The sequence below is a fragment of the Stegostoma tigrinum genome, chromosome 17 (genome assembly GCF_030684315.1).
Source record: "Stegostoma tigrinum isolate sSteTig4 chromosome 17, sSteTig4.hap1, whole genome shotgun sequence".
In the NCBI taxonomy this organism is placed as follows: domain Eukaryota; kingdom Metazoa; phylum Chordata; class Chondrichthyes; order Orectolobiformes; family Stegostomatidae; genus Stegostoma; species Stegostoma tigrinum.
Window position 1 is genome coordinate 60,880,172 of NC_081370.1, and position 72,089 is coordinate 60,952,260.

The following is a 72,089-nucleotide window of genomic DNA, read 5'->3' on the forward strand; positions in this document are numbered from 1 at the left end:
TCCAGGTGAGACAGAGCTTCACCTGCATCTCCTCCAACCCATTCTTTTGCATCCAGTGATCCCGATGTGGTCTTCTCTACATCGGTCAGACCAAACATAGACTTGAGGACCATTTCGCCGAGCATCTTCACCTGGCTCGTAATGGCCAACCTAACCTCCCCACTGCCCACGTTCAACTCTGCACCCCCTACCCGCCTCCCCGAGCTCCACCTCTAACATGTCCGTCCTCAGCTTCCTCCAGTGTCACAGTGAATCAGAACGCAAAGTTGAAGAACATCTTATCTTCCGCCTGGGCACCCTACAGCCCGGAGGACTCAATATTGAGTTCTCTAATTTCAAATAAACTTTCCACCCACTCCCCAGCTCCCTTTCCAGCCCCACCTCCGCTGTTCCATTCCACGTTCTCACCCTCCCTTTCAGCCACCAACTGGATTTATCCCTCCCATTGACCAACCAGGTTGTACTTACAACCAGTGTCCACCTATCACCACCTTTATGCTAACCCTCCTCTCCCTACCCAGCCAATGCTTTATCTGAAGCTCCATCATCCCCACATCCATTCCTGAAAAAGGATAAGACCCAAAACGTTGATTGCTCCTTTCCTCCAGATGCTGCCTGGCCTGCTGTGTTCCTCCAGGCCCCTGTTTCTCTACCTTAAACAAAGTAAGTGGCTTATTGAAGAACAAGCAGCATTTGAAGTGTTTCACAGTGATTCTGATCAGTGCCAACTAATTTAATCTCTATTAGGCAGTCCATACAATGCATGTATGTGTTAAAATAACAAGCATTGAGTGAATAGGTTACTCATTTATAAAGATCCGTTTTTCTATTAATGTTTTTCTACTTTCGCTCAGATGATGCTTTTGGTTCAACACGTTCTACTTTGAACTATGGTGGTTGGTGTGAGGAACTAAAACATTCTCTGCCAGTCAAAGGTGTTTTCTGATGTTTTAAGGCTCTGGGCTGGAGTTACAAGGACGGCTCTGTGTAGGCATCGTGGGATACTGCGGCATAAAGTTGGTAAATAAATTGAAGTATTGTTTAACTAAAAGCTAATGGATGGACTACACACACACACACACACACACACACACACACACACACACACACACACACACACACACACACACACACACGCGCGCACAAAGAGATCTTGACATTGCATGAATAGTCCACCACATCAGCTGGTGGATTTTAAATTGAGTAAATGTAGAATTGAAACCCCACTCTGGTGAGAGGCAAATCTGCCACCCTTACCTGGTCTGGCCTACATGTGACTCCTGATCTGCAGCAATGGGGTTGAATCTCAAGTGCTGTCTGAAATGACCCAGTGAGCCAATCAGTTTAAAAAGAATTAGAGATAGCTAACATATGCCGGCCTTGCCAGTGATGTCCACATCCCAGAAAAGAGTTTAAAAAAAGTAAGGATATCAATCAGGGTGGGGGTGAAGGGCAGTGAAAGGTGCATGAGAGTTGTAGCTTAGGTCTTCATATATCACAGTGTCAAAGTTATAGTGCCTACACTGTTTAATTGCTTTTAATTTAGAACGAAGTTTGTTTTTATAAAAGTAATTGCATTTTTGTGGTGTTGCTAGGTCTGTTAATTACTGGCTATTTGATTTATTATTTAACTGCTAATGGTTGTCATTGGAAATGCTTCCTGCCTGACTAAATTCTCCTGCTACGCTGCCGAGCCAACTGGCTTCAAGTGTGATAACAAGCTAATTCCACTGTTTTGCCCTGGCTGAGGAGTCTCAAAGCAAGAGACACAGTCTGAAGAGACAGGGTAGGTCTTTCAGGATGGAGAGGACGCAACATTTTTTCACTCAGAGGGTAGCAAACCTGTGGGATTTTCTACCGCACAAAGCTGTGGAGGCAGGGTCAATGACATAGAATGTGATGGATAAATGTTTAAATTTTAAAGGAATCGAGGGGTGAAAGGGGAAAGCAGGAGTATGATATTAAGATGGAAGAACATCCGTGATCATATTGAATGGTGCAGCAGGCTTGAAGGGCTGAATGGCCTGTTCCTGCTCCTAGTTTCCATGTTTTCAGGAACTCAGTCAGATTGGGCAGAATTCAACGACCTCCCCCCTGACCCCTCAGTGAATTTGGTGAAGGGGTATTAACTCGGGGTGGGGGGGGGGTGATGGCGAGTCTAACAAGGTACCTGCCTCCACTCCAGCTGAGTGCATGCTGAGTTCAGTCTTCCTGCCCTGCTGCAAATTGAGGCCCTTATGTGGGCAACTCATGGCCATTTACTGGGGAGTGACAGTCTAGCAGCGTTAACACTGCACTGTTAATCCAGAGACCCAGGTAATTTTCTGGAGACTGGACTTTGAAACTTGCCACAGTAGATGGAAGAATTTGAATTCAATGTCTGATGATGACTGTGAATCCATTGTGGACTGTTGGAGAAACCCAACTGGTTCACTAATGTCCTTTAAGGAAGGAAAATTCTGTCCTCACCCTGTCTGGTCTACATGTGACTTCAGACCCACAGCAGTGTAATGGACTCTGCATTGCCCTCTGGGCAATTAGGGATGGGCAAAAAATGCTGGCTTAGTCAGTGACACCCTCATTCCATGAATGAATAAAAAAACACATCTTACCCAATCACAGCAGTCATATTCACTAGCTAAATATACACAGAACAAGGTACCTGCTTTTACTGGTCTGCTCCTCAAAAAAAAAGTGTAGAAAGAAGTTTTCTTGTTTTTAGCAGTATTCAATCTGTTTTAAAGTAATTTAATAAAACTTTTTTTAAACTTTAGTGTGTTTTTGTGTTGTGATAAAGTTGGCAATAATTACGGGGTTGAGATATTTCTCAGATTGTACTTTCACTTTCCAATCTTATCAGAATGATCTCCCGCTTTGAAGGAAATCTCCTATTTAGCATTTCTTATGTGGTTCACTTCATATTCCCCAATTAATACAACATTCTCTGTCTATAAAACCAAGAGAACAATGCAGGAATATATTCAATAGCCTGAGTAAAGTCACACGTGTTGTTTAGTACAATGTAAGGGCAGATTTGTTACTGGCTACAATAAACTTACAGACCTGTGGGGATGAAATATAAATAATATAATTGATTTAGGTCTAAGAAAAGATGTAACAATAACAGCACATTGTTTATGCACACATTCCATTTTACTAACTCTTTGAGGCACAAGGTAAATTCAGTCCTGTCATTCTGAATATTTTACTTTTCAGATCAAATGGTTCTGGACTGTTAGTACTAACATATTTCAACCTTATCAATTCATGTTAATTCAATTTTAAGTAATGTTTTGGGGAACCATAACAGTTATCTTCTATGTCGTGTTAAGCTTTAAGAAATCTGTGTAAGTGGAATGACAGATTGTGTTGTTGCTTATTTGGCAACACGGGATCATTAGGGATGAGAGCACACAATTCAGCTCCTTAAGCCTGGTCTGTCATTCAACTAGATCATGACCAATATGTATTTCAGTTCCATTTTACTGACTTTTCTCTGAGTTAACTGATACCCTTATCTCACAAATATTGATCTATCTATCTTTGTCTTGGCAGCTCGAATTGCTTTAGCTCTTTGGGGAGTTTCCTATAATCTCATGTGTAAATCTGTTCCTCCTGATTTCACTCCTGATTTCACCATAGTGTAAAGCATCATAGAGCTTATACAGCATAGTACACGGCCCTTCAGCCCATCATGTCCATGTTGGTCATCAAACATCAATCTGCACTAATCCTATATTCCAGAACCTGGCCCTTAGCCTTGTTATGGTATTTCGAGGGCTCATTTAAAGACTTCTTACATGACTTGGCAAAAACAAATTGTAAATGTTCAGTTGCTCTTCACTTCCTCCAACAGGGGAAGTCATTTATTGTCTGAATGGTGGCAGTTTGGGAAAAGGTGAGGCGCGACGAGAGCCGGGTGCCATGGTGGAACAGTCTCTGAAGGTTGGCATGCAGGTGCAGCAGGCAGTGGGGAATGCTAATGACACGCTGGCCGTCACAGCGACAGGGTTTGAGTATTGGAGTAAGGATGTCCTGCTGCAGTTATACAGAGCCTTGGCAAGGCCACACCATGAGTGTTATGTGCAGTTTTGTTCTCCTAGTCTGAGGAAGGACATTCTGGCTATTGAGGGAGGCCAGCTAAGGCTCACCACACTGATTTCCAGAATGGCAGGACTGACATTTTAGGAAAGACTAGATCAACTGCATTCACTGTAATTTAGAAGAATGAGGGGAATCTCATAGAAACATGTGAAATCTTGATGGGACTGGACAGGCTAGATGTGGGAAGAATGTTTCCGATGTTGGGGGAGTCCCAAACTAGGGGTCACAGTTTAAGAATAAGGCGGGGTGAGGTCATTTACGACTGAGATGAGGAAGAATTTCTTCACTCAGAGAGTTGTGAATCTGTGGAATTCTCTCCTATAGGAAGCTGTTGGGGCCAGTTTTTTAGATATATTCAAGAGGGAGCTGGACATGGCCCTTGAGGCTAAAGGGATCATGGGATGTGGGAAGAGGGTGGGAATGGGAAAGTGAGATTACATGATCAGTCATGATCCTATTGAATGGCTCGAAGGGCTGAATAGCCTAATCCAGTGCCCATTTTCTATGTTTCTGTTTCTAAGTTTCCCTTTCCCTACATTAACAGGATCCTTTAGTCTTTGTTGGATGATCCACCAATCCTCTGCACTCAAAGCAATACAAGCCAAATTTGTGCAACTTATCCTCTTAATTTAGCCATGGCATTGTTCTGAAATTGCTCTGTATTTGTCTCTGACATTTCTGAGTTGTCTCACACTAGGTTGGTTATTACCAATACTGGTAGAGTTGGGATCATAATGAGATGACAAGTATAGTATCATCTGGTACTGAAACATATACACTCAGTGTAGTCTTCACAGAATGTTTAATCACTGAAATTTTAAATAAACCCAGTGACAATGTTATAAAAATTTCAAACACAACAGGAATTGCTGCAGAAACTCAGTAGGCCTGGCAGCATCTATGGAGAGTTAAACAGTTAATGTTTCAGGACTGGTGACACTTCAAAGTCCAAGGCCCATAGTCATTAGACTCTAAATATTAACTCTGTTTCTCTTTCCATGCTACCACTGCAACACAACAACCCCATGGATTTAAATTTCAAAGTACTTTCTCCGCATACCATAGGAATACAGGATCAGGAGTCAGCTATTCAGCCCCAAGCAGCCTGTTCCATCAATCTGTGGCATAAATCCATACACCTGTGTTTGACCCAGATCCCTAATACCTTCGCTTAACCTAAGGTTTATCTCAGATTTAAAATTAACAACCGATCCAGCATCCACTGCCATTTGTGGTGACGAGGTCCAAGCATTCATCACCCCCCACCACCTACCACCCCCGCCACGCCCCCACACCACCCCCCCCGCCACCCCCACCCCTTTATGTGCAAAAGTGCTTCCAAACATCTCTCTTTAACGGTTTGGCCCTAATTTTTAGACTATGTCTCTAGTTCTGGAATTTCCAATCAGTGGAAACAGTTTACCTTTATCCACCTTCTCTTTTCCTGTTAATATATTAAAGACTTGAATCCGATCACACCTTAATCTTCTAAATTCTAGGGTAAAAAGACTGATTTGTGTCATTTCTCCTCATAATTTATCCCGCAAGTCCAGGAATCATTCTTGTAAACTTACGCTGTACTCCCTCCAAGGCCAACATATCCTTTCGAAGATGTGGTGCCCAGATCTGCTCACAGCGCTCCATGGTCGGGGGGGGGGAGCTAGTCAGGGTTTTGTGTAACTGCAGCATAACTGCTGCACCCTTGTACTTCAGTCCTTGAGATATAAAGGCTAGCATTCCATAAGCTTTCTGGATTATTTTCTGTACTTGTTCATGATATTTTAAAGATCTATGTATGTGAACCCCATGTCTTTTTGGACATCCACCGCATTTAACTTCATCCAATCAAGAAAGTACCCTGCCCTATCCTTTTTCAGCCCAAAATGGATGTTCTCACACTTGTTCATGTTGAACTCTTTCTGTCCACTATTTGGCCCATCCACTTTGTCTGTCAATATCACTTTGTTATTTTATGCTGACCTCTACACTATGTACAAAACTGTCTAGTTTTGTGTCATCAGCAAATGTAGGTATTTGATTCTACATGCCACTACCCAAGTCATTAATATATATCCTACCACACACCATCTTGAAGATTTCAGTCAGATCACAACTAAAATGTTGAATGGAATAGAAACCATATTTATGCCTCCAGCTCTCATTAAGAAACCTGAGACCCAGGGTTATTTGCTGACTCACATATATTGGTGAGATAATTGGATTCATGGCTTCTCCTTCTAGAACTTTTGAGGGAATATTAAACTGACCTTCCAGCTACCCTCTCACTGTACATGAAGGACTGTAACTTATGGTTTTTTTACATGGCTGGTCAGTGCTCCTCACAGTTTTGTACATACCAATCAAAATGTCTGAAGAAACGCAAATTATGTAGTCAATATCTGATTGGTGTTAGTGGGGCCTTGTGAAAAAGCTCCAATGATCTGCCAAATGTCACCTATTTTCCAACAGTAACTTACACAGTGAACTGGCTCGCGCCTGCTTTGAGACATCGCGAGGTTATGTAAGATATTTATAAATGTGAGTTATTTTTCCCTACCATAAAGCAGTTTTTAAGTTAATTTTATTAATTTTTATTTATAATTTTCCCGGCCAAGAGTTTACAATATACATGAGCAACGTAATAAAACAGAAGTCGTGTAAAGTTTTAAAGTCTTCATCACATCTGTTTAGCATCACTGCAGCATTTGTCCTGATGAACTTAACTATAAATCCTCCTTAAAATATAGTCATAGTTATGGACTAAGTCCAACAACAATAAAAGATTCGTCTATTTCACTCCAAACCACCTGTATAATTCTTTATGCTACATATATCGAACAACGTCTGTAAAACAATGCCTTAGGGATGCAATTCTTTTTCCATCCTCTCTCTCTTTGCTGAGATGATGCTTTATTGGTGCTTGATGCAAGTCTTGAGGACGAACATTGGCCTTGTGAATCTGGTTTGGTTTAATTCCCTTTTAGAAGCACCAGTGCTACCTGATGGGTTTCTGCGAGTTCTCATACTGGAGACTAACAATTACACAAATTATAGGATTCTTCAACAGCAACCAAGGATTTCAGAAATGTCCATAATCAATATTTATGTAAATTAAATTCATCTTTCAATTTGTTTCTGTTCGCTTCATTTGCAAATGGGTTCCAGTCACTTTCACTCATTGTTGGTTTTTTAGGGTCAGCAGTCAATGCAGCTATTTTAAAAATATGCCGTTTTGCAGAGGTGCCATCGATTACCACAAAGACTCATTTATTCACTAATGTCCTTTAGGGAAGGAAATCTGTCATTCTCACCGGGTCTGGCCTACATGTGACTCCAGGCCCACAGCAATGTGGTTGATTCTTAACGGTCCTCTGAATTGCTCATTTAGTGTAAATTAGTGATGGGCCACAGATGCCAGAGATGTCCATATCCCAGGACAGCGTAAAGGGAAAAATATAGTTGTGGTTCAAACGCCTTCATTTTGTTATCTGTAATTTGTGGCCTCAGAGCTGCCAGTTAGTGGACATTATCACATTCAGGACATTGAGCATCCCAAAGGATCGTGACATCAGAGTTCCACTGCTGGTTGCTGCATGTAATTCTGCCAAGATATAAGGGTGGGATTTGGTATCAGGTTCTCAATATGTTACAAAAAAAGTTTCAGGGATAACTGTCGCCATTACTGTCGGGGTGAAGCCACTTCACCTGATGAAGGAGCAGTGCTTAGAAAGCTTGTGATTTCAAATAAACCTGTTGGACTATAACCTGGTGTTGTGTGACTTCTAAAGAAGTGCAGAAGTTGAACTGCTAACCTATAACTTAAACTGTACTCCTTTCTCAAAATGCCCATGTACACACAAACAGACGCATGAAGGATCAAGTCTCAGACTTTGTAGGTGAGGGGGAATTGAAAGAATTAAATAAGGTGCTACGAGGATGTAATCAGGAAGAAAACAATGGATCTCAAATTATTTTAATTTAAAGATTAAAGCCACCAAGCAGACCAACCAGAGATAATGGGAACTGCAGATGCTGGAGAATCCGAGATAACAAAGTGTGGAGCTGGATGCACACAGCAGGCCCAGCAGCATCTTAGCAGCACAAAAGCTGACGTTTTGGGCCTAGACCCTTCATCAGAAAAAGGGGATGGGGAAAGGGTTCTGAAATAAATCGGGAGAGAGGGGGAGGCGGATCGAAGGTGGATAGAGGAGAAGATAGGTGGAGAGGAGGCAGATAAATTAAAGGGATGGGGATGGAGCCTGTAGAGGTGAATAGAGGTGGGGAGGTAGGGAGGGGATAGGTCAGTACAGGGAGGACAGACACGTCAAGGGGGCGGTATGAGGTTAGTAGGTAGGAAATGGAGGTGTGGCTTGAGGTGGGAGGAGGGGATAGGTTGGAAGAAGAACAGTTTAGGGAGGCGGGGACGAGCTGGGCTGGTTTTAGGATGCAATGGGAGGAGGAGAGATTTTGAAGCTTGTGAAACCCACATTGATACTATTGGACTGCAGGATTCCCAAGCAGAATATGAGGTGCTGTTCCTGCAACCTTCGGGTGGCATCGTTGTGGCACTGCAGGAGGTCCAAGATTGACATGTCGTCCAAGGAATGTGAGGGGGAGTTAAAATGGTTCGCGACTGGGAGGTGCAGTTGTTTATTGCGAACCAAGTGTAGGTGTTCTGCAAAGCGACCCCCAAGCCTCTGTCTGGTTTCCCCGATGTAGAGGAAGCCACACCTTCCCGCAAAAATTCCATCCCCATTCCCAATCCCTTCTCCACCGCCGCATCTGCTCCGAAGATGAGGCATACCACTCCCGTACATCCCAGATGCGCTCCTTCTTCAAGGACCGCAACTTCTCCCCCCTGCAGTGGTCGAGAACACCATCAACCGTGTCTCCCACATTTCCCACAACTCAACCCTCACACCCCTTCCCAGCAATAACCGCCAAAAGAGAATCCCCCTAGTCCTCACATACCACCCCACCAACCTCCAGTTTCAACGCATCATCCTCCGACACTTCTGCCATCTACAATCCGACCCCACTACCAAAGACATTTTTCCATCCCCACCCTTGTCTGCCTTCCGGAGAGACCACTCTCTCCGTGACTCCCTTGTCCGCTCCACACTCCCCTCCAACCCCACCACACCCGGCACCTTCCCCTGCAACCGCAGGAAGTGCGAGACTTGCCCTCAAACCTCCTCCCTCACCCCCATCCCGGACCCCAAGATGACTTTCCATATTAAGCAGATGTTCACCTGCAGATCTGCCAATGTGGTACACTGCATCCTCTGTACCCGGTGTGGCTTCCTCTACATTGGGAAAACCAAGCGGAGTCTTGGGGACCGCTTTGCAATTCCTTAGACGACATGTCCATCTTGGGCCTCCTGCAGTGCCACAACGATGCCACCCGAGGGTTGCAGGAACAGCACCTCATATTCTGCTTGGGAATCCTGCAGCCCAATGGTATCAATGTGGATTTCACAAGCTTCAAAATCTCTCCTCCTCCCATTGCGTCCCAAAACCAGCCCAGCTCGTCCCCGCATCCCTAACCTGTTCTTCCTCCCACCTCCATTCCTTCCCTCCTAACCTCATCCCACCTCCTTGACCTGTCCGTCGTCTCTGTACTGACCTATCCCCTCCTTACCTCCCTACCTATGCTCACCTCTACAAGCTCCATCCCTGCCCCCTTTAACTTATCTGTCTCCTCTCCACCTACTGTCTCCTCTATCCATGTTCGATCCACCTCCCCCTCTCTCCCTATTTATTTCAAAACCCTCTCCCCCTCGCCCTTTTCTAATGAAGGGTCTAGGCCTGAAACGCCAGCTTAAGTAGACCAATCACTTTTATTTGAATATTAAAACCTCTCAATGCCATTCTCAAAACAGCCAGAGGGATTCTGATTAGAATAGAGAGGAATTGTTTGCACATGGCAACTGTTTAATATTATTGACTAATATTGAGAACTTGCCATATTTGAGTTCAGCAAATGAACTTCAGGTTGGAGTTACATTTAGATTTGATGCAAACGATTGTGGTCTCAGCTCGAACAATGTTTTCAGAATTAAAACAGAGTTAGGGAAAAATCCTGACTTTGAGATCTGTTTATCCTATGAGGCTGAGACCCTGCTAATTCTGCTCATTATACAGACATATTTTGGTCAAACTGAGCTTTTATAGTTTCGGAAATAAAATTATGCATGTATATAAAAACCAAAATAACTGCAGATGCTGGAAGCAAGGAACATAAACAGAAGTTGCTGGAAAAGCTCAGCAGGTCTGGCAGCATCTGTGGAGAGATATCAGAGTTAGTGTTTTGGGTCCGGTGACCCTTCCTCAGAACTGAGAAATAACTTCAGTTCTGTGGAAGGGTCACTGACAGCCCTGCTGAGCCTTTCCAGCAACTTCTGTTTTTGATGTGTGCATGGGAATGGTTATCTGCAGAGTACATAAAGCATGGAACATCAAACAGTACAGCACAGTGCAGGCCCATCGGCCCACGATGTTGTGCTGAAATTTTACCCTAATCCTAAGGTTTATCTAACCTCCACCACTACCTCATACTACCATCCATGTGCTTATCTAGTAGCTGCTTAAATACCCCCAATGAGGCCGACTCCACGACCCTCTCCGGCAATGCATTCCACGCCCTGACCACTCTCTGAGTAAAGAACCTACCTCTGATGTCCCCCCTATATCTACCTCCACTCACTTTAAAACTATGCCCCCCTCATAATAGCTACCTCCACCCAAGGGAAAAGTCTCCGGCTGTCTACTCTATCTATACCTCTGATCATTTTGTTCACCGCTATCAAGTCACCTCTCAATCCTTTGTCGTTCTAAAGAGAAAAGCCCGAGGTCTCTCAACCTTTCCTAATAAGACCTTCCCTCCATTCCAGTCAACATTCTGGTAAAACTCCTCTGCACCTTTTCGAACACTTCCACATCTTTCCTGTAATGAGGCGACCTATATCACTGGTACCGATGTGTACCATGCCCGCTGGTTGCTAACCCTCCCTCTTAAGGATCTTGAAGACATGATCTAAGACATCATGGACCCAGGCACCCGGGAGGAACATACCATCCGTTCATCTTGTTCACGTCCACACAACTGCCTGTCTGTGCCTCTTACTATTGGATCCCCCACTACAGTTGCTCTCCTATTGTTCTCCCCTTCCCTTCTGTGCCAGAGGGCCAGGCTCAGTGCCAGAGTCTATCAGTATCAGTACAGTCTGTCAGAATTTATTTGTTTCTGGTAAGAACCTTCTCTTGTATTGAAACCTTTGTGAGATTCCCCGGTTTGAAGATTTCTTTCTTCCAAGGAGGGAGGTGTGATGAAATTTTTTTTCGGTTGTGTGCAAATTGTGCTGTCAGAGGCAGTAATTGGTGAGAACTGTAACATTCAGGTAGCAAACACTTCGAACGGGTTGCTACCTGGATGTTACACTGTTGGTTCGGAGGCTAAGTACTCTCTCACTATACGAACAGGGCCTGTTGCAAGTTTATTGATAGGTCACTGGAACAGTTATGGAGTTGGTAAAGAACAGTTCCCAGGTTGCAGAGAGGTGGAATAAGAAGACAGATAGAAAAAACAGGCAGCTCCATGTGGAAAAGAACCACTAAGCTACAGAGTAGATAACTGAACTACTCTGCAACACAGCTGCAGATGCTGGACTTCTGAAACAAAAACAGAACATACTGATGAAGCTCAGCAGGTCTAGTAGCATCTGTGGAGAGAAAGCAGAGTTAATGTTTTGAGTCCAGTGACATTCCTTCAGAACTGATAGCACGAAGTCAAAGCTGCTACATAAACTGACGACAGCAGGTGAATGGGGTAAAGTAGGAGGAGGAAAACATGAATGGGTGGAGGCAGAGCCCAGAGAAAGAGAAAAAGATGGATGGACAGACAAAGGGGACGATAATGGTGAGCCAGAGAGAAAGAAAAGCTGATAATGGTGACCGAGAGCAGCCTGTGTCACAACAGGGCCTGGGATTTGAGGATAGATAAAGGGCATGGAAGAAAGCGTTTGGGCCCGAAAATAATTGAACTTGATTTTGAGTCCTCAAGGTTGCAGGGTCCCTGTAAAAAGAAACTGAGATGCTGTTTGTGAGATGAAGGTGAAGGCATTATTGCCAAGTAGTAGACCTCAACCATTTGCATTGAGTTAGTTATGGGTTATAATTATTCAGTAACCTCTTCCATGGTTTGGAATTGAATGATCAATATGAACTTCAATGGATGAGTTCCAGGTTGGTTCAAACCACGTCTTAAAGGATATTTCTTACCTGACATTAGAGAGAATTAGCTAATGTTTACATGTACAGGCTACACCAATTCTATCTTCATGGTACAGTCAAAAGACTTTTTTCGGACTGCACTTGTTCATTTTTACAACATGTCAAAATATTGACAGAACCAAGTACATGTATGCACGAGTAAACCTCTCCCCCATTTAATGCATTTCAGTGTTTATATATAATGGAAATGCTCCCTTCATGTAACCCAGCCATGGTAAAATATAACCATACAAGGTGGGTGTGGGATATCTGTGTGTACTAAATGTGCAGTTAGACGAAGCTGACTCTGAAGTATAGCGAACATATAAACACTAACAGAATAGATGCACCCAGCATAATTAGGTGAAAGACAGTCACTTGCCCAGCTGCTCTTGTCATATTGAAGGGTAGAAACAATGCTGCAATGATGGGTCCAAAAGTTTTAACATGGGATGGAAGAAGCCCTGGTTTGTTTAGCAGCTGCTTTCTTCAAATCTAAAGGACAGAAGAATTAACAATGCTCATTTGTCAAATGATGCCTGAATAGTTGTGGAACTGAAGCAGTTCTGCTACTCTAGGACATGATTATCCCTCTGAGCCAGAGTAAGCACTGTTAATGACTTCTGTAATGATTTATCTGCACTGTGTTCTGTGCCAAGATAATGTAAAGTGCGAGCCCATTTTTGTGTGCAAATTACATTGAGTATGTTCCATCCAGCACACTTGTTTGCCAATAAAAATTCTGCTAAAATACTGCAGTCATTAAGTGGCACAAATATTTTTGTGCTCTTGAGTTTGAAGGCATCCTCCAAACATGGAAGGACAAGGAGAGCAGACACATGGGGACAGCACCACCTGCAAATTCCCCTCCACACTTCTCACCATCCTGGCTCGGAAATATATCACCGTTCCTGCACTGTCAAAAGACAAAAGAACAAAAGAGAAGTACAGAACAGGAACAGGCCCTTTGACCTTCCAAGCCTGTGCTGCTTATCACACCTGACCAATCTAAAAAAACAAATCTTCTGCCCTTTTTTGGTCCATATCCCTCTATTCCCTCCTTACTCATGTAACCATCCAGATGCCTCTTAAATGTAACCAATGTGTCTGCTTCCACCACCTTCTCTGGTAATGCATTCCAGGCTCCAACTATTCTCTGTGTGAAAAACTTACCTTGCGCATCTCCCTTAAACTTCAGTCCTGAAGAAGGGTAACACGCAAAATATAGACTTCTCCTTCCCTCCAGTAGCTGCCTGGCTTGCCGTGTTCTTCCAGCTGCCTTTCCCCTTCTCACCATGAACCTGTTTCCCTTTATAATTGAAATTTCAATCCTTGGGAAAAGCCTTTGACCTACCACCCTACCTAAGCCTCTCATAATTCTATGGACCTCTACCAGGTCTTCTCTCAGCTGCCGTCTTCCCAGTGAAAACAATCCTAATCTTTTTAACCTGGCTCCATAGCCAATGCCCTTGAGGCCAGGCAGCATCCTGGTGAACATTCTCTGCACTCTCTCTAAAGCTTCCAAATCCTTCTGGTAATGTGGTGACCAAAACTGTGCACAATACTCCAAGAGCCGCATTTATATAGCTGCAACATGGTTTGCCAAGTCTTGTACTCCATGCCCCAGCCAACAAAGACAGCCATACCATATGCCCTCTTAATCTCATTGGTCGCCTGTATTGACACTTTTGGGGAGCTATGCACCTGCACAACCAGATCCATCTGTAAGTTAATTTTCCTAAGGGTTCTGCCATTTACAGTATAACTCACATCTAAATTTGATCCTCTGAAATGTATCACCTCGCATTTGTCTGGATTAAACTCCATCTGTCATGTGTGTGCCCAAGTTGCCAATCTAGCTATATCCTGTTGTATCATGTCACAATCATTGGCACAATTAGCAACTCCACTAAACTTCGTGTCATCTGCAGACTACCCACATTTTCCTCCAGATCATTTATACATTATACAAACAACAGCGAACCTAAGACTGTTCCCTGTGGAACACTGCTAGATACTGGTCTCCATTCTGAAAAACACCCTGTCACCGCTATCCTCTGTCTTCTATGACCAAACCAGTTTTGTATCCATCCACTCAGCCCACCCCGAATCCCCTGTGATTTTTGTACCAATCTGCCATGTGGGACTTTATGTTGAAAGCCTGACTAAAGTCCATATAAACTACATCCACAGTTCCTCCTTCATCGATTATGTTTTGTCAGAGATAATGGGAACTGCAGATGCTGGAGAATCCAAGATAATAAAGTGTGGAGCTGGATGAACACAGCAGGTCAAGCAGCATCTTAGGAGCACAAAAGCTGACGTTTTGGGCCTAGACCCTTCTTCAGAGAGGGGGGTAGGGAGAGGGTTCTGAAATAAATAGGGAGAGAGGGGGAGGTGGACCGAAGATGGAGAGAAAAGAAGATAGGTGGAGAGGAGAGTGTAGGTGGAGAGGTAGAACATAGAACATAGAACATAGAACAGTACAGCACAGAACAGGCCCTTCAGCCCACAATGTTGTGCCGACCATTGATCCTCATGTATGCACCCTCAAATTTCTGTGACCATATACATGTCCAGCAGTCTCTTAAATGACCCCAATGACCTTGCTTCCACAACTGCTGCTGGCAACGCATTCCATGCTCCCACAACTCTCTGCGTAAAGAACCTGCCTCTGACATCCCCTCTATACTTTCCTCCAAACAGCTTAAAACTATGACCCCTCGTGTTAGCCATTTCTGCCCTGGGAAATAGTCTCTGGCTATCAACTCTATCTATGCCTCTCATTATCTTGTATACCTCAATTAGGTCCCCTCTCCTCCTCCTTTTCTCCAATGAAAAGAGACCGAGCTCAGTCAACCTCCCTTCATAAGATAAGCCCTCCAGTCCAGGCAGCATCCTGGTAAACCTCCTCTGAACCCTCTCCAAAGCATCCACATCTTTCCTATAATAGGGCGCCCAGAACTGGATGCAGTATTCCAAGTGCGGTCTAACCAAAGTTTTATAGAGCTGCAACAAGATGTCACGACTCTTAAACTCAATCCCCCTGTTAATGAAAGCCAAAACACCATATGCTTTCTTAACAACCCTGTCCATTTGGGTGGCCATTTTAAGGGATCTATGTATCTGCACACCAAGATCCCTCTGTTCCTCCATGCTGCCAAGAATCCTATCCTTAATCCTGTACTCAGCTTTCAAATTCGACCTTCCAAAATGCATCACCTCGCATTTATCCAGGTTGAACTCCATCTGCCACCTCTCAGCCCATCTCTGCATCCTGTCAATGTCCCACTGCAGCCTACAACAGCCCTCTACACTGTCAACGACACCTCCGACCTTTGTGTCGTCTGCAAACTTGCTGACCCATCCTTCAATCCCCTCATCCAAGTCATTAATAAAAATTACAAACAGTAGAGGCCCAAGGACAGAGCCCTGTGGAACTCCACTCACCACTGACTTCCAGGCAGAATATTTTCCTTCTACTACCACTCGCTGTCTTCTGTTGGCCAGCCAATTCTGTATCCAAGCAGCTAAGTTCCCCTGTATCCCATTCCTCCTGACCTTCTGAATGAGCCTACCATGGGGAACCTTATCAAATGCCTTGCTGAAGTCCATATACACCACATCCACAGCTCGACCCTCATCAACTTTTCTAGTCACATCCTCAAAAAACTCAATAAGGTTTGTAAGGCATGACCTACCCCTCACAAAGCCGTGTTGACTGTATTTGATCAAGCCATGCTCTTCCAGATGGTCATAAATCTTATCCCTCAGAATCCTTTCTAACACCTTGCAGACGACAGACGTGAGACTTACCAGTCTATAATTGCCGGGGATTTCCCTATTTCCTTTCTTGAAGAGAGGAATTACATTTGCCTCTCTCCAGTCCTCAGGTACGACTCCAGTGGAGAGCGAGGATGCAAAGATCTTCGCAAGTGGCGAAGCAATTGCATTTCTCGCTTCCCAAAGCAGCCGAGGACAAATCTGATCCGGGCCTGGCGACTTGTCAATCTTAATGTTTGACAAAATTTTCAGCACATCAGCTTCGTCTATCTCTATCCATTCCAGCATGCACACCTGCTCTTCAAAGGTTTCATTCACTACAAAGTTTGTTTCTTTCGTAAAGACAGAAGCAAAAAACTCATTTAGGGCTTCCCCTACCTCCTCAGGCTCCACACACAAGTTCCCTATGCTATCCCTGATCGGCCCTACTCTTTCTTTGACCATTCTCTTATTCCTCACATAAGTGTAAAATGCCTTTGTGTTTTCCCGGATTCCTTCTGCCAAGCCTTTCTCGTGCCCCCTCCTGGCTCTCCTCAGACCATTTTTGAGCTCCTTCCTTGCCTGCATGTAATCCTCTCTAGCTGAACTTGACCCTAGCTTCCTCCACCTTATGTAAGCTACCTTCTTCCTTTTCACTAGAAGCTCCACCGCTCTCGTCATCCAAGGTTCCCTAATCTTACCCCTTCTTGCCTGTCTCAGAGGGACATATTTACTCATCACTCCCAACAACTGTTCCTTAAACCGTCTCCACATGTCGATAGTTCCCTTACCATGGAACAACTGCTCCCAGTCCATGCTTCCTAACTCATGTCTAATCACATCATAGTTTCCTCTTCCCCAATTAAATATCCTCCCATTCTGCCTAATCCTCTCCTTCTCCATAGCTATGTAGAATGTGAGGCAGTTATGGTCACTATCACCAAAATGCTCTCCCACCACAAGATCTGATACCTGCCCCGGCTCGTTTCCGAGCACCAAGTCTAGAATGGCCTCTCCCCTCGTCGGCCTGTCAACGTACTGCGTTAGGAAACCCTCCTGAACACACCTTACAAAAACAGCTCCATTCAAATCTTCTGCTCGAAGGAGGTTCCAATCAATATTAGGAAAGTTAAAGTCACCCATTACAACAACCCTACTGCGTGCACACTTTTCCAAAATCTGTCGACCTATGCTTTCTTCAATCTCCCTGCTGCTATTGGGGGGCCTGTAGTAAACCCCTAACGAGGTGACTACTCCCTTGCTGTTCCTAATTTCCACCCATACTGACTCAGTAGGCAGATCTTCCTCGACAATGGAAGCTTCTGTAGCTGTGATACCCTCTCTGATTAGTAGCGCTACACCCCCTCCTCTTTTTCCCCCCTCCCTATTCTTTTTAAATGTTCTAAACCCTGGAACATCCAGCAACCATTCCTGCCCATGAGAAACCCATGTCTCTGTTATGGCCACAACATCATAGCACCAGGTACTGATCCATGCTCTAAGTTCATCACTTTTATTCCTGATACTCCTTGCATTAAAGCAAACACACTTTAACCAGGGAGGGGATAGGTCAGTCTGGGGAGGACAGACAGGTCAAGGGGGTGGGATGAGGTTAGTAGGTAGGAAATGGACTTGCGGCTTGAGGTGGGAGGAGGGGATAGGTGAGAGGAAGAAAGGTTAGGGAGACGGGGACAAGCTGGGCTGGTTTTGGGATGCAGTGGAGGGAGGGGATGAGCTGGGCTGGTTTTGGGATGCTGTGGGGGAAGGGGAGATTTTGAAGCTTGTGAAGTCCACATTGATACCATTGGGCTGCAGGGTTCCCAAGTGGAATATGAGTTGCTGTTCCTGCAACCTGAAGGTAACCATGGATGGATCCTATCTGGCCCTGGGATCTTGTCTTCCTTAATGTAATTTAGGATCCCCAAAGCTTCCAGCTTCAATATATTGACATTCTCTAGAGTATCCACACACTCATCCCCGAACTCAACATCAGTCATGTCCTTCTCCTTAGTGAATACTGATACAAAGTACTTAGTAAGGATCTCTTCGACTCCTGTGTCTCCACATATAACTTCACTCTTTTGTCCTTGAGTGAGCCTACTCTTTCCTTGTTGCTGTGCCAAAATCCTGGAAATCTTCCTCTAACAGTGAACATACACAACACGGACTGCTGTGCTTCAAGAAGGCAGCGCACCATCACCTTCTCAAGGGGCAATTAGAGATTAGCAACTTATGTGCTGCTCACATCTTGCAAACAACTAACTGTTAGTAAATGGAGTAATGGCATATGGTTATTGTATAGTTAACAACTCAGAGCATTCAGATATACTGCTGCATAATTTAGTGCCTGTAAGTTGAGCCATAGAATTTATAGCTAGAGCAAATATGAGTCATTTGGCTTGTTAATGTGAACATAAGTAATAGGATCAGAAATTGTCCCCCTTGGGCCTGTTTTACCATTCAATATGATCATGGTTGATCTGATTGTGGATTTACCTGAACGTTCCCATTTCCTGTCCACCCCTCTACAACTTTGACTCGCTTGTGAAAAGAAAAATCTCTCTAACTCAACCTTTTATCTGATGACCCAGTCTCCACTGCCCTTGGAGGTAGAGAATTAAAAAGATTAATGGCCTTCTGAGAGAAGAAATTCTTCCTCATCACTGTCTCAATAGGGAGCGCTCTTATTGGGAAAACGACTATTTCTAGACAAGTCCACAAATGGAAACATTCTCCATCATTAATGTGGCTTATGATATCAATTTAGAGAAAACGAACAGTGCAGTAACTGAGGGACACTGATGAAACCAGTTGATTTATTCAGAATGAGTGGTCTGTTTCACTGAGGTAAAATAGGAAACTGAAAGAGACATAGCTTATGTTGGGGATGGATGATGGGAACAAAATAACAATGTCTGCAATTGAAACAACTAAAGACCCTGGGTGATGATGGGCTTTGGGATGGAAGAAGTAAAGCTAGTTTATTTAGATTGAGTTAGCTCCAAAGTAATATGCGTTTTGTGTAAGGTTGGAAACAAATTGATTTTCAGTGGCAAAATAATGTCCAAGCCACCACAGTCCATATAACCTCAGAGTATTGTTGATATGTCAGTTAACTTGGTGGACATTAATCTAGAGATTTCACCTATTGGATTCCAGATAACCATCCATGTTTATTCTTACATGTGTAAGGTCTGACCCAACTGTACAGGTAATGGGAGGCTTCCTTACCCTCTGTGCTGGGAAGCTGTAAATTATTGGTTAGTTAAACTTCAGTGGCATTCCTGAACAAGCATCAGAGTGCCCAAGCCTTTGTGGGTCTCCCCTGATTGGACTGCAATGTCCTAGTAGCTAATGTTTTCAAGAAAATGTGACTTTGGGGTGCATTCCTGGAAAGCTAGTCCAGGGCTCATATATCATGATGCATTGCATCACTAGAGTGTCCTGGCTGCCCTGTGGGAGTGTCTGACCAGTCTGGCTTAACTTCATGCCTCCGGCTGTTCATCTTCCTTTTGATGATCAGGGAAGATGGAATTCCTTCAGGGGGGAGGCACATACTTACTGTCTGCTACTACTATCGCTGTGAAATTCCTCTTCAGTAGAAGATATCTCCATAAATGAATAAAGTAATGACACATGGAGCTGGGTCCCTGCTGCATATTCCAAGAGGTTGCCAAAAGCTACAGCAAAAATCTCTACACCCTCTTAAATAACTCCTTCCACCTTGCAACTCCTGGCTTTGGAAGCATAATACCAGCCTAAAGTTAGAGAGCTTGCATGAAAACTTCTTTAAATTAAACTTGTGCTGCATTAATGGTTTACTACCAGTGCTTTCTGCTGAATTAAATCCATTTTCTAAAGGTAACAATAAAAGCATTGAATACTGTATTTATTGTTAATGCAGTTTTGCCTTTATTGAGCTAATTATTTGTTCTGATCTCATGCAATCCCCCAAGCTGTTCCATTGTCATTTAGAATTAAAGTCTTAGATAGGTAACTTGAAGGGGATGTTGCCCCACAGTGAGCATGTGTGGATCCAAAGGCCTTTACCATTCAGTCCTGCACATTGGGAAAGCAACATGATATTTTAAACATTTCTGACGCTCTCGATTTTGTTAAAATTTCATTGGCATGGCCAAAAGTTGTTCCCATCCCTAACTGCTCTTGAACTGAGTTGTCTTTCTAAAAGGGCAGTTGTGGGTCAACCACATTGCTGTGGGTTTGGAACTAGACCAACTCTTTGGCAAATTTTCTTCTCTAAAGAGTATTAGTGAACCTGATGGGTTTGTAAAGAGACAATCATCAATTGTTTCATGGCCACAATTACTGAAAATCACCACATAATTCCAGAATTAGCTACAGAATCCAGAATTAAGGGTCTAACAATGAGCACATTGCCAATTGTCGGAAAAAACTATTTTGGTTCACTGATGTTGTTTAGGGAAGGAAACTGTCATTTTTACCTGGTCTAGCCGAAGTGTGACTCCAATGTGATTGGCTTTTAACTGCCCCCTGGGTAATTAGGAATGGGCAATAAATGCTGCCTGGCCAGTGACACCCTCATCCCGTGAATTAATTAAAAAAGAACATTGAACCAATAGCCATAATAGAATTTGAACCTGTGCTCCCATGGAATTAGCATGAGCTGCTGTTATTGGTAGTCTAGTGCCTTTACTGCTGCACCAGCATTGCTTTTCCTGATTGGGATGTCCTTTAGCTGCAATATGATTCCTTCGATTGCCTCATCCATTCTTCATGGTGTCTATTCTTCCTGTATCAACCAGAAAGTTGTGAATGACAGCAAGGAGTCTGGCTGTGAGTACCATCTTGATTAATCCCAGCCCCATCCTCGCGTGTGTTTTAGCAGTTTGTCAGAGCAGTGAGCATTTTGACAGAATGTTATTTGATTACTTTTTCTTCTAACTGATAAATCAATGATAACACTTTGCTTCTTTACCAGAGATTATCTGACTAAAGGCAAACCAAGAACTGAGCCATAATTAAGAAGCACATTTCTGTAAATCAGGAAACATTCACAAGTCATTTTCTCTCCTGATGATTTTTTTTTGGTATTTACTGTCCATGCTTTCGAGCTGATAGTGGTTTTGGATGGTGGATTTATTCAAGACGTCCTTAAGAAAATTATCTCTCAGAGTTGACTGCCGTCCAGTATTTATAACTTTGTGTTCAAATTAGCCCAAGTACAGGTTAACTCCCAAACTGAGCAATTTGAGAGAAATTACCAAAAAACTAAAATGGACATTATTAGCTACACTTAAGACCATAAGACATAGGAGTGGAAGTAAGGCCATTCGGCCCATCAAGCCCACTCCGCCATTTAAATCATGGCTGATGGGCATTTCAACACCACTTCCCTGCACTCTCCCTGTAGCCCTTGATTCCTTTTGAGATCAAGAATTTGTCGATCTCTGCCTTGAAGGCATCTAACGTCCCGGCCTCCGCTGCACTCTGCGGCAATGAATTCCACAAGCCCACCACTCTCTGGCTGAAGAAATGTCGTCTCATTTCAGTTTTAAATTTACCCCCTCTAATTTTAAGGCTGTGCCCACGGGTCCTAGTCTCCCCGCCTAACGGAAACAACTTCCTAGCGTCCACCCCTTCTAAACCATACATTATCTTGTAAGTTTCTATTAGATCTCCTCTCAACCTTCTAAACTCTAATGAGTACAATCCCAGGATCCTTAGCCGTTCATCATACGTTAAACCTACCATTCCAGGGTTCATCCGTGTGAGTCTCCGCTGGACATGCTCCAGGGCTAGTATGTCCTTTCTGAGGTGTGGGGCCCAAAATTGGACACAGTATTCTAAATGGGGCCTAACTAGAGCTTTATAAAGCCTCAGAAGCACATCGCTGCTTTTATATTCCAACCCTCTTGAGATAAACAACAACATTACATTTGCTTTCTTAATTAAGGACTCCACCTGCAAGTTAACCTTTAGCAAATCCTGGACCAACACTCCCAGATCCCTTTGTACTTCTGATTTGTGAATTTTCTCTCCGTTTAGAAAATAGTCCATGCCTGTATTCTTTTTTCCAAAGTGCAAAACCTCACATTTACCCACATTGAATTTCATCAGCCATTTCCTGGACCACTTTCCTAAACTCTCTAAATCTTTCTGCAGCTTCCCCACCTCCTCAGTACTACCTGCATGTCCACCTATCTTTGTATCATTGGCAAACTTCGCCAGAATTCCCCCAGTCCCTTCATCCAGATCATTAATATATAAGGTGAACAGCTGTGGCCCCAACACTGCACCCTGCGGAACGCCACTCGTCACCAGTTGCCATTCCGAGAAAGAGCCTTTTATCCCAACTCTCTGCCTTCTGTCAGACAGCCAATCCTCAATCCAAGCCAGTAGCTCACCTCGAACACCATGGGCGCTCACCTTGCTCAGCAGCCTCCCGTGAGGCACTGTATCAAAGGCCTTTTGGAAGTCTAGGTAGATAACATCTACTGGGTTTCCCTGGTCTAACATATTGTTACCTCTTCAAAGAATTCTAACAGGTTTGTCAGGCACGACCTCCCCTTACTAAATCCACGCTGACTAGTTTTAATCTGATCCTGCACTTCCAGGAATTTAGAAATCTCATCCTTGACAATGGATTCTAGAATTTTACTAACTACCGAGGTTAGGCTAATCGGCCTATAATTTTCCATCTTTTGCCTTGATCCTTTCTTAAACAAGGGAGTTACAACAGCAATTTTCCAATCATCTGGGACTTTCCCTGACTCCAGTGACTTTTGAAAGATCATGATCAAAGCCTCCGCTATTTCCTCAGCCACCTCCCTCAGAACTCTAGGATGTAGCCCATCGGGGCCAGGAGGTTTATCAATTTTTAGACCCTTTAGCTTTTCTAGCACTTTCTGTTTTGTATTTTGACTGTAAAATACTTGCCATCTCGCTCCTGAAGAGTCCTTCCTTCTGGAACAAGAGCTGGCCACTCTATCCCATGCCCCTGTTGATACCCCTCATTGTGAGAGTCAACTGTGGTCGACTTGGTAGCACATTTGTCCCCAAGCAAACGGGATGGGTTCCAGGGCCCGCTCAGCAATTTCTCCAAATCTGTAGTAGTACTGAGGGAGTGCTACATTGTCACAGGCACTGCCTTTTGGATGAGGCATTAAAATAACGCTCTGTCTGATTCCAAACGTGGTCACAAGATGCCTCATTATAGAAGCACTTGAAGAGCAAGTGAGAAGAGCTCCTTTGTGCTCTAACCAAAATTTAACCTGAAACATGTGGCCATTGGTATCGTTGCTGCTTGTGAAAATGTTGCTGGGTAGACATTGGTTGCAGTGTTTCCCTTCATGTTCTAGACTTTAGAGAGACTTCAATGTCTGTGAAGTGCTTTCGGCTGCCCCGACATTCCAAAAGACACCGTATGATTGCAATTTGTCTTGTTTTCATATCTTGAGGTACAAAGGTATGGTACATAAAAATCCCATCTGGCTGAATGACTGGATCTCCAATGCTCAGGCATAGCTGGAGCTAATCAACATAGATTTAATAGAACAAAAGTGTTTGAAAATCTTTGTGAGAGACAAAAGCAAGGCTTGCTTTTACAAAGAGCCTTTCAGGACCTCATAGCTCTCTGTGAGCAATGAAGTACTGTGAATGTGTAGTTATTATAAGACTTACTGCCAGTAAATTTGTACACAGCAAGCTCCAAATAAATAGGAGTATGATAATGGCCAGCAAATCTGTCTTTTTCCACGGAGTAAGGGATAAACATTGGCCAAGATACGGGGGATAAATTCCCTGGACTCCTTCAAATGAGTGACAATGGAATCTTTTAAATTTATCTGGATCTTACTTTAATCTATCAGTAATGAATCAGCTTTGGGCTTTGGGCTCAAATGTGTTTTGAATCTGTAAGTATGTGATTCAGAGGCGGGATTAACTGAGTCACTGAAGCCAGGTAAGGGTTAGATGGGAGAATTGGAGTCTAGCACTTCAAATCGGAATCCCAAACCCAAGGCTGCTAAATGAATAAAGCGGATAGCTGAATTCTTCCAGCTTCATTCCTGGTTAGCACAGGCCACCCTTCATTCCTCCAGTAAATTGCAGGGAGCCGAAGCACTCATGTTTAAATACAAAAGCAAAAGCAGATGCTGGACATCTGGAATAAAAACAGGAAGTGCTGGATGTCTGGAGAGAAACAGAATTAACATTTCCAATCTAACACGACTCCACTTTGGAACTGAAGAATGTGTTTCAAAGAAGAGTCATATCTGACTCAAAATGTTTACTCTGTTTTTCTCTCTCCACAGAATCTGCCAGGCCTACTGAGTTTCTCCAGCACTTTCTGTTTATTAACCAAAACAGATTTGTCTCTTTTCCTACCTACTAACCTCATCCCGCCCCCTTGACCTGTCCGTCTCCCCGGACTGACCTATCCCCTCCCTACATTCCCACCCATACTCTCCTCTCCACCTATCTTCTCCTCTATCCAGCTTCACTCCGCCTCCCCCCTCTCCCTATTTATTTCAGAATCCTCTCCCCATCCCCCTTTTCTGATGAAGGGTCTAGGCCCGAAACATCAGCTTTTGTGCTCCTGAGATGCTGCTTGGCCTGCTGTGTTCATCCAGCTCCATACTTTGTTGTCTTCATCCATCTTCACTTGGCTACTGGAATCAGGCACACACCAATCATTGGGGATCATCTGACTTTGTACAATAATGGAAATGAGTGATAATGAAGCAGCCCTTTGCACAATCCACCCAAATCTTTCTTTACATTTCAATTAAAATTTATCCCCAAACTGTTTAACATGAAACAACCATTGCTGGCAATAAGGGAATCTGTTGAGTTAAGAATGGCACTTCTTCACATAGACTTGCCTGAAATGACCTGACAGTCCTTCCTTTCCTTTACAGTTAAATCAGCTGCTACTTATTAGTTATTGATGTTCTATTTTAAAGCACCGAATTAATAAATTGTCATTGATGATTGATACTTCTAACCTGCATCTATGACAATACTACAGCTCTTATGAAGCAAAATCAGTAAAAATTGTACCTTACATCTATTTTATCATAGCAAAATTGAATCTGTCTAGCAAGATGTTACACATGGGCCTATGAACACACTATAGGAAGTTAACTGCATAAAGCAAAAGTAAGGGTAATAAATGGCTTGGATCAGACACATTGTTGGAACTCATGCCATCTACTGTATATGGCATAAAGTATAACTCGGTTCTAGCTTTTGGGTTGCCAAGTTTACCCTGCTTTTAATAACACTGAAAGATCACATAACAGGAACGTTGGCTGGTATGCAAATCACTCACTTAGGTCTTGTTCTTAACACTTCAACAACCACCAGTCCAGGCAAAACACTCTTGCCATCCAAAACATTTGCTACCAAAACCGAAAATCCTAGACAGGTATCACACAAAGTGCTTGCTGAACGACACTAGTTTCCAGCCCACTAATCCCTCGACTTTACAACTTTTTAAAATAAGTAATGAGTTGTAGGTTATGGAGAGAGGGCAGGAAATTGGAGTTGAGGCTGAAATGAGATCAACCGTGATCATACTGAACGGCAGAGCAGGCTCGAGGGGCTGAATGGCCTACACTGCTTCTAGTTCTTATAAGGGGCAGAGTATTTGACAAACTTGGTGCGACTGAAGACAGACTAGTCACTATGATCTCATGGCCTACATCCACATTTTTTAAAGAAAGTGGCTGCAGAGAGAGTGGAGGCATTAGTCCAAAGATTCCAGAACCCAATGGATTCAGGGAGGGTACTGCAGTAGGCGAGTTGTGATAATGATGCCCTGTTCTAGAAGGGAGAGAGACAGAAAACAGGAAACCATAGGCCTGTTAAGCTAACGTCTATTATCAGGGAATGCGAGAGTTCATTATTAAGGAAGAAAGAGCAGGACATTCAGAGCAGTTTATCACAATCGAACAGAGTTGACAAGGTTTTGTGAAAGAAATTCAGCTTTCACACATATGTATTTTACTGAGGCACTAAATTGGGACTTGGCACCCCTGTACAGTGGAACCTGGAGTGTGTAAACGCAGTTACTAAAAACAGGTTTAAACTTTGTGAATCCATTTGAAAAGGCAGGGGGCACCAGTTTAGAGAGGTAACACATCCCTACAGATACGATCAGGGGATGTTCTTTGGGGCTTCCCTTGAGTAGGCCAGTTGCACTCAGGGCAGAGAGGGTGCGGGTGTGGGCAGGAGGAGAACCAGGTGACCTTTACGATTGTTAATAGTAAACACGATTGTCCCTCTAATCTACACAAACCCTCTGAAGCTGTTAAAGAAAAATAAGACTGGACAGTGAAGAGTCTTTTGAGATCTCATCCTCAAAAAGCCAAGGAGGAGAATCTATGAATATTTTACTGGCAAAACTGGATAAAGTCTCAGTGAATGAGGGACTGAAAGATTATTGGGGGTGAATGGAAATGAGGTGTACTCAAATCAACTATGATCTTATTGAATTGCAGAGCAGGGTCAAGGGCTTGAGTGGCTTTTCCCTGTTCCTAGTTCATATACTCATATGTAAAATGTGACAATCTTTTTGAGAGCTGCCAGGCCTGAAAAATGCAGCAAACATGTGAAGAACTGTCACACTTTCCAAGATCTGTCAAGACCTTAAAGAAAGTTCTAAACTCATCTACAACAGTCAAAGAGCATCAGCTCTTTCTAGCCTCTTATAATTCAGAGTTAACGTTCCAAGTCCCTTATGATTTTTCTACAGAATCATACCGGACTCGAAACATTAACTTTGTTTCTCCCTCCACAGATGCTGCTGAGTTTCTCCAGCATGTTCCAAATTAAAAATGTCTTTGATAGAATTTGCATGCAAATGAAATATGCCCAAAAAGTATTGATGGTTAGTGAAGTTGTAAATTTAACTGTTGATTCATGAATATGCCTGTCTAACTTTGCTAAGGTTTATTTTCATTTTCATTTTTAAAACAAGACTGAAACAAATTGCTGAGTGATACAGCAGAGACATTTTCCAGACAGCATTAGCCTCTGAGCTTGGTCCCTGTGCTTAATTCTCCTTACAGTGAGTGTCGAGGGCTGTGTGCTGCCATGAATACTTACCATATTGAAGATAGTGACAGTAATTCTTTCCATACTTATTCATTCAGTTCAGGCATGTGCAAAGACCAATGACCACTCAGATTTCTCTATGTGTGGGAAATATTTGCACCCAGGACTAATCTTGTGAAAAGCTGTTCATCAAAGTAAGATTATTAATTAAGAAAAATCCAGCTAAGGCAAAGTCCTAAATCTGCCTTCTCTGTATGGATTTGTGATAACAAGGTGTAGAACTGGATGAACACAGCAGGCCAAGCAGCATCAGAAAGCCTTTCTGAAGAAGGGTCCAGGCCCGAAACATTAGCTTTCCTGCTCCTCTGATGCTGCTTGGCCTGTTGCATTCATCCAGCTCTACACCGTGTTATCTCAGATTCTCCAGCATCAGCAGTTCCCACTATCTCTGTATAAATTTGTTGTATTCTGTCTCCTCACACCAGCAGCCTAGATCCAGAGAGTCATTGCAGCATGGAAACAGGGCCTTCGGTCCATCTGGTCCATGCCAACCAGATTTCTCAAACTAAGCTAGTCCAACTGGGCCTGCATTTGGCCCCATTTCCCTTGAAACCTTTCCTATTCACATACCTGCTCAAATGTCTTTTAAATGTTGTACAAACCACCCTTGTTGTGAGAAAGTTGCCCCTCAGGTTCCATTTAAATCATTCCCTTCTCACCTTAAAGATGTGCCCCCTAGTTTTGAACTCCCCCACCCACCTGATGGAAAAGACTCTTGCTGTTCACCCTATCCATGCCCCTTATGGTTTTATAAACCTCTATAAGGTCACCCCTCAGACTCCTACACTCCAGTGAAAAAATGTCCCAGCCTATCCAGCCTCTCCTTATAAATCAAACCCTCCAAGCCTGACGGCTTCCTGGTAAATCTTTTCTGAACCCTCTCTAATTTAATAAAAGATGGGTCATCGTAATAAATCAACCAAAGTGTCGACCAAACACTCAAATTTAAAAAGCTCATATCCGTTTCAAAGTCCTCCACATTTTTGCCACTTGCCATCTTTGCATTCTCCAGTAGCCCCTTTACTTTCAGAGACATCTCTGTTCATCCAATTCCAGCCTCTTGAGACCCCCAATATCAGATGGTTGGCCTCTGGTGGCTGTGACTTCACTACAAAGGCCCGAAACTCAGGATCTCATGCCCCAAGCCTCTCCGCCTCTTTACCTTTCTTTCCTCTTTTGGACACTATAAAACACAAGACTTCAACCAAGCTTTCTGCCACCCACCACATTTCAGCTTTACATGGCTCCATAGCAAATGCTTCTTTTTACTGCTCCTTCAGGCATTTTATCACATTAACAATTGGATACAAATACAATTTATGGCTATAAAGGTCAGTCTTTATCAGTCTTTTATGGATTCCTGGTTCTGTTTCAGTTTCTACTGGGTTAGGTGTTAAGTTCTTGATGTCTCAATGGACTGATTCTGGCTTCTTTTTCTTAATTTTTTGCAGGACGAGGGCAATGTTGGCTAGGGCAACATTTATTGACCAACCTTAATTGCCTAAAGGGGAATTGCAGTGGGTCTGGAGTCACAAGTAGCCCAGAACAGGTAAGGATGGCAATTTCCTTCCCTAAGGGACATTGAACCAGGTGGATTTTTACTGACAATGGTCATTATTTCACTCTGAACTGCAGACTTTTACTGAATTCAAATTTTACCATCAACCATGGTTGGATTCAAATCCAGGTCCTCCAAGCATTACCCATGCCTCCGGATTAACAGTCCAGCGATAAGGCCTCTAGGCCACCGCCTCCCCTTTCGTGATTAAATATGATCTCGAAACATGGTCACATTCCAAATACATCCTATATCTTAGTGCAAAGTTAGATAAGTCTACATTGGCTGCCAGACTGGTTTCCATTCCATATATTCTAAGCCATGACGTCAGGGTGCCAGTGTTGGACTGGGGTGGACAAAGTCAGAAGTCAAATGACACCAGGTTATGGTCCATCAGTCTAAAGGGTCACCGGATCCAAAACTTTAACTCTGATCTTTCTTTTCTTTACAGATGCTGCCAGACCTGCTGAGCTTTTCCAGAAAATTGTTGTACAGTCCAACAGGTTTATTTGAACTCACAATTGGAAGATAACGTAAGATGGTTCTGCAAAATTCTTCATGAAGACAGAATTCTACGTTAAGACAGAGAAAGAAGTAGTGAATCCAAAACTAGGGATCTGAGTTGTAATAAAGGAACTGTGAAATATGAGATGCGATTTGGGAAGAATGGATTGGGGAAACTTATGAAAAGGGTTGACAGTGGATAAGTAATGGCTTATAGTTAAGGAATGTATGCATGGATTACAAAAATTATTCAATGCTCTCTGGTGCAAAACTAAACCAGGAAAGGTGACTCAACAATGACTTAAAAAAGAAATTAGGGACAGTATTACATTCGAGGAGTATACCTGTAATTTGCCAGAAAGAATGGCAAGTCTGAGGATTAGAAGTATTTTAGAATTCAGTAAAAAAAGGGAAAAAAGTGTTAGTAATACGGAGGGAAAATAGAGTATGAGAGTAAAATTATAGGAAACTTAAAACCTCAAAACCTTCCATAAACATGAAAAGAGAAAAAGTTTACTAAAGACTAATATTTCCCCAGGGAAATTATGACTCAAAACAAAGAAATTAAGCCCATACTTTGGTCCTGTCTTTACAAAAAAGGGGCAAAAATAACCTCCCAGGAATACTTGGCAAACAAGTGTCTCGTGACAGAGTGGAATTGAAGGAAACCCAACATTGTTAGGAACGTAGTGCTGGGGAAGTTAATGGGGCTGAAGGCTGATGAATCATCAGAAACTGATAATCTATATCCCATTGGTCCTGAAAATATCAGACGAATTGCTGGTTATCCTCCAAAATTGTACCTACCCTGGAGCAAATCCCACAGATTAGATGGTGGTAAGTGTAGCCTCATAATTTAAAAAGGAAGGGAGGGTCAAAAATGGAATTACAGAGCAGTTAGTTAAACATCAGTTGAGGGGAAAATACTAGAGTCTATTCTGAAAGTTGTAATAACAGAACATTTGGAAATCTCTAATAGGATTGGACAAAGCCAACATGGGTTTATGAAAGGTCAATGTTGCTAACAAATCTATTGGAGTTCTTTTTCAGATGTAACTAGTGGAATAGATAGGGCAGAGCCAGTGGTTGCTGTCTACTTAGATTTTCAGGAGATTTTTGGAAAGGTCCCAGCAACCACTCCAACACCCATAAATGGAGCTGCATCAGGACATTATTCAAACCAGCCACCACACCCTGCAGCAACCCGGAATTGTGCAAAGCCGAACAGGAGTGCTCAAACTGGGGTTTTAAAGGGAATGGATACCCAAAATGCACAATCCTCCATTACCTCTGCAACAGACCACAACAAGAAGACACAACACGGCCAGACACACTAGTCACCCTACTGTACATCAGGGACATATCAAAGATGACCATAAGACTACTCAGTCCCCTCGGTATCAGAGTAGTCCACATACCAATCACCATCCTGCGACAGCTACTGACGAACATAAAGGATCCCACACCCACGACTAATAAAACCAACCTAATATACAAAATACCCTGCAAGGACTGTGAGAAACATCACATAGACCAAACTGGAAGAAAACTGACAATAAGGATAAACATACGCCAACTAGCCACCAAGAGAGGTAGTAGGAACTGCAGATAGAACATAGAACATAGAACAATACAGCGCAGAACAGGCCCTTCAGCCCTTGCTGTTGCGCCGACCTGTGAACTAATCTAAGCACCTCCCCCCACACTATCCCATCATTATCCATATGCTTGTCCAAGGACTGTTTAAATGCCCCTAATGTGGCTGAGTTAACTACATTGGCCGGAGGCCTGGTATTCCAACCAGAACTCCATCAACACATTGAACTGGAGCCAGTATACAAACCATTGAGAAACAGAACTGGAAGTAATGGCAACCATCCCAGCAAACCGAGGTGTATAAATAACAAGTGGGACAGAACACTGACGCTTCACTAGAGGTGCACTAACGATGTTACCTAGCAGAGTGACGAAACATTTGCAATGAAACAAACCGGCTTCGCGAGCCAGTCTGCAACCTCAAGTTCTCTCATAAGAGATTAGTGGACAAAACTTATGATATGGGATTGGGGGTAAAATATTGGCCTTGATTGAGAATTGATTGACAGAGAGAAAACAGAGAATGAGAATAAATGGGTCTTTTCTGAGTTGTGGGCAGTGCCTAACGGGATACAGCAAGATTTGCTGTTTATGTCCGAACCATTCATGATGTATAAAAATGACCTGGATGATAAAACCAAATGCAATATTCCCAAGTTTGCTGTTAACACAAAACTGGGTGGGACAGTGAGTTGTGAGCAGCATACAAGGAGGTTTCGAGGAGATTTAGACAAATTGAGTGAGTGGGCAAACATGTCGCTGTTGCAGTGGGCAAGTGTGAAGTTACATATTTCAACGTGAAACACAGAATAGAGGAGAATTATTTCAGTGGTGATTTATTGTGAAATATGGATGCACAATAAGATCTGAGTGTCATTGTACACCACTCTATGAAAGTAGACAGGAAGGTGCAGAGAGCAATGAGGGAGGCTAATGGAATATGTTGGCCTTCATTGCTAGAGGATTTAATTTCAGAAATGGGCATGTCTTGCTGTGGTTATACAGGGCCTTGATAAGACTGCCCTTGGCATATTCAATACACCTTTAGTCTCCCCACCCAAGGAAGGATATATTATTGTTGGGGAATGCAACTGAGTTCCCTAGGCTGAAACTGGGGTAGTAGGGGATGTCATATGAGGAGATTCAACAGGACTGTCGTTATGAAGGATGAGAGGGGTAATCTGATTGAAATGTATAAAATTCCAACTGGGCTGGACAGACCCCTGGTTGGGGAACATTTGGGGCGGAGATGGTGGAAATGTCTTCACTCATACGGCACTGGGCCAATGGAATTCTCTTCCATAGAGGGCTGTGGGTGCCAAGTCACTGAAAATGTTTCAGAAAAAGACAGATGCATTTTTATATGTTAAAGGTATCGTGGGGCTTGGGGAGAAAGAGGGAATATGGCATTGAAGTGGAGGATCAGCCATGGTTATATAATGGTGGAACTGACTCGATGGGGCGAATGGGAGAACTCTGCTCCTAGGCTCTTTTTCAAAAATAACTAAAAGGATGAGGGAGATGGATCTTCACGTCCATCTCTGTGGTTTATGAAATGTTTTGTTTGAAGAGTCAAATTTGTCCAGTTTAACACATTTATTTCAATGGGGTATTAGACTCTTGGTCTTTGTTTTAGCCAATAAAATTTGACATAGTATTGGGGATGATTGTGCAGCAAGAGATTAAAGATGTGTAACTATATTTATTTGCTTTCATTCTTACTCAGGTTGTGTTTTGTTTCCTGTAACTGATACAGCGTTCCCAGTTCTATATGAGCAGAGCTGTGCTAATGCTAGTTCATGGCCTTTTTAAATCAGTGTTTACAGCTCAGATACTGCAATCTTCAATTTGCTCTGAAGATATTGCACTTTCAAAGACATTTTCAGTATGTTCAGTTAGCTGCACATGTGCCAAGGGCTTGTATATGATCATTCATTAACCTGGATTCTGACTGATACAGACTGCTCGGGTTTCACAATCCTCTGTTAGCGGTTTCATATATGAAATTAATTATAAATATGAAGCAACATTATAATGGAAACCTTTGGACCATAAGCTTATTCATGGCAACTGTCCAGTTCTAAACAGGAGAGTTTAAAGTGTCAAAGAGGTTTATATTTCTTGGTGGTCTGAGTCCTTCCTTAAACAGGAGCATCCAAATAAAAGGCCAATCAGGTTATGATTTTGGCATCACTGTACAGCCAGCATTCAGTGCACATTCCTAGGAGACCCATGTGAGGGATAAAAGTTATTTTTGATCATTTGCAGCCTGTGTGCAGAAGATGTTCCCACATTACTGCTCTATTACGAGTCCAGGGCTTTGGCCCTGCGAAGATACCATGGTATATGGCCAGATCAGGAGGCTATGTGGCTCGACAGGGAAGGTGGGGGTGATAACAATCCTGATCAATTCAAAGCAAAGAGGACAGTGCGGCTGAGTTTAGTGCAATTCTTTTCTCATATTGCAATGTCGTAATATGGAACAAAGAACTGCGAATGCTGGAGAGCTGAAACAAAATCAGAAATTACTGGACAAACTCAGTAGATCTGGCAGCATCCATGGAATGAAAGCAGAGTTAACGTTTCAAGTCCAGTGACCCTTCTCCAGAGCTGATTGTAGCTAGGAGAAAGCTGGTATACGTGCTGATGGCAGGGTCTAGATGTTGGGAAAATGTGTAAGTGGGTAGGTGGAGACAGAGTCCAGAGAGGGCGAGGAATAAATGGATAATGTGTTGGTTGAGAGTAAGCCAGGGAAGAAGAAAGGCTAACGATGGGGACCATGGGTGAGAGTGGGTTGGCGGTGCTGAACACAGCCCATGTCATGACAGGGTCTGGTGTCTGGGAGTGGTAAAGGATATGGAAGGAGATATTCAGGCTCGAAATAAAATTGAATGACAAATAGTGATAATGGGAACTGCAGATGCTGGAGAATCCAAGATAACAAAGTGTGAAGCTGGATGAACGCAGCAGGCCAAGCAGCATCTCAGGAGCACAAAAGCTGACGTTTCGGGCCTAGACCCTTCATCACCCTCCTATGATGAAGGGTCTAGGCCTGAAATGTCAGCTTTTGTGCTCCTGAGAAACTGTTTGGCCTGCTGTGTTCATCCAGCTTCACACTTTGTTATCGTGAATGGCTAATAGATCCACTTTGGAGTGACAGTTCTCTGACTATTCTTAAACTGTGCTCCTGGTTCTAGAACCAGTGGAAATAATCTATCATTATCTACCCTGTCTTTCCCTGTTAATATCCTGAAGACTTTGATTAGGTCACCCCTTAACCTTCTAAATTCTGGAGAATAAAGGCCAAATGTATCTCATCTCTCCTCACAACTGAACCCCTGAGGTCCAGGTATCTCCCTTGTAAAACTGTGTTGAACTCCCTCCAGCACCAAAAACATCCTTCCTAAGGTGTAGTGCCTTGATCTGCTCACATACTCTAAGTGGGCTGTAACAAGGTATTTGTATAACCGCAGCATAATGTCTATATCTCTAAACTCCAGCTCTTTAGATGTAAAGGCCAGCATTACATTCGGCTTTCGGCTGTTTTCTGCATCTGTTTGTGCCATTTTAAAGAGCTTTGCACCTGAACCTCAAATCTTGTTGGACATCCACAGTATTTAACTCTTTGCCTTCTGAAAAACACGCTGATTTATCCTTTTCTGGTATGAAATGGATAATCTTGCACTGGCTTATATCAAAATCCATCTGCCACTGCTTTGCCCATTCACCAGAATTTATCAATATCCTGATGTAATTTCATGCTGTTGTCAACACTGTCTACAATGCTGCCCAATTTTGTGCCATCACCAGATTTGGTTGTTTGACGTCTTATGCCATTACCCAAGATATGAATGAATATTTTGAACAATTGAGGTCCTGACACAGATCCTTGTGGGAAACCACTAGACATGTCCAGCCAATTTGAGCTCTTACCCTTTATTCCAACTCTCTGTTTCCTGACACTCAACCAATCTCCTCTCCGTGTCAGGTATTTGCTCTCATTTCTCTGGGATGGGTAAAACCAGGAGGTCAATACGATGAACTTTGACAACCCACTCGCTGATTATTCACCTTGGGAATTCCATGTTACTGGTGCTGGGTTCAGTGGGTCTTTGACTGCTTGACGAGCCTGATCCTAGAGATACATCTCCCACCACACGTTAGGCAGGTGTTTCCAGGAGGTGGAAATAGTTCTTGGCACTGAGATCACTTTCTTCAGATCCTTTTCTATTCATCCTCTTGTTGACAGATGTTCTCAAAGAATTGTGTCCTTTCATACAGGAGCTTCCTTCAAATTGGCTTCCTCTCCTGAATGCCTCCTATGCATTGGCATCCAGGTGTCCAGGCGTACACCCCGGTGTCCAAAGGTGACATTATCAGGAATAATAAGGCATACACAGAAACTACTGTTCCATTCTCTGGAATTGAAAAGGTCACCAGGTGATTTGATGATATATTTATGGTAATACATGGAAGAAACACGGTCGGTAGGGAATAAGGAAACTATTTCAGCAGGATGGGGAAATCTAAGCTGGGGGTTTTGTCTAACAATTACAGTCAGACCTGCGTGGAGCAAGTTTAAGAAAACACTTCAACATACAAAAAATAGTAAGAGGCTTAGAATGCTCTTCAGGGATGCTTGATCAATTGTACATTTTTAAAACAGAGCTTGATGGGCCTTGATTAACCAAAATCAACAAAGGATATGGGGTGAAGATGCATCCATGAAATTAAGACATGAATCAACCAAGATCTCTTTCAACAGGGGAAAAGGCTCAAGCAGATAAATGGCCTCTTCCTGTTCCCATGTTCCCATGGTTCAGAGTTGACAATTAACTCTGACACACCATTCATGCTCATCAGTTTGGGGGAAGCTTAAAACCGAATGTGCTTCTGCTTTAAATCAACTAAACATTACCTTCAACGAGCAGCCCCATAGAAAATTAAACTGGGCCGATGATTCTGACTTTGAAGCCAGCAATATAGACCCTTCTTGAAAACAGTTGTGTTGGAGAATGGCTAATTAATATTGAAATGAGGGGAATGATTAATATTCAAATAAGGCTATGATGACATGAATGCTACATGAGCCTTCCTTTTGTACCAATCCCATCGGGGGGTTTCGAAAATTCCGGGCAAACTTTAGCAACCATTGCCTCTGGGCAGAGGTCACATTTATTATATCTCCGCACAAAAAAGGAGAAAATCTCTGTAATCTGGCAACTGCCACTGGGGGGGAAACATCCATTAACTGTCTGGGATAATTATCCAGTTTTGTTCAGAAGAAAGAGAGGTTGGGGCCCAGTGACAATTCCATGTCAGTTTCAGTCTGTGTATGGGAAATTGACACTTAGCACACCAGCCCCAGGAGCTCCAGGATTTGAAAACGAGCCAAATCCTGGCACATCTTTCGGTGGAAGCCAGCAGTGACAGGCAGAACATATATCCGTGGCTTATGTGACACAGAGATCTTTAGGAATGAGAAAAGCTTATGCCAAAATACACTTGGCTTAAAGTAAACGTTTAATGCTGGTTTGCTACATATTGTAAAATGAGCTATAGAAAGTACTATCATCTTGAAAATATAGATTGGGAAAGTAGTTACATAATAGGCAGAGTTCCGGGAGAGTTGCAAAGAATTTACAGTAAGAATAGGCCATTTAGCCTAACAGGTTTGTGCTGGTGCCTCGTCCCACAGAGTGTTCTCCGAACACTTTTCGCTAACCCTATCAATATAACCATTCATTTCCAATCCATTCTGCCTTGTACTTATCCAATTCTCACTTTAGTGCATCAATTCTATTTCTTGTTCAACAGTCTCGCTTGGACTTCGTTAAAGAGATTTCTCCTGAATTCACCATTGACTTTATCAGTATTGTATCTTTTATCTACATATGTATGTATGGCAATTATTTGGAAAGCTAATAGAATGTTCTCATTTATTGCAAGGGGTATTGATTGCTAAAAAAGGGAGTTTATGCTTCAGTTACAAAGGTGAAAGCGCATCTGGAGTAGCGTGTACTGTGCTGGTCCCCTTATTTGGTAGCTCAGAGAAGGGTTACCAACCTATTACCTGGGTTGTGTTATGAAGACAGGTCAGAGCTTAGAACAGTAAAATGTGAATAGATTGAAGCACAGAAGCTCTCATTAGGGTGCATGTTGAAAGAATGTTCCTCTTGAGGGAAAACTTAGGATGGGGGTGTTTGTTTAAAAACAAGGGGTCATTCTTTTAAATCAGTGATGAAGAGAAACTCTCTCTTACCGAGTCATTGGAACTCTCTGAAGAGATGGTGGAAAGAGAATCCTTTAATACTGTTAAGGCAGAAGTAGATTTTTAGAAAGCAATGGGATGGAAGTTCATCAGGGATAACCAGCAATAGGGAATAATTAGATTAACTGTGATGTTAATCGATTGTGGTGTCAGCTTGAGAGGCTGAGTGGACGATTCCCATTTCTAATTCATAAGTTTGTATGTATTTATAAACCCCAGGTTCCAAAATAACTCCATGACGTCTGGATGAATTAAACTATTAAACTCATGGATACTTTTAAATGGTGGTACCTCAGCCTCTTTTACAGAGAAAAGAGGTCTCAGCCACTCCAGTCATTCTTCAATGCTGATTGAGTTACGTTCTCTTCCTTAGCTCTGGTTCTATGATCCCACAGGCATTCCTGTAGGCTCGTTGTGGAGAATGATGGAAAATGCAGACAGAAGTAACAACCGTACCATTTGACAAGTAGATGCCTCACCTCATGCTTGCTGGGAATTGCCCACTTGCTTGGACTGGTGGGATACAGCAGATGCATGGGAACACCACCAGCAGCAATATCTCTCTCCAAACCACATACCATCCCGATTTGGAAACAGAATCACCTTTCTCTGATTGTCGCTCAGTCAAAATTCTGGAACTCCACTTCTGACAGCACTGGGGATGCACTTTACCAAGGACTACAGTGGTCCAAGAAGGCAGTTCACCACCACTCTATTTTTCCAGGGCAGTTAGGGATTGGTGAAAAATGCTGGCCAAGTCAGTGGTGTCCACACCCAGTGAATGAACCAATAAAACAGCTCTTGGCCTCTCCTTCTTAGGTTGATATGTAACAGCAGGAGGGATGCTCCAGGTTCCAGATAAATTTTCCTGTAGTTTATTCCATTTGCTGCAACTCCCTTTAACAACATGTCAATATGGCTCATGGTTTCTGGTAAGTATTTAAGATCTTGGGATCCCTCAAGGAGAGACACAGCTATAAAGTAGCCTCTTCTGACTTTCTAAATACACCCAAAGACCCAAATGATCAGGGCTAGCCTGATTTTTGAGTTGTTTCTGAAGATCTATCAGGTCATATTTGGGACTGCTGCCATGAGAATCGTTCAGAAATTGGAAATAAGCCCTGACCCAGAGAAATGAGTCAGGGTTGGGGCTTGGAGTGGTGAGTGTGAGTTGCAGTCAGTGTCCTGGGCCTCCAACGTGAAGAAGACAATAGCAGCTAATGGCTGCGTTACACAATGCGTCAGAGCGCCAACAATGCACATAATGGCACAACAGCTTGTTCACAATTAACTGAACCAGGAAAGCCTGATCTTGGTTAGTGCTTTTAACAGGAGGAAGCAGGTGGGAACACAAAGCTTTTCCAAACAGAGAGTGCTGAGAAACAACAAGCTACTGGATTTTTGGAATGAATGCCATTTTCAATTGTTATAACTTACAGAGAGGGGAGGTGATGGCCTAGTGGTATTGTTGCTGTACTATTAATCCAGAGACCCACATAATGTTTTGGGGGCGTGTAGTCGAATCCCACCATGGCAGATGGTGGAATTTGAATACAATTTTTAAAAAAGTGCAATTAAGAACCTAATGATGACTATGTGTCAATTGTTGGGGAAAAACCCATCTGGTTCACTACTGTCCTTCAGGGAAGGAAACTGCCATACTTACTTGGCCTACACGTGACTCCAGGCCCACAGCAATGTGGTTGACTATGAACTGCCCTCTGGGCAATTAGGCCTGGGCAATAAATGCTGCCTGGTCAGTGATACCCTCATCCTGTGAATTGACAAATAGGAAACTGCCCACTTTTTCAGTTGGAGAATGATTTCAATCAGGAGCAACTTGCAGAGACATAAATTACACTTCAATTTAAAAATATATTTCATATTTGTAAGACAGGCATCCAGTAAGATCAAAGTAGAAAATAAACATGGAGATTAAGAGGGTCAGAGATTCGTCTTCAGTGTACCATTGGCATTTGTCAACTTTTCTGTGTACTGTCTTTTATTCTTGCTCTGAATAAGCACAGTGTTTTGGAGAGTGGCAGAGAACTCCAACATTTCCACATAATCACTCAATGCCGGTCCAAAGTTAAGTGCCCTTGAACAATGTAGCTTTTTGGTACCACCTCTTTGAGGTTGGCATAAGCTCGCTGCCCAAGGTAACTCTGGTGCAAGTACCAAATGAACCTGGGGCTTGTACTCCCTAATTTCTCGGCAGGATGGTCACGTGGTCTCCTGTTACACCTATCAGTTCTTGCTCCTCTCACAATGAGGCAACATTGTCTTCCCCTACATCATTATTACTTTCTTTTCTGTTTCAGTTTTGTGAGCTGTGTGCGTTATGCTTTTAAAACAATAAAGATCCCAATCCAGTGATTTGTGCAGCCGTGGCTTGATCACTTTCAAATTATCATTTAATTAAAACGTAAAACTTTGCAAAAACAGCAATTTTATTCACAAAATCTTTTTTTTCATTTGGGACAGCTGCAAACTAACTGCATACACAAATTAGCAGCCACTTTCTGCAAATTCTTAATTCGCCCTTTCCTTTGGTGGGGCACAGTGGGATGGCTAATGTAAAGGATCATAAATGATGGAGAGTACAAGGCTATTGCTCCCAGTACAAATCTCTTCTGTTAACATTCAAAATAAAGTTTTATTGCTACGCGGTTGCATTGTGCAGAGTGCATTGCCTTTATGCCTCATTCACACAACAATCTAGGAATGTGATAATGGGAACTGCAGATGCTGGAGAATCCAAGATAACAAAGTGTGGAGCTGGATGAACACAGCAGGCCAAGCAGCATCTCAGGAGCACAAAAGCTGACGTTTCGGGCGCCCGAAACGTCAGTTTTTGAGCTCCTGAAATGCTGCTTGGCCTACTGTGTTCATCCAGCTCCACACTTTGTAATCTAGGAATGAGTTGCTTTTCTGTACTTTTTGCAAAAGATCACACTGAAACATTCGCGAAAATCTTCAGCTAGAAGTGTCAGCTGGGTGATCCATCTTGGCCTTCTCCAGTAGGCCACAGCACCGCAGATGCCAGCCTTCAATCAATTCAATACACTCCATGTGATGTCAACAAATGGTTGGAGGAACTGGATGCTGCAAGGTCCATAACATTCTGGCAACATTACTGGAAATAAAACGTATGTTCCAGAACTTGGTGCTCTCCTAGGCAAGCTTTTCTAGTACAGCTGCAACACTGATATCTACCAGACATTGTGGAAAATTTCCCAGGTGAATCTTGTACATAAAAAACAGGACAAATCCAACTTAGCCAATTACCAACCTATTAGTCTAGTCTCGATCAGCAGTAAAGTGAAGGAACGTGTCACTAGCAGCGCTATCAAACAGCACCTGCTCAGTGACACCCAGTTTGGGATCTGCCAGGGCCACTCAGCTCCTGACCTCAATACAGCCTCGGTTCAAACATGGACAAAAGAAGGAAGGTGAGAGTGACAGCTTTTGGCATCAAGGTGACATTTGACTGAATATAGTATCAAAGGCCCAGGAAACAAGCATCAGCGGGAATTAGTGGTAAAACTCTCTGCTGGTTGGACTCATACCAGGCACAAAGGAAAATGACTGTGATTGTTGGAGGTTAATCACTTCAGCTCCAGGGCGTCTCTGCAGGAGTTCCTCAGGGTAGTGTCCTAGGTCCAACCATCTTCAGCTGCTTCATCAATGACCTTCCTTCTGAGGTAAGATCAGAACTGGGGATGTTTGTCAATGGCTTATACAATGCTCAACACCATTTGCGACTTCTCAGGTAATGAAGCAGTCCATGTTCAAATGCAGCAAGATCTCGGTAGTATCCAGGCTTGGGCTGACAAGTGGCAAATAACATCCTCTTTCTTAAATGTGGAGACAAAGACGCCTCATCCTATTGAGAGTTTATGCTGGTCAGTAGATATGATCTTCTTGACATTTTTGTTCACATATCCATTTTTTTTCTTGACGACCATTTGGAGAATCTGTGAAAATAGGATGTACAATTGGCATGTTTAACTATTTTTAATTGCCACGTACTCTATGATCTCATAATTATTACTATAATGTAATTCATACTTGATTCTTTTAAAAAATATACATAAGTGGGTATTAAAACATTGTACTGTCATTCCTCAAGAACCCATAAACAGAGAACAATTTTCTAGAATTCTTTAGTTACAAGTGTATGTATTGATCTTGGATAATTGGCATCCCATCTTCAACATTGATTCCCTCCCCGACCAATGCACAGAAGCAGCAGTATGTACCATCTATTAGATGCACTGCAGCACCTCACGAAGGACCCTTTGACAGCATTTTTCAACCTTATGGTCCATACTGCCAAGAAGGGTAGCAGAATTATGGGAACACCACAAGCTGTAAGTTCGTCTTCAAGCCACACACCATCCTGACTTGGAACGATACCTTGTTGCCTCACTGTTGCTGAGTTAATGTTGGGTCTGGAGAGGCTATGCAGTTCTCTGGACAGGCTGAAGCTCAGGAGCAAAACTGCTTTTTGTGTTATCAACGAGGACACAGAAATCGCTATGGGCCAGATCCAATTGTCACTTCAGGATCTGTCAGTGACAACAGACATCAAGAGACCACAGCTCCTGCCATTTCTTCCTGTTCATATTGGGGCAGGAAAGATATACATTGGTATCAACCCTGCCTGGAGATCCACGCTGAGTACCATTCACCCCAGTAGAGAGGCCATTTGAGGGTAGTTTATTAATGAAGAACAAGGACATTTCCATTAGCAGGTCAAAAGTTTACAACTGACCCTTCCAATCTGCAGCTATTCAAGAAATTGATGTTACTGGGAAATGAGATGAATTTTTCATGTGGAAATATAATAGATGAGACAATGATTTCTGGAATGTTTCTATGATTATTGAGGTGGCAAGAAAGCTTATTAAAAATTGCATAAAATTGACAGGTATATCCATTTTTTTTCAGATGTACAGTACATGGAGCCTCAATTTCTGCACCCATCATCTCTTAGACTCTATGGTGCAGGAACCTTCACAATAAGATCACAAAGACAGATGCAGGCCATACTTCACTGTTATGGATGAGTGATCTCTGATACTTTGTATGCCATTCCTAATCAGCATTGTTCTTCTTAAAATAGAGAAGTTTGTGTAGCTCTGAATCCTTTTTTATTCACTGGCTGTAGTCTAAATTGGAATGAACTCATTTCACTGTGAGTTCGTCTTCATTGAAGGAATAACGCTGGCGAGGACTTTCACCTCCCTTTGAGGGATAGCTAGAGGAAACTGGAGTGGAAACCCTGAGAATGAAAGTGACCAGTTGCAGGATGATATTGTAGAGAGGGATAATGGGAACTGCAGGTGCTGGAGAATCTGAGATAACAAAGTGTTGAGCTGGATGAACACAGCAGGCCAAGCAGCATCTTAGGAGCACAAAAGCTGACGTTTCGGGCCTAGATCCTTCATCAGAAAAGGGGGATGGGGAGAGGATTCTGAAATAAATAGGGAGCCAGAGGGAGGCGGATCGAAGATGGATATATGAGAAGATAGGTGGAGAGGAGAGGATAGGTGGGAATGTAGATTCCAGACCTTGTTTTGTTCTTTCACGAAACGGTGGAGGAAAACCTCCCTTTTGTTGAAGAATGTGGTACAGAGGTGAGTTTGTTCATTTTTTTCATTGATCCTGGAAATGACAAGTAAGAACAGCTGTAAACAGACAGACAGTGGGAATCTATCCATGGAGAACGAGGCATTTATGTCCAAGCAGTATCTAAACAAATTTGAAAGTTCAGAGAATAATAATCTGTACAAATGTAAGCAGGATTCTGCAATTGAACCTCATCAGTAAACCATGGACACTCCTGTACATGTGTTAAGCAACAAAGTAGAGATTGAAACTACAGAGGACCTAACCAGAGAAGTCTTGATACCACTGAGAACTGCCAATGAGATAACAGGGTATGGGAAACATGACTTGGGGGAGATGTAGTGTAATGGTTTAACTATACCAATATTCTGACTATAGTTACAAAGCATGTGTATAAGGAGCTACATCATCTTTATGTGAGATCATGTGGGACTAAGACCTAGTTGGAGAAGACACAAGTGAAGCTGTGCTCCACCACATTTCTGGATATAATTTATATTTATAGGCAATGGAGGTTAGCAGTTTGCATCACAGCGTGGGGCTGGAAGAATGCAGCAGGTCAGGCAGCATTAAAGGAGTAGGAAAGTTGACGTTTCAGGTCAGGACACTTCTGTAGAAGTGGGGAGGGGGAGAAGAGCTGGGAAATAAATCGAGGAATTAGTCTTGTGTTCAGCATGCATCTGCCTCGAGCTCCTGGAACTTCCAAATTATAGCTCGACAATAACTTTTCCCTTCCTGTAACTTCTTAGATTCTGTGCCCCAGATCCCCCATCCAGAATGGATAGGGCAAAGAAGCCAGCATTAAGAATTGGGCCTCAGTTGAATCTGTGTTTGGTGAGTGTCTTGTAATCATTCTACTGATTCTTTCATTTTACTTCACCTATCACTTCTAAAGCTTATCACATCACCACTTCCTTATGCTCACACTTTACTGGCGTATTTTCTGTCCTGTGTTTACAAGGTCATTCTGTCTGCTTCATTCCACCCCTGTATCCATTCACACTCATTGCCTCAGCATTGAGCATCTTCACCAATTTCTGAATTGTGGTTCAAGTTTTTGAGCATTGAAGTATTTTGCTTTTTGTGCTTATTTGTCTTCATTTTCTGTATGTCAGAAAATGCACCACGGCCGTTGATGTACAAGAACGCTGAAAGCTTCTCTGATTCTGTGAACTAGGGTTATTGCAACCTTATCAGAGACACCAGATTTTGCAAGAACAAATGAAACAAACAAAACCGCCTTGAAATAACTTGACAGCCTGTTTGTGATCTGGATCTGTTTCTCTTTGAGAAGCAAGATTGTAAAAATAGAGCATTGGATTGATGATACACTCAGCTCACTTTTCTGCCTTTCCCCATAACTCTTGATTCCCTTACTGATTAAAAATCAGTCTATCGCAGCCTTGAAAATACTTAATGACCCAGCCTCATCAATCCTCTGCCGTAAAGGATTTCACAGATTCACTATATGATCTGAGAGAAGAAATATCTCCTCCTCGCTGTCTGAAATGTGTGAATCCTTACTCTGAGATGATACCCTTTGATCCGAGACTCTACCACAAGGGGAAACACCCTTTCCATATCTACTCTTAAAGTCCCTGAAGAATCTTATTTGTTTCAATAAAGCCGCCTCTATTTTTTCTAAACACCAATGAGTACAGGTCCTATCTATTCAACCCCTCCCTATAAGACAGCTCTTCCATACCTGGAATCAGTCTGGTGAACCTTCTCTGTGCTGCCTGTAATGCCAGTACATCAGTCCTTAGATAAGGGATCCAAAACTGGTCACAGAATTCCAGCTGTGGTCTGGCTAGTGCCCTTCAGTTCCATCACATTACTGATGAGTGAGTGTACACTGCTGTGGATGTAATTGGTTGGGTGGGATTTGACCTGCTTCTTTGGGCATGTTCCAGTTGCCCACATACCAGTGTTAAAATAGCTTGGCCATGATCCCAGCCAGTTTTGGAGTACACATCTTCAGTACTATTGTCGGAATGTTGTCAGTCCCTGCACAATGGCAGTACCCAGTGTGTTCAGTCATTCCTAGATATCACGTGGGGTGGATCAAATTGGCTGAAGACAGGCATCTGTCATGCCAGGGACCACGGGAGAAGGCTAAGATGGTTCAGTAACTAACTATTTTTGGCTGAAGATGATTACAAAATGCTTCAGTCTTGCCTTTTGCACTGACGCGCTGGAATATCGCCACATTAAGCATAGGAATAAAAACAAAGCACCAGAGGGACCCAGCAGCATCTGTAGAGAGAGAAACAGGGTTAACATTTCATCGGAGCTGCGATGGGGATATTTGTTGAGTCTCCGCCTCCTACTGATTGTTTGTCCGCTCCCATTCATGCCCGGATGTGGCAGGACTGCAGCGCTCTGATCTGATCCATTGGTTATGGGATTGCTTATGCCTTCTGATGCGTAGGTAACTTTGTGCTGTGGCTTCACTAGATTAACCCGTTATGCCTGGTAGTACACCTGAGGCACACTTTGTTGAACCAGGGCTGATCCTTCAGCTAAGTGGTGACAGCAGAGGATTGAGAAGTTTTAGCGGGATAATTGTGAATGGGTAATTCAGAATGCAGACAGCTCAGCCGAGACCTTATTGAATGGTAGAATGGGCTCAGGTGATCGAGTGGTCTACTTTTGCTACTAATTCCAATGTTTGTGCCAGTACGGCGTGGTTACAGCAGTATACTGTCTACCGGCCTGTTTCTGGCCTGGACTGTGGCTGTGGGCTTTCTTAATTTTGGTTTTTCACTAACTCCCAGATTGTACGAAGGGCTTTTCAGGATGAGCATGTCTATAGGACGTGCTGTTATTTTCAGCACCCCACCCAATGTCGTATCAACTGTCTGGTTTTTCAATCCTTTCAAGTTTGATTGAGAGCAATTACATGTCAGCCACATTGCTGTGGGTCTGTTGTCACATGTAGGCCAGACCAGGTAAGGAGGCAGATTTCCTTTCCTACAGGACATGAGCGGCCCAGATGGCTCTCTGCGGTAATCAATAGTACCATATCCTTTATTGTTGAGACTATCTTTTCGAATTCCCCTCAGAATAAATCAAATCCCTAGATGATTAATCTGTGTCCCTGGATTACTCAGCCAATGAGGTTATAACCAGCCCTGTCATGTTGAATATTATCTATTTTGAGCTACTTCTGAAAAGTCACCACTTTGGGTCACCAGACTCAGTGCATGACCTGGCATCGAGCTGCTAGGTGCTACATCAATGAATGCGGCAGTGAGAGGTAAGATCCCTCCCTCAGCATTGATATCCAGCTCAGGTTTGACTGGGAGGTGCCTGAAGTGGGAAACTTCAACTCCAGCCAAGTGCAGTCATGTACACTCACCTTTACTTTAAACAACATCTTGACAATGGGAACCTTTTCTAAGCTGTTTTGGCAGAATGAGAACTCATAAATACCATCTGCAATAACATTAAAGGCTTTCCAAAGTGTGGTGGTTGTCATGGTGAGACAAATACATGATACTGTTGGATCAAAACACTCACAAAGTCAATAGTTTCAAAATGTTACCATGCATCAAGAGTTCAGAGAATGCATGCTCTTACTTTTCATTCGTAAACCACCTCTCCTGATAGATTATAGCCTTAGGCAATTAAAGCTGTCCTGGTTCCACTTTTAGCTGCTCAGTTGTTACCCCATAATATTTAGGAATTCAAATGTAATCAATTTGTCACATTTTTTGTTTGTTCTCGTTGTTTCATAGAATCGTGGATTTGTTACAGCCTTTTCGGCCCACCATGTTCATGTTAGATCTATTCAGCTAGGCCCTGGTCCCTGCCTTTTCATGTAGCTCTGCAAATTTCTTTCCTTTGTGCTTAACCAATTCTGTTCTGAAAGTCCTCATTAAATGTGCCTCTCTCACACTGTCAAGCAGCACATGCCACATCATAACTACTCTCTGTGTAGAAAGGGTTTGTTGCAGGTTGCCATTTTTCTCTTTGTATAGCACCTTAAGTTGGTTACTCTTCTGCCAATGGAAAGCCATTGTCCTCTCTCTCTCTTCCTCTCTCTCTCTATCTATCTATATACCTGCTGTCTCTTAACTGTTCAACACAAAGGCTTCTATGAATTTTTCCCTCTGCTTACTCCTCACAAAGGAGAACAGCCCTAGCTTCTCCAATTTATGTAGGTAACCGAAAGGCCACATTGTACAGGGGGAGGTGTTGGCCTAGTGGTATTATTGCTGGACTGTTAATCCAGAGAGCGTTATGGGGACTGAGGTTCAAATCTTGCCATGGCAGATGGTGAAGTTTTAATTCAATTTTAAAAAAAAACCTGGAATTAAGAATTTAATGATGGCCATGAATCTGTTGCTGATTGTTGTGGAAAGCCCCATCTGGTTCGCTCATGCCGTTTAGGGAAGGAAATTGCTATCCTAACATGGTCTGGGCTTACATGTGACTACAGACACACAGCCATGTGATTCACTCTTGACTGCCCTTTGGGGCAATTAGGGATGGGCAATAAATGCTGGTCTGGCCAGCAATGCCCATCATTGTGTTGAATTTTTTATAAAACTATATTGGTACAGTGTAGCATATTCCATGTCTTTATAACTGCTTTCTCAACCTGAACTGACAGTTAAAATGATTTGTCTGGTTACTCATCTGTATCCTTCAGTCCATGAATCCATCTTTAGAGATCTACCCTTTATTTTCAGTTGCCTTTCCTTTCTCTTCGATGACTTCCCGCATTCTGTACCATGTTTCGAATGATTGAATAAACAGTCATAAAAGTCTATTGTTTGTGGAGTTATTACATTGCAGCTAAGCTGTCTTTAAGCGTGGCACTCCTCTGACTGGAATCTGCCTGTGTTGAAATCTTGAAAGTGATACCTTCCAAAGAAAGCCCCAAGTTTCCTTACCTTCTGATCATTGCTTCCTGATTACAGCCACTGACCACATTCAAATAAAGTAATGACTCTGCTGGCTTCATATTAAACTTGAGCTTCGCATTTTACCTAATGGATTATAACTATTTCCTCTTATACAGAATAGAAGACTTACAACAGCAGGAGCATCTTAAACCTGCCCTGCCATTCCTCCAGGTCATGGCTACACTGTATTTTAGTCCCTTTGGTTCTGAATTACCAAATACCTCCTGGAATTTTTAATTGCTCCAGCCTCAGCAACATTTCTGTAAAGAGTATTCCGGTTTACTGTTCCTATTTAGAGAAAGATTGAGCAGTTCAGACTTAAACTGTATGGAGCTCAGAAAAACTGGATGAGATCTTATTGAGGGATACAAGAGGCTAAAAAGGGATTGACAAAACAGGCACAGGGCAAATGTTTCCTCATGTGGGACAATTTAAAGCAACTGAGCAATGAATGTGGAGCTGGAAAAACACAGCAGGTCAGACAACATCAGAGGAGCAGGAAAGTCAGCATTTTAGGCCTAAGCCCTTCGTCAGCACCACATTTATTGACTGTAGCTTCCAGCATCTGCTGTCCTTACTGTCTCTTAGAATCTGAGGTCTGAGTTTCAGGATAAGAGCTTGCAGGTTTGAAACATTGATGAGGAGAAATTACTTCTCTCAAAGGCTGATGAATCTGTGGAATTCACTCTTCTAGGGTATGGTGGATGCTGGGGAAATTGAGTAAATTTAAGAAGGAGCTAATTAGTAACAAGTTGAAGGGTTATGGAGAGCAGTCAGGAAAGTGGAGTTGAGTCCGAGATGAGATCAGCCCTGATCATATTAAACAGGCGAGCAGCTGAATGGCCAATCCTGTGCCTAGTTCTGATGTTCTTGTGTTATGTGCTTTCTAAAATCACCTTGGAATGACTCCACTTGAACTTTAAGATTTATTTCTGTTTTTTCAAGCTTTTCACTGGGAAAACAGTTCCTCTCTCTCTCTGATGAACAAATGAAAATAAAGCTTTAAAAACAGTCAATAAAGAACATATTTTTGATATTAATAGAGACGTGATTTACCTGTTGGACGTATCTTGCCCATGTCTGCCTTTGATTTTATGGAAAATATGTTTGGAGCCACAAAAGAGCAAAGATGACCATCACCTTTCAGTGAGTGTGTTTCAGCTTAGATTGCAATCAGAGGACTGCTCTGGTGAGCAGTTGACATGGTACTTTGACTCCTGTTAACTCGGTAGCCAGTCAGATGAGAGGAAACAGTGTGCTCCTCTTTCTGGTCTTTATTTGATGTCAGACTATCACTGACTGAGCAAATAAAAGCTGTTGTAGATGGCAGCCTTGCCTCAGTGGATCCCATCCCTGCCACACAGTTTGTTCTTATCAAACTCCAGAGGATTACAGACAAAATCCAGGCTGGCATTTCACTGCTGTGCTGCACTGCTGGTGATATCACCTACTTGGAAAGACCACCCCAGACCCATCTGCTCTCTCGGTAAAAGGTATAAGGTTTCATGGCACAGACACAGAGATGGAGAAACTCAGGTCTGTAGAGAGAGAAACAGGGTTAACTTTTTTGAGGCTGATATGACACCTTCTGAGCTTTCCAGTTTTCAGAAGATTCCAGGACACTGTTTTAAAGAAGAGGAGGAACATTCCCCTCCCACCCACTGTTTCCCTGGCCAATACTTGTCAGTCAAGCATCTAAAAACCATTTGTCCCATTGTGGCTGTGCCAGCTCTTTTAACAAGTTGGATAATTAAAAGCTGGACACAAGGAGGATGTGTCCTGCTCTACAGGACACTAGGAATAATAAATCTTTCTTTAATACATTACACTGCTGCCTCACAGCGCCAGGGACCCATGTGCAATTCCAGCCTCGGGCGACTGTCTGTGTGGAGTTTGCACATTCACCCCGTGCCTTTGTGGGGTTTCCTCCGGGTGCTCCTGTTTCCTCCCACAGTCCAAAAAGGTGCAGGTTAGGTGCACTGCCCATGCTAAACTGCCGTTAGTGTCCAGGGATGTATAGGTTAGGTGGATTAGCCATGGGAAATGCTGGGTGACAGGGATAGAGTAGACATGCAAGACTGGGTGGATACTTTTTGGAGAGTTAGTGTGGACTTGCTCAGCAAAATGGCCAATTTCCACACTGTAGGGATTCTGAGCAAATTAAATTTGACTTTTGTTAGACAATGGAGTGCAGGGTTATGTAGAGTCAGACGGAAACGTGGAATTAAGACTATAACAAGTTCAATCATGCACTTGCCAAATTGCGATATAATCTTGAAGGGCTGAATGGCCTGCTCTTACTCCTAAATTCTGTGTTCTGATAACAACGTGAAAGGTGAATGGTATAATGGAACTATCACTGGCTTAGTAAGACCTAGGCTGATGTTCTGGACACAGGCTTGAATCCCACGATGGAAGATGAATTCCACCGATCAATCTGCAATTTAACAAGCCAGACCGATGGTAACTAGGAAACAGATGTTGTGAAAAAAACCCCATCTAGTTCACTGACAGCCATTAGAGAAGGAAACCTTGCTATTTTACCCAGTCTGCCTACATGTGGTGCCATGCTCCCAGCAAGGGTGTTTGCCTCTTAACTGATCTAATATGCAACTGAGTTTGGGGTTAGGATTTCTGAAGAAGGGTCTAGGCCAGAAACGTCAGCTTTCCTGCTCCTATGATGCTGCTTGGCCTGCTGTGTTCATCCAGCTCTACATCTTGTTATCTGAGTTTGGGGCAATTAGGGATGGAGCAACAAATGGTGACCCTGTCCACATCCCATAAACGGAAAAAAAATTGTAAAATCGTAGAAGTTTATAGTACTGAAGGAGGCAATTTGTCTCAGTGTCTGTACTCGCTCCTGAAAGAGCTACACAGCTCGTCCCATTCTCCAGAAACAAAAATGGAAATTGCTGGAAAAGCTCAGCAGACCTGGCAGCATCTGCGGAGAGAGAAATCAGAGTTAACGTTTTGGATCCCGTGACCTTTCATCGGAACCCATTCTCCAGCCCTATCTCCTTGGCTGTATACATGGACTCTTTTCAAATACATATTCAGTGCTCTTTTGAAGTCCCAATGGAATCCACTCTCCCAGACCTAACAACTCTGAGTAAAGAAGTTTCTCCTTATCACATTCCTAGCTCTCTTGCTGACAGTCTTGAAATTGTAACCCCCTAATTACTGAGGTAATCTAGAGGCAATCCCATTATTTTCACAATGCTGTTTCTATCAGCTTGCTGTGTGTAACCTGAATATGGTTCCTACATAACACCACTTCAAACATCTCGCAAGTAACTCAGTGGTTTTCAAGCAGCTTTGGATCTTCTGAGATCATGAAAAGACAACATATCAATCCAAACTCTCTCCCCCCTTAGCATTGTGTGCAGTTTTGACCCACTGGAATGAACAAAAATGCCCAATGCAATCATCTGCTTCTCTAATGAGAGAGACGAGCTTTGCTAGCGCTTCTCCTGCACCACATTTCTCCAACATCATCAAGTTAACAATCTAAGGTTAAAAATTCTTGTGTTTTAATAACCGGCCATCTCTTTGAAGTGTAATTAATGTGATTGTGGTACAAAGAGAAATTTTATTTCTTTCACAAGCAGCTTTCTCTTGCAATCGAACATTTAACAGCTCGCTCATTACTTTGCAGCTTGTCTCAGACTTTTTTTTTGCAACTCAATATCTTTCTTGTACAGAAGCTGTAATATTATCTTTCCAAAGCCAAATTAATGCCTGCCTCCACTTGTCACTACTACAAACAAACTATAAACCAGTAAGATATTGATACAATCAAATAATTCAGTCAAACATTCTAGATTCGATTGCATTGTTTGGTATCACCAAAATTTCTCTAGGTCTTTTGCAAGAAACGTGCTCTAACCAATATCATGAATTGGCTCCTAGTCAATTGGAAAATTCACATTTTTGTTTCTAAACTTAGACTTACCCTCATCTTTCCCTCACTTGGAAATCTCCTCCTTGAAATCCTCTATGGCCTCCATACTCCTCCGATTCAGACTAAGTTAGCTGAATGACGGGAAACGTGCAAATGTTTGTTTCTTGGGCTGCTGGAATGTTTGAAGTTGAGATCTCCAGGGGTCAGTGATTGCTTTCCCTGCTTTATACTAAAGACCCAGATCTGGGCGCGCAGGGGACATTTTCAAAATCTGAGGAGGATACAAAACTTGGAAGCAGTGTGAACGGTGAGGAGGATAGTGTAGAAGGATGTAGACAGTGAACAAAATGGGCAGATGAGTGGCAGATGACATTCAAAACCAAGGTACATGAAGTGATTTATTTTGGTCTGTAGTGAAACAACTGCACGGAGGCCGGTATCCCAGCACAAAATCACTCCTTATTTACAACGTGAAAAGCTTCGCACTGATCCAGCTAGCTCAGATAAAACAGGATATGCTCCCAAGATGCTTCTTGGCCTGCTGTGTTCATCCAGCCCCACACTTTGTTATCTTGGATTCTCCAGCATCTGCAGTTCCCATTATCTCTGACACAGTTTTTATTTGTCAGCCAGGTCTCCGTGATTAGACCAGATTAACAGCCCCAATCATTGAGGTCCACCTGACTGACCTCATTAGAGCCACTCCATTCCTCCCCCTGACTCCGAGGATTCAGGCCAATTTATTTTTGTAGCTCTTCCCCGGGGCGTTTTAGCACTGGGTCGCGTTCCTTCAGCTCTGCCTCGGATACGGGGCAGTGTGTAACACACAGTTGCTCACCTCCTGCACCCAGAGTGTCTCAGAAGAAATTCATTCTCCTCCCTCGACAACAAAGGCATCAAGCCAGCGACATTCTCTGTGTCCTTTTCAGATTCTGAGGTATTGTCAAACCCCTTGGCAGAGAGGGAGAGCCCATGTGTTCTGCCAGCCTTTCCGAGGAACCAGGCTTGTTTTAAACCCAGATAACTTTTCTGATGAAGGGTCGAGGCCCGAAACATCAGCTTTTGTGCTCCTGAGATGCTGCTTGGCCTGCTGTGTTCATCCAGCTTCACACTTTGTTATCACGGATTCTCCAGCATCTGCGGTTCCCATTATCATTGTTTCAAACCTATCCTATTTGCAGCTTTCATATGGTCCACATGCTTGTTCAGGGCCGTCCCACCTACCCAAACTTTATATGTCCCTGGTCCTGACCTTGCATCAATCATGCCTCCTACTCATGCAGGGCCTTTCCCGTGGTTCCTGCACCAAGTTTCATCCCCTGAAGCAAATTGTCTCTTTCATTTAGCAGTGTCTTGTGTCCAGCATTGGCATTACTGATGCTGCTTCACCATTGACCACCAACCCACGCCCCCCAGCCCACCCTGATCCAGGAGGATCAGGTTTAACCTGGTGCGTCATCTTCTCCTCATTTACAGCTCTGCTGGAGCTATCCCGGTTGTTGCATTATGGGTGGTCTGATAATCAAATAGGAATCAGGGCTTGACCTGTCCATCCTCCCTGGACTGACCTATTTACTCGCTAACTCCCCACCTACACTCACTTTTACTGGCTCCATCCCCGCCTCTTTGATTTGACTGTCTCCTCTCCACCTAACTTCTCCTTTATTCATCTTCGATCCACCTCCCCCTCTCCCAGTATTTTTTTCAGAACCCCTTTCCCCCTCCCCTATTTCTGAAGAAGGATCTAGGCCCGAAACGTCAGCTTTCCTGCTCCTCTGATGTAGCTTGGCCTGCTGTGTTCATCCAGCTCCACACCTTGTTATCTAGGAACCAGGGCAGCTTGGTATTGAATGGAGCTGGAGGCTGTTTCTTCAAATGTACCTTCAAAGTTTGGACTGCTCTTTCTGCCAGACCATTGGATGGTGGATTGCATGGAGTTGCCCTCATAAGGTGAATACCATCTGACTTTCGGAATAACTCAATTTCCCTGCTTGTAAACAATGGCCTGTTATTTGTGAATGAACTCGATATACATCCAGCCATTTTGAGTGGGCATCTACAATGAATAAGAATATTGGCCTCATTAAAGGAGCGGCACAGTCAATGTGTAACTGAGTCCTGGGTTTACTCGACCATTTCCATTGATGTGGGGAATCTGCTGTTGGGAATTCTTATTACAAGACCGTTTCTGCAATCACTGAAACAGCTGCACTGATATCGACCTTACTAGATCCTGGTGACCATTTAACCAGTCATCTATTTTGATTGGTTCTGATTTGGATGTCGCTAAGCAATTTAACCATTCCAAACCAGATGTAGGTGGACTTTCCAAGGTGTGTACCCTCCTGTCTTCCGGCCTATGAGTTCTCTAACTCATTTTATGTCTCTTTTGTAGTCTCAAGTCTGCATATCAGCAGCAACAATGGTTTGATGACCAGGATCCTGAAGAAAATTTTAACAATTTGGCTGAAGATTGGCTTTGTTTTAGAGTTTTGAGTTGGGCTGACCTGAGTCCCTCTGTTCAGAAAATGTCCTGAGTGAGGCAATACAATTACCTTCACTCAAGTGGTGTTCCCCAAGCTGAGGTGGACTGGCGAGGGTGTCCACTTCCATTGCAATGCCACGCAACTCATAAGCTCCACTTAGCACATTTTCCAATGATAAAGCCAGTCGTGTCACCTGCTTCAGTCCCAGCTGAGCTTCAGCGAGTAGATGCTTTTGTATGGTTACATCATTAATCCCGCAGACTAAAGGGTCTCTCAGCATCTCATTAACAGTTCAACCAAAGTCACATGTCTCTGCCAGTTGTCTTAACTTCGTCAAAAATCCCAATCCACCTAAAGCACACATCTTTGGATGGGGAGATGAAACTGGAGCACCCGGAGGAAACCCACGCAGACGCAGGGAGAACATGCAAACTCCACACAGACAGTCGCCTGAGGGTGGCATTGAACCCAGGTCCCTGGCACTGTGAGGCAGCAGTGCTAACCATCGAGCTACTTATTGCTTTTCACCTGCCCCAGTGTCATTTGCCCAGAAAAAATTGCATTTTTCCACATACTGGGCCCAATCTTGGGCAGAAGCATCAAACCAGTCAAAATTCCCAACAAATAACATGATGCCGGGAAATGTTTACCCCAACTCAAAGATGCGTGTTATGAGCGAATTTCTTTAGGAGAATGCTTTTCTCTTGTTACCCTGAAATGCTGGCATGGTGCGTCACAGTGCCAGGTATCCAGGTTTATTTCTAGCCTTGGGTGACTGTCTGTGGACAGTTTGCATATTCTCCATGATTATGTGGGTTTCCTCTGGGTGCTCCAGTTTCCTCCAACAATCCAAAGATGTGCAGGTTAGGTAGACTGACCATGCTAAATTTCCCCATAACATCCAGGGAACAGTGGCCAGTTGTGGGAAATTCAGCGTTTCAGGGATAGGGTCTGGGTGACATAGAGGGCCAGTCTGGACTCAATGGGCCTAATGGCCTGCTTCCACATTGCAGGGGCCTAATGAACTCCAAAGAGGCTGGTAGCCCTGTCACCAAATCACCTTTTATTTGAACTTAGAAAGTCCTTGACATTGATCCAGTTCCCTCAGAGCCAGCTTTCAGAGTGAACGGAATCTATGACCCTCCTGTTTATATCTGTCAGCCAGAGCTCCCTGATTGGAGCAGATTAACAGCCTCAGTCAGGGAACTCATATTCTATGAGGTCCGCCTGGCTGACCTTGTTACAATCACTATAGGTAGAACATGAAGCCATTATAAAAACTAAAAGACATAACTGGAAAGGAGTTGCAGGAGCAGGTGGACGTAGAAACTTAGAAAATAGAAGCAGGAGTAGGCTATTTGGCCTTTTGAGCCTGCTCCACCTCTAAGTATGATCATCTAACTCAGGTCGTGTTCCTGCTTTCTCCCCGTGCCCTTTGATCCCCTTAGCCCTAAGAACTATGTCTAACTCCTCCTTCAAATCTTCAGTCTTTTGTCCTCAACTACTTTCTGTGGCAGAGTATTTCACAGACTCGCCACTCTCTGGGTGAAGACATCTCTCCTCAGTTCACTGTTAAATGACTTACCCCCTATCCTTAAAGTGTGACCACTGGTTCTGGTCTCCTGGTCATCAGGAACATCCTTTCTGTGGCCTGGGTTTATACATTCACAAGTCATTGAAGGTGAGAGTACAGGCACACAGAGTCCAACTGCATGGTGCTCATGTTCAACTTGTATCAGATACTTACTGGACCTCAGCTGGAGTACTGTGTCCAGTTCGAGGTGCAAGTTTTAGGAACAACATGCTACCATTTGAAAGAGTGCAGAAAAGGATGAGGATCTTCAGGCATGAAGACTGGAGGCAGTTTTTTTTTTCTTTTCATTTTGTGGGAGATGGGCGTCTCTGGCTGGGTCAGCATTTTGTGCCCGTCCCTAGTTGGTCCTTGAGAAAGTGGTGGCAAGCTGCGCTCATGAACCACTGCATTCCTTGTGCTGTGTGTTGACCCACAATGCTATTGGAGGGAATTCCAGGATTTTGGCCCAGCAATAGTGAAGGAATGGTGATATATTTCCAAGTCAGGACGTTGAGTGACTTGCAGGGGAACTTGAAGGTGGTGGAGTTTCCATGTATCTGCTGCCCTTGTCCTTCTAGATGGAAGTGGTCGTGGGTTTGGACTGTTCCCATTGGAGAAGGAATGTTGAGAGGGGATCTGATAAAGGCATTTATTCAAAATTGTGAGGGCTCTTGATGGAGTTGATAGGGAGAAGCTATTCCTACTCTGCAATCGATTGAGAACAAGAGGGCATAGGCTTAAAGTAAATAGTAAAAGAAGCAAAACTGATATGAGGGACAGCTTTTTCATGCAATGTGTGTTTAAGGTTTGGTTGGAGTCTGTGATGGTGGCAACTGACATTTGTCAGTTGGCATTCTTCATGTTTAATGCTGCAAAGTGTTATGGGGGTGGGGAGAGAATGTTGCTATGGGGGCGATGGTGTGATGGTGGAGTCTATGGAGAGGAGAGGGAGTATTTTCTTGTATTTCACACACGACACCAAATCCTTGATACACCTCCAAATCTTGACACCTCAGCTCTGACCAGGCAGAATGTAGGTTGTCCCCTTCACACAGGATCAGTTTTTTAAGCACTGTGGGGAAATTCCATACTCATTGAAAGACAACCAATTGCTTGATGAAATAACTTGGCAAAGAGTGACTCTCTGTGCCATCATTTCGATGTTAACTTGGAGCCTGTTCAAGGACATTGAAGATGAAAGTCTGCAGACAACTACAGTAAAGACACCTGCTTTCCTTCACTCTGACTATTTCTCTAAAGCTCACCACGCAACTTGTCACTTGTTGCACTCAATGCTGAATTGTTTGAAAAGTGCTTGAAGTTGCCTACCGTCCTTTCATTAAACAAGTCACGTGGTTGCTACCTGTCACTGCACAGTCCAAGGTGTGGGCTGAGGGAAGCACAAGCCAGTTCTTTGTAGTTTGGCCTTTTTAAACTGTTGGGCGGGGGAAACAGAAAAGCTGCACTTGGCTCACCACACTATACGCACTCCTTCTGTGGAAAATTGTCCACGTAAACTCACACTCACACGGAGATACAAACACTGAATGTCTGTGTTTACAAACTGTCAGAGTGACAAGCGCTCTTAAACAGGCCATTTTTGAGCACATGATACTGACAGCTAGTCCTTCCACATTAAATCTGTCTGCTCTAAATCTATCCAAACCATACCAAAGTAATGTTGAAGGTAATTTGCCGTTGGCTCACTCCCTCAATAGAGAGAGATGACTGGTGGTGGTTTAATGTGAAGGTTACTGTACCTCAGGTGAGTGGGGAGATTGAGAAGGACTGTCCTCAGCTCATGCAGGAATGCCGCCTATGGTGCTAGCATCATCCCAAATTACAAAGCAGCCATCCAGCCAACTGAGCTAGCTGAGGCTGAAAGCAACAAATGCTGGAGATCACAGCGGGCCAGGCAGCATCCGTGGAGAGAGAATGAGCTAACATTTCGAGTTTAGATGACTCTTCATCAGAGCTGAAGTGAAGTGTGGAGGGAGCCCCAGGTGGACCATAGTAGAGGTTGTGAGAGTGGTCCAGCCTTGATGGGAGGTGTGTGCAGGAGCTGAGTTTGAGTGAGTTTGAGGTACCAGAGACAGGATGGTGCCATTTATCCTGGTCAGGTGGGGCAGTCCTACAGCACTGGACATTCCTACAGCCTCTGAGAATGCGCTGACCCGGGGGTGAGGGGCATAACCTTGGTCCAGGCTGAATATTCTCTGGTATCGGGACATCTATGACTGCTCCCGGAGGAAGAGGAAGTCTCTCCTCGGCGCCACCCCATCCAGCAGGGCCTATTAGGTTCCTGTCTGCAAACTGGGGCATTGATTTCTTCCATCTCTCTCCTCAGGAACCGTGCAGGCCATTCCTGGATGGAAAGTGTTTGAATGGATGCTCCAGTGCAGTGTTTGACCTTTGAGGAAGGATTTTGGGAAAGATGCTCCTTCAACTGGCTGAGAGACATTAGAAACCAGGTCGATTCGAACCAGTGATCAGATAAAGAACTTCACTGAAGGGCACAGGAAGAGAAATCCACTCAGGCCCTTGTTTAACAAACACAAAATGAAAAAGGCACAATCATTCCAAAGCAGGGGAGAGAATTGCTGGAAGTCATCTTAATATTTTGAGACTTTTCTTCACTCCACAGAATTATGTGCATATGGCAAAACATTACTGACTATGAAAACAGGCGTGGGTAACATATGTCTACAGATGCCAAGATTTGCAAGTTATTCAAATCAAGGTTTAAGTTTCAGCTGAACCACACATCCTCTTTATTACCTTTACACACATGGCAACAGATTGGATAGCATATGCAAAGTAAAGAAGATTAAAACTTATTGTTGTGACAATATGCGCTGCTGGCGCAATTCAGGCATGAAGTTGAATTAAAAGCTCACCTTACTGTCTGGCTGAGCAGACTGAACTCTTCACAAGCTGTTGAAAACATCTCAAAGTGTCATTGCAGGTATACAACAGTCTGCCCTCGTGGCTGCTCTGATGAGTTCAACAGTGGAAGCTCACTGGCCTCCAGATTTAAAGAGATTTTGTGTCATGTGCATATTTTTAACATTTCAAATGCCCACTGCACAGGTCAAAAGCAAAACACGCTTTTTTCTAAATCTCAAGACATTCTGAACCGCTTTCCAGCCAATCAGTTTCACCCCCATTAAAACATAGTCACTTCTCCAACGTGAGACTTGAACCCACTGATGTACATGTGAATCTCAAAGAGCACCGTGATAATGATCATGTTATCTCTTTCCATGGTGCTGGTTGACAGAGAGAAATGTTATCCAGGATCCAGGTAAACACTGACATTGTCATAGTCAGTGCTGAAGAAGATTCATAACAGACTCAAAATGGTAACCCTGTTTCTCTCCCCACAGGTGCTGCTGAATTTCTCCAGCACTGTATTTTTGTTTCAGATTTGCTGCGTCTGCAGTACTTTGCTTTATGTGATGCAGTTGTAAGATATTTTATGTCCACCTGAGAGAACATACATTGCAATTGGCTATCAGACCCAAACGATAGCTCCTCTGGAAGTCTATGCATCCTCTCAGTACAGGGTGCGCCAGTCCAGATTCACTGTACAAGTCTCTGGAGTGCGACTTAAACCGACTGCCTTCTGACTCTGATCAATGGAGCCACAGCTGTCACCATATGTTCAAAAAAAAAACACTCCAACTGCATTAGCTGCTAATTGGTCAATACTTACTGTGTAAAGTACACAAACGATCATTCTGTTTCTCAGGTCACAAGGGTTTATCTCTACTAAATCGGCAGTCGAAGACAGACTGTCAGATACAAATACTTATATTTCTCAACCCTTGAAAAAATACCCAAAAAAAATTTTTCTTACGCTTCTGAACTAGTGCTTAAAAGTATTTCCTGCCTTGAGCTCACCTTTTGTGTTGAAAAGTGGACAAAGCGATAATTTTAACATTTCCCTGTGTCCAGCCAAACTACTTGCGGAACTGTTTTGTGATTATGTCTGATAATCTATTGGACAGTGGGAACCTTATGCTATCACTTCGAGGGTGTGATGCCTGTTTCTTAGATACTTAATGAGCGGCCATGCAATTAATATTTTGAAAGTGTGTTTGTGCCTATTCCATTTCGAACAGCCAAGTTTATTTCTGGCAGTAGAAAATGCTTCCAGAGCTAACATGTGAAGCCGGTGCTGGACACTTTACACAGGCAGGTAGATCCCTCACTAACATTAAGGTGCTCTGAAAACTCCAGCGGCCGAGGGTAATCCTCTCAGGCGATAGTCCACATGGGACTCTAGACCCACAGCAACATGGGTGACTCCTGGCTGCCTTTTGAAATGGCTGAACGGTCAGTTCAGTTAAATAGCAAAGAGGGGCTTACCTTGTCAGTGATGCCGTCATCCCATGAATGCATAAAGATCAGACAAAATGCCCACTCTCTGCTGCTCGCCGCCTCCTTGATACCCTCTCCCTTCTCAATCTCTTCCAACCCCTGCTCCCCACAATTGCCTCACTCCTCCCATCACATCAGCAACTGGAGATGAAGTCATTTGATTGGAAATAAAGAGTGAAAAAATGGGAAGAAATTACTGGTGGGAGTAATCTATAGGTCCTTAAACAGATGCTAGATGGTGGGAGAGATAATTAACTAAGAGGTAACATGGACGTGTAAAAATATTTATCATGGGTGACTTTAATGTTCATGTATATTGGGAAAATGTATTTGAGAAAAGCACTATGGGTTCCTTTTGCCTGAGTATTTATGCATGCATCTTCAAGTGGACATATATTGTGCCTTTTTGAAAACGAAGAAACTGGAGACAGCCAAACTCCATTGCATCCACATGGCAGTGCCCTGACCAATCAGAGTCTACTTGCCTGGTCTGAGAATTAAGATTGACAGTTAACTGTCCTTGCTACATCTCTGTGCCAGTTATGATCCAATCAATGAGCACCATTTTCTTATACTGTATAAGATTATGTCTTTTTTTTTGCAAGCCTGTTTCATGGATCTTAGTTCTGACAAAGAAAAGAAGAAAAACTTTAACTTCCAATTTCCTTTTGGCAAGATTTAAATTACATATTTCCAAGCATTTAATTCTTAGAGTGCAATCCAAACAATTCCCAAAAATAATGTAATGGATCCACCCAGGGATCAAGATATTCTGGATCTGCTCATGTGTAATGAGGCAGTCTCAGTGAATGATCTCAGAATAAAATATTCCGTAAGAAACAGTGATCATGATATTATACAATTCAGCATTGAGTTTGTGAGTGAGAGGCCTGGATCGGAAACAACTGCGCCAAACTTACACAAGTGAAATGACAAAGCACTGAGAGTAGAGTTGACTAAAGTGGAATGGACAAGAAGTCCAGCAGAAATGTTTAGTTGAGAAGCAATGGTCAGCATTTACGAAAATAGTTAATTAATCGGAATAAAGATATACCCCATTGAAGGAGAAACATTTTAGGATGGGGACTAACCAACCATGGGTAAGAAAGCCATGGATAGTATCAAACTGGAAGAAAAATCTCATGATGTGGCAAAAATTAGTGATAAACCAAAGAAATTTGAAAGCTTTGTGAACAAAGAAAGGATGGCCAGAAGAAGATAAAGAGGGAGAAAATACACTTTGAGTTAAACTACAAATAATATAAACATGGACAGTGAAAGCATCCACAAAGATATAAAAAGGGAGGGTGAAGCCAAAGTGAGCACAGGCCCTTAAAAAACGAGGCTGAGGAAATCATAATGGGAACCAGGGTAGGGCAAAGCAATTGAATCAATGCTTTGCATCAATTTTCACAGTAGAAGATACCAATAGCATTCTAAGAATGCTAAATCATCAATGATGAAAAGGAATTAGATACAATAACTATCTCCAGACATAAGAGCACTAAAGAAATTAATGGGGTTAAAGGTTGATAAAAAAAATCTTTATAGAATCCCTGCAGTGTGTCCACACTGAAACTCAGAGCATCCCACCCAGACCCATCCCCCTGTAACCCAACTGGTCTGCACATCCCTGAGCACTGTGGGTAAATTAGCGTGGCCAATCCACCTAGCCTGTGGGAGAAAACTGGAGCACCCAGAGAAAGCCCACACAGACACAGGGGGCATGTGCAAATTCCACACAGACAGTCACTGAGGGTAGGATTGAACTTCAGCCCCTAGTGCTGTGAGGCAGCTGTGCTAACCACTGAGCCACTGTACCATGCACCCCTGGGCCTGATGGGATGCATCCTGGCAACAAATGATAAGTCACCACAAAGAGAGTGGACACATGGTAGTAATTCTCCAGGAATCCTTAGATCTTGGAAAAAAATCCCAGAGGACTGGAAAACTGCCAATGTAACCCCTTTATTTAGAAAGAGGAGACCAAGTACAGGTAACTATCAACTATTTAGCTTAGTGTCTATCATGCAGGATGTAATATCAGAGCATTTAGATATTTTTAATATGATCAAGCAGAGTCAGCACAGTTGCAGGAAAGGGAAATCTTGCCTGACGCATTTATTAAAATTCTGGAGAGGGTAAAGGTGACGATGTAACAGTTTTACCAGACCATCGCACTGCTCTCTCGTTAGAGACAGATGACCCGTGGAGGGTTACCCCGAGGGTCACCATGCCTCAGCTGAAGGGACAGGTTGAGAAAGAGAGTCCTTCATGGAAACCTCAGCCAATGTAGGAATTGAACCCACATTGCATTGCAAACTAACTGTATGGTTTAACTGTTTTCATTTCAAATGGTGAGAATGAATGGCTGAGACACAAAGGAATGACTAAACAGGTGACAGATATGTTAATTCGGGATTAATTGGATTTGAATTGTTCACATAAATACAGAGAATCTTACTTCAGGTACAGTAGACAAGGGGACAATTGAGAGAATGGGGGCAATCAATTCAGGACTGAGGGTGTTGGACTTAAATGCATGCAGTATATGAAATGAAGTAAGTGAGCTTGTAGCACAGATTGAAATCGACAGGTACAATGTTCTGGGAATCATAGAGAATGTGGCTACCAGGAGATCAGGGTTGGCAACTAAATCTTCAAGCATATGTGTCCTATTGAAAGAACAGGCAGACGAGCAGAGGGTGTTGGGATGGCTTGTTAGTAAGAAACGAAATTAAATCAATAACAAGAAGTGATATAGAGATGGAAGGCATGGAATCTGTCTGCATGGAGTTGAGTAACAGCAAAGAAATGTAAACCCTGATGGGAGTTGTATACAGGCCTCCCAGCAGTAATCAGGATGTGGGGAAGAAAATAAATCAGGAGATAGAAACGGCATGCAAAAAAAAGTGACCATAATATTCAACCTGCAGTTTGAGAGGGAGAAGCTGAGATCAGATGTAGTGGTAGTAGAATTGAATAAATGTGACTACAATGTCATGACAGAGGAGCTGGCCAGGGATGATTGAAAGTGGAGTATAGCAGGGAAAATGGTGGAGCAGCAGTGGCAGGAGTTTCTGGGGATAATTTGGGAGGCACAGCAGAAATCCATCCCAAGAATGAAGAAACATACTAACGGGAGGATAACGCATCCATGGCTGACAAGGGAGCTAGTAATGGAAAAGGCGATTGCAAGTGTTTTGTCAGGTATCTAAAGATGAGAAAGAAGCAATAATGAACATTGGATCACTGGAAAATGAGGCAGGAGAAGTAGCATTGGGGAACAAAGAAATTGCTGAGGAACTGAAGAAGGACTTTGTATCAGTTTTCACAGTGGAAGACACTAACAGCATACCAGAAATTCAAGAGAGGGCAGGGGGCAGGTGAGTGCAGTGGCCATCACTGCAGAGAAGGTGTTGGGAAAGTCAAAGAGTCTGAAGGTGGAAAATCATCTAGACCAGATGGACTACACACCAGGGTTCTGAAGGACATAACTAAGGAGATTGTAGGGATGTTGGTGGTGATCTTTCAGGAATCATTTTAGTCAGGGAGAGTTCCAGAGGACTGGAAATTGGTAAATGTAACACCTGTTTAAGAAGGGAGGGAGGCAGAAGACAGGAAACTGACCTCACCTAGCCTGGCCTTCGTCAATGGTAAGATTTTAGAGTCCACTATTGAGGATGACATTGTGGAGTATTTGGAGGTCTATGGTAAAATAGTGCTGAGGCAGCACAGCTTTGACAAGGAGAGGTCATGCGTGACAAATCTGCTAGAATTCTTGAAAGGGAGGACCTGATTAGGTGTATCCCATGACTTTGTGTGAAGCTAAGCTGAGCCCCTTGCTGAGATGTGCCATGATTTAAGAAAGGTGTTATAGAAAGGCCAGGGAACTACAGACCAGTGAGCCTGACATTGGTGGTGGGTAGGTTGTCGGAGACAATTCTGACGGACAGGATTTATGTGCATTTGGAAAGGCAAGGACTGATTAGGGATAGTCAACATGACTTTGTGCTTGGGAAATCGTACCTCACTAACTTGATTGAGTTTTTAGAAGAGTTGACAAAGAAATGGATGAATTCAGAGCAGTAGATGTTGTTTATACGGACTTCAGCAAAGCATTCGACAAGGTTTTGCATGGTAGACTGGTTAGTATGGTTAGATCACATGGAATCCAGGGAGAATTAGCCAATTAGATGCAAAATTAGCTTAAGGTAGGAGATAGACGGTGGTAGGAGAGGCTTTTCACACTCGAGGCCTGTGACCAGTAGTGTGCTACAAGGATTGATGCTGGGTTCACTTCTTTTTGTCATTTACTTCAATGATTTTGGATGTGAATATGGGAGGTATGGTTACAATGATACTGAAATTAGAGGTGTAGTGGACAGTGAAGAAGGTTCTCTCAGAGTACAACATGACATTGATCAGGTGGGCTACTTGATTGAGGGATGGAAGATAGAGTTTATTTGAGATAAATGTGAGGTGTTACATTTTAGTAAGGCAAACCAAGGCAGGGCTTATATAGATAAGGTTAGAAAGCGAGACATAACACCAGCGCTTCGTCGGAGGCTCACTGATGATGTTACTTAGAATGGTGACGAAACGTCTGAAAACTAACCTTCCAGCTCAGCGAACAAACTCACATCCAGAGAAGGGTTAGGGCCCTAGGAAGTGTTACCGAGTACAGGTTCATAGTTCCTTGAAAGTAGAGCCATGGTGCAGGAAAGATTTACAAGGATGCTACCAGGGTTTGAGCGTTTGGGCTACAGGCAGAGACTAAATAGGCTGGGGCTATTTTTCCTGGAGCATCAGGCTGAGGGGTGACCTTATAGAGGTTCATAAAATTGTGAGGGGCATGGATAGGGTAAATAGTCAAGGTATTTTCCCCAGGGTAGGGGAGTCAAAAACCAAAGGGTGTAGGCTTAAAATGAGAGGAGAAAGATTTTAAAGGGACCTAAGGGGCAACTGTTCATACAGAGGGTGGTGCGTGTGTGGAATAAGCTGCCCGAGAAAGTGGTTCAGGCTGGTACAATTATAACATCTGGGTGGTTATATGAATAGGAAGGGTTTAGAGGGTTATGGGCCAAATGCTGGTAAATGGGACTAGATTAGTTTAGGAAATCTGGTTGGCATGGACTAGTTGGACCGAAGGGTCTGTTTCTGAACTATAAGCGTACTGACTCTCTGACTGTAGGTGCAAGGGATGCTGGTCAATTTCAATTTATCCATTGCGTGGTGAGTTTTTTGGGGAATGGTGTTGGGTATGGTGTGGATGGAATTGGCAGTTACAGAAACCATAGGGACAGGGCAAACAGAGAACAAGGTAAGTTTGGTGATTTCGATGAGAAATCTCACACGGCCTTGTGGCAGGAATCCCTCCAGAAAACACAATGTAACTCGAACTGGAGCAAAATAATGTCAGCTTCAGCTCATGGTCTACTGCCCGTACTGTGTGGAGGTGGGTGGGGTGCTATCGGGGGTCATCTTTGGTAAAATGAGGTCAAGTGCAAACTTCACAGTCACGTTATTGTGATGCCATCTTCCAGGTGGCAAAGGCTGTGGAAACATGAGAAAAAAACACTAAAGAACTGCGGATCTGTAAATCAGGCACAAAAACAAAGTTGCTGGAAAAGCTCAGCAGGTCTGGCAGCATCCGTGAGGGGAAAAAACAGACTTGACTTTTCGGGTCCGGTGACACTTCTTCAACATGTTGGGTTTGGTGAATCAATGTGTCCTGAGCCATTGAGAAAGGAAATGGCCTGGGCCATTAACTCGGCTTTTCTCTCTCCATAACCCGCTGAGTGTTTCCAGCACTTTCTGTTCATTTCAGTTCACCGGACAACTTCTGATAAAACCAAACTTTTTTTTTGCATCTTCCAAACCCTGACCGTTGCTTTAAAATCCTGATTATGCTATTTTAAGACAACAAAATGTGAGGCTGGATGAACACAGCAGGCCAAGCAGCATCTCAGGAGCACAAAAGCTGATGTTTCGGGCCTAGACCCTTCATCGTCTTGGATTCTCCAGCATCTGCAGTTCCCATTATCTCTCTGCTATTTTAAATGTGTCTTTCAGTTCGACCTGTCCTATCTTTCCCTGCTTTCCATTAACATAGTAATTTGTCAAAGGTACAATTTTGTTTAATGTGAGCACAGAATGGAACTGACCTAGTTTAACCCAGTGTGATTGTTGCTGAGGATACCTCTTCCTCTGCTGTCATGGTGATGTGTACACGCCAGTTTGCTTTCTGGCCAGCCCTCAGGCAAATTGGATTAAGGCTGCAGTGAAAGTTGATTATCTGTGAGGCTGAGAGAGAGCTGCAGTTTGAAAATGTCCCCAGTTGTGCTCTCTGTAACCAGGGTGCTACACACACACACATGCACACACACAGAGACACTCACACACACAGACACACACACACACACAGACACGCACACACGCACATGTAGACATACACACACACACATACACACCCACACACACGCACACACGTAGACACATGCAAACTGACGCACTGTCTCTCATACGTACACATGTACACACACAGACACACACACATATACACACGTACACACACACACTCACACAACCTCACACACTCTCTCACACACACTCACACACACACTCTCTCACATACACACACACATACATATAGCGCATACACACACATACACATACACACGCACACATGTAGACACACACGCACACACACATAGGCACACACAGACACACACACACACGCGCACACACATAGACACACACGCAAACTCGCGCACTGTCTCTCATACGTACACATGTACACACACACATATACACACGCACACACACACTCACACAACCTCACACACTCTCTCTCTCACACACACACACACACACACACACACACACACGCACACACACACGACCTTACACACGAACTCTATCAGATTTTCCACATTCTCTACCTGTTTCCATGTTCAGTATGGTATGACAGGTAGAAATTAGATCGATAGAAATTTATTGTTACTAGGATTTGTGAAAAAATGGTAGAATGTGCATAAGTCGCCACCAAAACAGCACCATTTAATTACATAAATTACACGTAATATCTAAAAATAAATGAGACAAAATTAAGACAAATATAATTATTCGGTCATTCCATGGTCTTTTGGTTTCACAAGCCAGTCACTACCAGGGACCAGGGCCTTCTCCAACTTTTGAGGAGTAGGGGCCTCTCGAAACTGCTAAGAACCGGGGGCCTGTCAAAAGTGCAGAGGCCTGGGGCTCATTGAAGCTGCCAAGGACCCAGGGTTGTCAAATGAGACTGCCCCACCTAAGCTTCAAGAATTAGAAAAGATGAACTGGGTACAAAAGGTGAAATTAAGAAAGCATAGTAAGAAGAGGAAATAGTTAAAAAAAAGGATGTGGCCAGTCAGCCGAAAGGGAGTGGATGGGCCAGGAGCCTGCACAAGTCCTAACCCACTGCCATCTTGTTACCTTCTGTGAGCTATCATCCCAGATAACCATCCCAGGCCCGTTTTCACAAATAACAGAGTGGGTGGATTAACAGCCCAAGGTAGGCTGTTATTTTTAATATGCTCCCTTGCTTGCAGCCTTGGCAATTTCTGCCTTAAAACCACTTCTTTAACAAAGAATGTGCCAAGGATGCAATAATTTCTAGGTGTCTTCTTAAAGTGTAGGAAGTGCCTCCTGGCGGCTATTGTGTGATCTGCTCCAAAGTATCTGACGTTGAACCAAAGATAGTTGTCGCTGCATTCCTAAGTGCACAAGCGGTTGCTGCAGCAAAAATAAATTGATGGTTGTTTCAGTGTGAAGGCAAACATTGCTAAAAGACAGATATAAATTCAAAATTTCTCGACCTACAGCCATCAGGACTGGGACCAGACTGGCTTGTAGGCCCAGTGTTGCAATGAGTGACTGGCAGCATTGAAGGAAACATCCCTGTGAGAGTCGACAGTGGGCAGCAAGAAGACCGTACATTGCCAGGCTGTGCTTAACAACCTAACAGGTCCAGCAGCAGAATCTCACCTTGTGTGGGTCACTGATCTGAAGGAGTACACATTTCACTTACAAAACACAGCTTCCTTTGATTTTCAAAGGAATATCTGGCACCATGGCATGCTGCAGGGTCTTAGGAGCACAAAAACTGATGTTTTGGGCCTAGAACCTTCATCAGAAAACCGAAACGCCAGCTTTTGTGCTCCTAAGATGCTGCTTGGCCTGCTGTGTTCATCCAGCTCCACACTTTGTTATCTCAGATTCTCCAGCATCTGCAGTTCCTGCAATCTCTGATCTTGCAGAATCTTTCTGGGCACAAGGTGTCTCCCACTTATCCACCTTATGAGTGATCGTACTCAATCTAAAGATTCAAAATTGAACATTTCTGTCAAACAGCTGTTTTAAGTTGTCCTGTACTGTTTTGCATTCTGCTCAAATTTACATACAAATCAATTTATGAAAATGTTGAGGAACTTGTTATTTGGGGACCACCTGTATTATTAAAAGTTCGCTTGACGTGAGATGAGATCTATCCTATGAGATGTATTCATGATATAAAGCCTTTGAACATCCCCGGAAGGTAAACGTTGTAAATGAAATGTATCCATGAGTAAGCTATTCTTGAGAGAATCACGGATGGATTTTTTTAAAATGCAAGCTTCCTAGATGTTGTAGAGTGGAATTGTTCATTGTTTAAAAGTGGTGCGTTGACAGGCTATTACTGTTTAATCTGCTATTTTTGTATATTACTTTTCTCATAATGTACCTTCTTATTTGCTCACGAGAATGAGGGGACCAAATTTATAAACTGAGTTGAGTTTGGTGGAACAATATATCTGTTAGCCCATTTTGCAATGTGACATTACAACCAAGCCAAGCTAAAGATTTTTAATGTTTTGTCCCATTTGGCTGTCATGACTTGGAAATATATCACCTTTCCTTCAGTGTTGGTAGGTCAAAATCCTAAAATTTCTTCCTTAAGGGCATTGTGGGTCAACCCACAGCTCAAAGACTGCAGTGGTTCAAGAAGGCAGCTCACCACCAACTTGTCAAGAGCAACCAGGAACGGGTGATAAATGCTGAACCCAGCAGACAGGGTGATTAAAAAGACATTTGGCATACTTGCCTTCATTGCTTAGCCCTTTGAAGTTGGGAGCTGGGACATCATGCTGAGGTTGTACAGGACGTTGGAAAGGCCTCTTCTGGAGTACTGTGTCCAGTTCTGGTTGCCCTGCTATAGGAAGGATATTATTAAGCTGGAGATGGCTCAGAAGAGATTAACCAGGATGTTGCCAGGTGTGGAAGGTTTGAGTTATAAAGAAAAGGCTGGATAGGTTGGGAATCCTTCCACTGGAATGGTGAGCTTATAGAAGTTTATAAAATAATAAGGGATATATTAGAGTTAATGGTAGTTGTCTTTTGCCTAGGATGGGGAATTTTAGACTAGGAGGCACTTTTTTAAGGTGAGAGGACAGAGATTAAAAAAACATATGAAAGGTAATTTTTTTACACAGAGGGTAGTTTGTGCATGGAACGAACTTCCTGAGGAAGTGGTGGATGTGAGCACAATTATGATTTTTAAAGAAATGTAGATAAACCCATGATTAGGAAATTTTTGGAGGGATATGGGCCAGGAGCAGGCAGGTGGGACTAGTTTAGAGATAATGGGAACTGCAGATGCTGGAGATTCCAAGATAATAAAATGTGAGGCTGGATGAACACAGCAGGCCAAGCAGCATCTCAGGAGCACAAAAGCTGACGTTTCGGGCCTGGACCCTTCATCAGAGAGCACTGATGCCTCTGATGAAGAACCTCTGATGAAGGGTCCAGGCCCGAAACGTCAGCTTTTGTGCTCCTGAGATGCTGCTTGGCCTGCTGTGTTCATCCAGCCTCACATTTTATTATCTTGGGACTAGTTTAGTTTGGGTTTATGTCTGGCATGGACTGGTTGGACCGAAGAGTTTGCTGTGTGACTCTGTGACTCCAAGTGAATGAAAACAAAACTAACCGATGATGTTTACAAGCTGTATGGCCATAGCAGCCTGAAAGTTTTATTTCAGTGATGAGAATAGTTTGAAGAAAAGAAGGTAAAGTGGAGATCTGATCAGAGTATTCAAAATCACGAGAGGCAGAGTAGATAGCAAGAAAATGTTTAGTAGGAGCAACTTACTGCAGATGCTGGAATCTGTACTGAAAACAACAATTACAGGAGATCATAGTGGGTCAGGCAGAATCCATGGAGAGACAGAAAGCTAATGGCTAGTGTCTGTAAAAGGACCAGGAACGAGCAAAAGAAGTAAATGTGAGAAAAATAAGTTTCACACAAAAAGTAGTTAGAGTTTGAAGTGCACTGCCTGAAGGTGTGACGGATATAGGCCGAAGTGAAATATTTAAGGAGACATCAGATGATTATTTATGGGGAAAAGGCACTAATTCAGTACCCTCATTTGGAGAGCCAGTGCAGATATGATGGACTGAATTGCCTCCTTCTGTGTTGTAATAATCTGTGAATCTGTTTCCACCCAATCACACATGTGACCCTTAATGGTCATGAGCATGTAAGGCCTCCCAAAAAACAATATTTTAAAAGCCTACACATTTAAACAAATAGCCCATGCACTCCAAAAAATCAAATTGAAATGTATGCTGCGTCCGAATTTTAAACACAAAAATGTCAGCAGATGACAGAAAATCTTGCTCTAGCCTTGTTCACTCATATTGGACTTTCCTTTTCAATATCTGAACTTAATTACTTCCTTCTGGGAGAGCAAGTAAACACCACCTCTGGCTTAACTTTCAGCACCTACAAAAATTAAGCAGATCTCGTCTTCAAATTCAAGCAGATTTCCTTCTTGCTGATGTTGACTTGGGGCTCAGTGATGAGTTCAGCTCAGAGGAAGTAGCTATTGTTTCTTTTGATTCCCATGGGAAAATTGTGTGGCTTTTGAAAGCATTCAGCAAATCCATGGTATTCGGACTGTGGTGTCATAAGTGACATTGTTACAGCTGGCATCAGATCAATCTTACTGGTGAATGCCAGTCTCCTAGAATTTCGAAGTCAAGCTTAACTTCAGTGGAAAGGACAGTATAACAAGTTGTCAGTGAAAGCTGTGGGGTCAGTTTGAGAAACATACAAAGACATGGAACAAGGGACTCTTTTGAAAACACTTACTTAGTCAGATTTATATTATTTTTAAATCTTTAATGGTGACATTTATTGCAGATTTTGCTTGAAAAATTTGGCAAACTTTTCACGTCAAATTATTAAGAACACTCTTTAATATTGAAATAATGTTAGTTTGTTCAGCAGTTAAATTTTTGACCCATATTTACAAGTTGCCACATTGGCTGTTTTAGAGTAACATTAATTTATTCAGGGCAGTTGTGACAAATAAACATGACTGTGTTAATTTAGTGTGCCGACATCATGCAATGTCATTTCTAAGCAGTCATTACCGTATTTATTTACGAGATATAATCAGCAACTTGCCCTGTTCCAATATGCCATGATTGTTTTAAAGAGTAAAGCTAAAGAAACATGAACAAGCAAATTGCTGTACAGAGCAAGACTGAAGAATGACATCTAAGAGAGCAGGAGGTGAACATACATCGAAATAAACTTCAGTAACTAACTAATACTGCTGCTTTCATACAAAACATAAAGGGAAGGCAGACATTCATTTTATTATGGAGAAGGGCAGGTTAAATGAATGAAAATCCCTGATATTCACTTTATAAGTAGCAACCAACAGTTTATTTATTTAACTCTAACAGTATACAAATTAACAGGATTACTAACAAGCTGAATAATTCCACTTTAACTACTAACTATTCCGTAACTGAATTAAATCCTATTGGTATGCTGTTCAAATAAACACAAGCCCCACTTATATAAACCCAAATAGTAAGAAAATAAGTTAAAACTTAATCTCTTAAAGTCTACATGCCTCTCTTCAGCCGTTCACAAGTCATAAACGCCTTTCTTCCGCTGATCCAGCTTTCAGGGATGTTTTCTCTATGAAGTCTCCTGTGAAG